This window comes from Anastrepha ludens, chromosome X (assembly GCF_028408465.1).
Source record: "Anastrepha ludens isolate Willacy chromosome X, idAnaLude1.1, whole genome shotgun sequence".
Classification (NCBI taxonomy): domain Eukaryota; kingdom Metazoa; phylum Arthropoda; class Insecta; order Diptera; family Tephritidae; genus Anastrepha; species Anastrepha ludens.
Genome location: NC_071503.1, coordinates 5,843,810 through 5,915,898, shown reverse-complemented (window position 1 = coordinate 5,915,898; position 72,089 = coordinate 5,843,810). Strand labels below are relative to the sequence as shown.

Genomic DNA, 72,089 nt, shown 5'->3' with positions numbered 1-72,089 from the left:
CTCTTAAATATAGGCGGAACGGAAGTAAATTTCCAATCGTCAACAAAGATACCGGAGGATATCGATTTATTAAATATAATTGTAACAGGCTCAGCGAGACACAAGCAGTTTTTCAGCAAAATGCCCGAAAGGCCATCCGCATCAGTTTTCGTTGTAGACTTAAGCTTCATAATACCCTTGACGACATCAGTAACAGATAGGCACAAAGTCCCAAAATTGAGAGGTGAAAAACTGTTAGAGGGCAAACTAGAATCGAAGTCTAAGTCGGGTTCAAAGTTAGAGCAAAAAAAGTCGGCAAATAAATTGGCAGATTCTATGGCAGAATTTGCATATTTACCATTATAAAAAACATTGTTTGGCACCGTTGAGCAAGACTTTTTTGACTTTTTTTGCATAGCAATCCCTCATGCCAAACTCTGTCAAAGGCTTGGGATATATCGATAAATACCAATACTCTCCTAGGCTACACAACTTTCCCCACGAATTACGTTTTACTTTTTTGAGAGCACTTTAGTAGATTCTGAGACTATCTTTATGACGTTCCCAATCGTCTACCAGACTAGTGGCTTTAGCCAAGATAAACAATCTGTTACGGTATTTCCTAAGCGTTTTTAATTCTTACCAAGATAGTTTTGTTTCGCTCTGTTCTTGATTGAGGGACAGGAGTCTTGTTATAGGTACTGGTGTACTACTTGATTGAGACTGGTGCTTGTATCTACACTTTGCAACTGATTTCATTAAGGTAGTTCTTTACAAGACGCGATATTTCTTAGAAATATCGGAACTGTCAGGGAATCTCTATGGTTAAATTTTTCAGATTGACTTCAGTGTAGCTACAATTTCCTACCCCTACAGCCTTTTGCAGTGGCTCCAAGCATTCGGTACGAATTCTAACCATCACATGTCTAAAAACGCCACCTGGTTTCTCTCGGTTTGTAGATCTTAAACATCCGTAAGATGGATGCTTCGTGGACCGACTTGGTAGGAGCGCGTGCACGAGCTCTTAGCTGAGACGGGATGTTTTCAAATTCTACAGCCTCTAGTTTTGCGCCAGGATAAACCTCACCAACCTTTTGTATAGCAACCTTCTATAGTTTGGCGGATTGTTTGTCGTCAGAAGTGACTAATTTAACGCAGCTTTGATACCAGCCCACGCCGCGACAGGACGGAGAAAGGCCAGGATGCTCCTCCAGAACGCTGAAAAAGGCGTTGGCCAAAGTAATCTCAATCCATCTCCACTGATCTTTAGGAACACTGCAGTCCTTATTCGCTCTATCCACGACAGTTAACACCTTGCCACCTCGTCTAACCAAAGAGCTTTATGATAGCCCTGAAACCTGCTTAGCAGCCATATGCCTTTTAGCCGCATGCCGCAATATGGTAATTGTTCAAACGCCAAATTATTAATTATTATTAATCTTTAAGAGAGAAGATATTTCCTTATCTGTCTGAATTTGTCTTTATTAATGGCTCAGAATTATGATTCCAGTTGAACTGCTCTAAATATGGGTTTTTTGTGACATTTGCCACCAATATTGGTGTTCTCTTGTTTTTGTTGGTTACTTGTTCCCGTATAAAGCTATATAAAGGGCCGGATACAGTACTTTTTGATGGTATTTCTGCATTTTTGTTATTTGCTGGCTTCAAAAAAGCAGATATTAACATTTCGGATTCCAATTCCTTCGATGCATGTCTAGCATTTTCTTTTCTTCTAAAGCGCCCGCCGTAGCCGAATGGGTTGGTGTGTGAGTATTATTCGGAATTCAGAGAACGTATGTTCGAGTCTCCGGGAACACTAAAATCAGGAAAAAGTTTTTTCTAATATTGATCGTCCCTCGGCAGGCAATGGCAAACCTCCGAGCGTATTTCTGCCATGAATAAGCTCCTCATAAAACATATTTGCAGAGTCGGCTTAAAATTGTAGGTTCCTCCATTTGTGAAACAACATCAAGACGCACACTAAAAATAGGAGGAGGAGCCCGCCCAAGCCAGCGCTATATATATATAAGTTAACGCCTCCTATACCACACACCACTAACCCAGTATGTAAACAATTAACCATAGATTAATAGCGCAAGCCACTTCCCATGTCATTGACACTTTGCTAATGGAGGAAGTGGACATCACATATCACGTATTGCCCGCTTTCAATAGAATTAAGACATACGTAGAATTAACCTAAGATTTAAGCTTCACTTATGAATGTAGTTGTAAGCAGATTCTGTATAAATATTGAAATTAATAAAGTTTGTTTTTAGTTTTTATCCGTTGTGCATTGCGCGACAAGCATCACAATGAAGACTCACATTTTTTAAAAAGCTTTTGCTATTGAAGCAAAAGTTAATTGGCGATCCTGCCCGGAGCTGTTGTAGTTCTGGTGGACCAAATAAATTAAAGTTGTGTACTATAATAGCCTATAAAAAGGCAGTGCATAATTTAAATAAATAAGTACCCCTAAACCGGAAAGGGAGAAAAAATTTAATAAACAAATCATTACAGCAATTTACAGCTGCAAAAATTATTTTTTATTGTGCCAAAGGAAGTGCAATGAAAAGATTGTGTAAAGACTAAAAAAGGAGAAAACCAAAAAGTATCCTAGTCTAAAAAAATAATAAAACAAGAAGGAAGAGATTGTGTAAAGACTAAAAAAGGAGAAAACCAAAAAGTATTCTAGTTTTAAAAAAATAATAAGAATAAAATATCGAGCAATTCTTCAAAATATAATATCAAACAATTCTACAAGGAAAAAAGGCAAATGAGGAAAAACTCACTCAATTGAGGGAAAATCAAATAGAATCCATCTGTATGCAAACATTTTAGCAAGCAAACGGCATCACCAAGTTTGACCTGAAAGGATCTTCCAATAATGAGTAAGAAATTAAATAATTTTTAAGAATTAAAAGTTGTAAAGTATTAATTAATTGAGAATAAGTATAGCATATGGGCAATAGACCTAGTAGCTTAGGTTACGAGAGATTACACTATTGTGAAAAGTGTAAGGAAAACCACAAAAATTGTGTAAAAAATAAAGAAGTGATTAAAAATTTTTCAAATTTTATCAAAAATAAAGCTGGAAGAGTTGAGAAGTAGATTTGCAGATATGTCTATAGTGAATAATAATAACAGCACGTCCAATATGGATGTTGTGTCGCGACTTATAGCTGCTAGCACCGCCTCGCTGCGTAGCGAGGTAGAACAAGTTAGACGTCAGTTGCAGGCTTTAAGTAATTCCGATAATGTTGCTGAATATGCAACAGAATCAATAGATCCAACGAGCAATTGTGAGGAAAGTTTAGATGTCATAAAATCTCTTCCTGAATTTCGAGGAAAAATCAACAATTATGTTAGCTGGCGCGAGGCTGCTAACAATTCAATGTCAATGTATACTAGGGGAAGCAAAAAATATTTTGCTGCCTTGACTATCTTGCGTAACAAAATTACGCAGGTCCCTAACGATATTTTAACGAACCACGGTACGGTTCTTAATTTCGATGCAATTCTGAGTAGGCTAGATTTTGCCTTCGCTGATAAGAGGCCGTGTCACATAATAGAACAGGAAATGAGTGTGCTTAGGCAAGGACCTGGTACCCTAATAGAGTTCTACAACGAGGTCAATAAAAAACTGACGTTATTAATTACTAAAACGATAATGACGCACGGAACGAATTCCGCAATTACAAAGGAGCTTAATACCAAAAACAGGGAAACAGCTCTTCGAACTTTCATTACAGGTCTTAACCTTCACGTTGGCACCACGTGACTTACCAAATGCTCTTGCCAAGCCGCAGGAGCTTGATGCCAATCAAATGCGAGCACAGTTCGCATTGCATTTTTCAAGGAGTAAAAATAATAGTAATAATAATAATACAATAAACAGAAACGCTGCTCAGGGCGTTCGTAGGGGTGCGAATTTTCAGAACAATTTAAGGTATCCACCAAGGAATACCCAAGCAAATGAGGTTAAACAAAATCGTCCAGAGCCAATGGACGTTGATCCATCATTACAGATCACAAATAGGCCTAAACCGGTACAAACGTACCAGCAACAGGTGAGAGGCAATAGAAATAATTGGCAGACCAATTATAATTATCAGGCAAATGCTGTGCCAAAGAGGTCGAATGATAGTGCGCAAATAAGTACGCAACCTCAACAGAAGGTGAAAAAAATTAATAACATGGGAGAAAACCATTTTTTAGAGTAAGGTCTGATTTGCCCTACATTGTCAAGATGGATAGGAAGACGGGGCAAATCTTCAAAATCTTAGTTGATACGGGAGCAACAAGCTCATATATACGGGCCGGGCTCTATGTAAATAAAAATGTTTTAGAAATTAATAAGAGGGTAAGAACCATTCATGGTTCGACCATCATAAACTTTTTCCATAATATCAATTTATTTGATGTTCAGGAGCGATTTTACGAGATTGAAAATTTGGAAAGTGATCTCTTAATTGGAATAAATTTCTTGAGTAAAATCGAGGCCAAGATTGATATTCCAAATCGGGTGTTGATCTATGGTAATAACAAAACAGAAAAAATTGATTTTCTTGATGATTTTGATATACCAAACCCCTCGGGACAAGAAGGTCCTGAAACGTCTGTCGAAGATGTTATCAATAAACCAAAAGGGAAAAATAATGAAAGAAATACCAAAAACGGTGTGAAGAAAATTAATCAGAAACCAGTAGGGGAAAAAGGTCAGAAGGGGCCTGCCAAAACTTATACTAGAAACAAAAAAAATAATAAAAATTTGCAAAAAAATATTTCGGAAAACCTAACTCCTAAAACGTTAGCTGAGGTAATATAGATACCGCGAAAATAAAAAAATTGAAAAATCAAGATAAGAATGAAGATTCCCAAATTGGAAATTCATTGAATAATTTAAGGTCGGAGTCCTCAAAGATATCCTTTGAAGTAGATAGGAAAGGGGAGTCGATCGAAGGTTTGCAAAATAAGGTGATTGAGGAAATTTCAATAACACATAGTGATGTTAATTTAGATTTACCTTTTCGTACCGACGTAAAGGTGGAAATACGAACTTTTGAAGAAAGGCCAATTTGGTCAAAACAATACCCTTACCCAATATCAGTGAATGATTTTGTTAATAATGAGGTTCAAAGCCTGTTGCAAAAGGATATAATTAGGGAAAGTAAAAGTCCATACAATTCTCCAGTATGGGTGGTTCCAAAGAAAGGAGTAAATGATGACGGAAGTCCTAAATTGAGATTGGTCATCGATTTCAAAAAAATTAATGAAAAAACCACATCTGATAGGTACCCAATGCCTAATCCGGAGGTTATAGTTTCGAATTTGGGAAAGTCTAATTATTTTTCTACAATAGATTTGGAGTCTGGGTTTTACCAGATATTAATGAAAGAAGGTGATATAGAGAAAACAGCATTTTCGGTAAATAACGGGAAGTCCGAATTCCTACGAATGCCGTTCGGATTGAAAAATGCACCAAGTATTTTTCAACGAGCTATGGATAATGTATTAAGAGAATATATTGGAAAGTTTTGTCACGTTTATGTCGACGATGTTATAATTTTTTCAAAAAATTTGGAAGACCATAAAAAACATTTGAGTTTGGTAATTAATATATTAAGGGAGGCAAATATGAAAATATCCTCTGAAAAATCTAAGTTTTACAAAAGAGAGGTGGAATTTTTGGGATATATAGTGGCAAAGAATATAATCAAAACGGACCCAAGAAAGGTTGAAGCCATACAAAATTATCCTATACCAAAGACATTGCGTCAATTGCGGGGATTTTTGGGGCTGACAGGCTATTATAGAAAATTTATACGCAATTACGCGGTTGTGGCAAAGCCATTAACTAAGCATTTGCAGGGGGAAAACGGAAAAATTTCCCAGTATTTGTCATTGAATTGACACAACCTGATTATAAAAAAAAATTTGTTTTAACAACCGATGCATCAAATGTAGCTTTGGGTGCAGTATTGTCACAAGAGGGGAAACCTATTGTCTTTATATCAAAAACATTAAATTCTACGGAGCTTAATTATGCTACAAATGAGAAAGAGAGTTCGCAATAGTCTAGGCTTTGAAAGCATTGCGCAATTACCTTTACGGTGTTAGTAATCTGGAAATACACACTGATCATCAACCTTTGTCATTTGCGATTACGGAAAGAAATCCAAATATTAAGATTAAGAGATGGAGATCATTTATTGAAGAATTTTCTCCAAAAATTATTTACAAACCAGGTGCAACCAATGTCGTTGCTGATGCATTGTCGAGACAAATGCTTAATAATTTGACGAATTCCGAAGAACATAGTGAATCCGGTGATTCGTTAGCGGACACACAACATTCTGCTGAAAGCAGTAATGAATATCAGATTCATGAAACAAAAAAGCCATTAAATCATTTTAAGCAACACATTTTGATAGATAACGGGGCGAAAATAACCGTGTTAGAGACAATTTCTTATTTTAATAATAAACGATTTTTGATCGAATACGACATACCGGAAAATATTGTTGGAGTTTTAAAGGAATATATTAACCCAAAGTTGGTTACGGGAATATATTGCACACCTGAGGGGCTTAACGAAATAAAGAACGTATTGAGGGAGGCATTTCCAACTGTACAATTTTTTCATACGAAATTGTTCCCAAACGATATTACTAATAGAGAGGATCAGGGAGCGATTATTGAGCAAACTCACAATGGGGCACATAGAAATTATAGGGAAAATTTGGCCCAAATTAGGCAACAATATTATTGGCCCTTGATGATAAAACAGTTCAAGCAATATGTAAAAAATTGTAACATATTTAATTGTAAATATTTAATTGTAAAATATATTGGGGATAAGCTTAATTTGGAGGAAAAAATTTTGGAACTTCTGCAAACATTTCCAGATGTTAAAAGTATGGTTATGGATAATGAACCAGGTTTAGGTACGATACAATTCAGGTCTTTAATGGAAAGACTCAACATACAAATCTATTATTGCACATCACGTCATAGTACGAGTAATGGTCAAATAGAAAGGGTTCATTCCACACTTATAGAAATATCTCGATGTTTAAAAGAGGAACACAGTTTAGTTAGCGATTTCGAATCGATTATGAGGGCGGTGCAGCAGTATAATAAAACTATACATTCAGTAACAGGTAAACAACCTTGTAATATTTTGTTTAATAAAGAGAAGCATGAGAATATAAGGAATATATTAAGAAATAATCAGGAAAAAATGTTAGAATACCACAGCAAGAAAAGGCTTCAAAAAAATTACCATAGGGGTGAAATTATATATGAAAAAGTATATGGGGAACGAAATAAATTAAAACCCAAATATAAAAAGCAAGTAGTAGTAGAAGATTTAGGAAATAAAGTTAAAATACAAAACAGAAACAGAATAGTTCATTAGGAAAAATGGGGAAATTAGTGCCACTTATATTGATATTTTCATATAAATATCAATATTATTACAACAGATATAATTGATTACACAAGAGAAAATTATATACTTGTAGAAGAAGAAGATGCAGGAATTTTTGAATATTATGGATCATTATACCATTTAACAAATTTATCATTATTTGAAAATGTTGTAAACTTGTATTTGAATGAAGAAATAATATTAATTGATAATTCAAGTATGGATTATGAAATACGAATGATAGAAACATTACTAGGACAATTGAAGGTTGATAACAAAAGATCGAAAAGAGGTATTAATGAATTAGGTATTGTTTGGAAATGGATTTCGGGTACGCCTGACCATGATGATTTTATGAAAATAACGAATAAAGTAAATGATCTAATAGAAAATGATAATAAGCAGTTTACAACAAATTCACAAATATTCAAAACAATCACAGAATTAACGCAAATCCTTAAGCAATTACAGGGCAGTTCTAATGAAAAAACTGTTTTAAGGCAAAGAAATAAATTAATAATTACAGAGCTTGAAAATATAGTGGAAACAATTACCTTGTCAAAAGTAGGAATATTAAATCCTTTAATTTTAGATATGTCAGAAATAAAAGAAATAATAAGCAATGAGCAAGTAAATGTAACAATATCAGATCCTATAGATGTTTCGGAATTTAAAATTGTACAAAAAAGTAATTGAATAGTTGTTTACATTAAGTATCCAAAAGTAAAAAATGTTTGTAAATTGTATAAAGCAATAGCTGTAGCGCAAAATGATGGAAAATTGTTGATTGAAAATGAAATAATAAAATGTGGAGGTAAATTTTATTCAGTCAAATTTTGTAAAAAGGAATTAAATAATGCTTTTTGTATGATAAAAGGAAATAACACATGTTTGTGCAATATGTTAAATAATAAACATGCCAACTGCACAAAAATAAATGAAGCAAACGAATCAATAAATATTGTGAAAGATGGTGCTATAATAGCATCAGGAAAGCATAAAATTAATAATCACACTATAGAAGGAGTTTATTTGATAACTTTTCAAGATAATGTTATAATTGACAATAGAAAATATGAAAATCCTACAGGAGAAATTTTAAGACATTTAAGGGAAGGAAAATTAAAATCTTTTTTTGTAAATAAATACATTGAAACAAAAAATATTGATTTAAAACTAAACAATGTAAATATACTCACACCATTAAAGCAAGAAATAAAACGAAATCCTGTTTGGTGGACATTTACCACTTTAATTATAATAATATTATCTGCACATGTTGTCTTTAAATTTATCATATACATTAATCTGAAAATTAAATTAAAAAATGCAAAAGAAAAAGAAGAATTATTATTGCAATTATCAAACAGAATTAATCACTTAACAGCTTTATATTCGAAGACGGGACGCTTCGATTTAAAAGAGGGGGAGTTAACGCCTCCTATACCACACACCACTAACCCAGTATGTAAACAATTAACCATAGATTAATAGCGCAATCCACTTCCCATGTCATTGACACTTTGCTAATGGAGGAAGTGGACATCACATATCACGTATTGCCCGCTTTCAATAGAATTAAGACATACGTAGAATTAACCTAAGATTTAAGCTTCACTTATGAATGTAGTTGTAAGCAGATTCTGTATAAATATTGAAATTAATAAAGTTTGTTTTTAGTTTTTATCCGTTGTGCATTGCGCGACAAGCATCACAATGAAGACTCACATTTTTTAAAAAGCTTTTGCTATTGAAGCAAAAGTTAATTTATACGCGTAGCGTGGGCTCAATAGTGCGTATATTCGCGGCAGATCTTTTATATTAAATTATCTGCATAAATTATTTATCCTTCATTTATATTGATTTTCTTAGAAAGCTGTTGAAGCTGTAAATTGTATTATAACAAGGATGACAAACTTATAAGGTTTGGCTTAACTATGGTGAAAAAGAAAATTGCGATGGAAACTTCGGGTGCCACGGGAGAAATGGCAATGGGAAATGAAATGAAAGTGAAATGTGTAAAAAGTGGTTAGTTCAATACAAACTCACGTCAAAACAAACGTGGTGAATAAATTGCAAAAATTGTGTGTTTTAAATTGAATTTAGATATAATATTTGCAATAAAACAGCAATATACTCACCTTCAGGAATATTGGATATACCGTGAGAGTTATACGTAAGAGCTATACTTACTGTCACAAGTCGCTTAAGAATGTGCCTCTTGGTGCGTGTACCTACTGCCTCTTATTCTTTCATCAATATTGCCTGAACCAACTGATGACGCAGAGTGACTGCTGAAGCGAGCGGACGTGTCGAGCGTATACTTTGCGAGTTCCTTTTTGTGCTTTGTTTCTTTGTGAATGTACACTGTGTGTACAAATAGCATTGTTGATGTAATTCCAGTGTGCTCTCCTGTTTTTTTTTATCCGAAGGGGTAATCTTTCATAGATACCGTCAGCATAGACGGCATGCATCTGATCGCTGAGGGGGCACCTCATTCGGGACCACTCACAGTCAATACTACTATTAAACTGGACTTGCGAAACAGTACACCTGCTTACTAAGCCCTAACTCGGACCTCTATAGCTTTAGTTTGCCCTGCGGTACCGCCGTTTAAGCATTGCATCTTTCTATTTGGTTCTTTCACGGTCTACCCTTCATTAATGGCTTGCCTTCTTTGTTTACTGCGTTCCCATTCATTTTTCCGCAGTTCCTGTAGCGCCTTTGCGGACCATTCTCTCATCTTGACCCACACCAATTTCGACCGCAGCATGTGATTTACAGTGTTGCCTGGGTTTATTCTTCAATAGAAATTCTTTCAGATGTATATCTCGGGCAGGAGAAGAAGGCATGTTCCGCGTTCTCATTACCGTTGCCGCAGAACGTCCTCGTGGTCGAGTCTTTGAAGATATTTTCTATGGCATCCATGTCCCGTTAAGAACTGTGCCAGGTAGTAATCTGTATCACCATGTCCTCTCTCCAGCCCTTATTCTGTATTTTCTGTACGGCCTATTTTCCATGCGAAAAGTCTACCTTAATGGCAAGGTGGTCACTGCCTGTGTTGAAATCACATACTTGCCATCTTGCTGATCGTACTAGAGCCCTGCTGGCGTAAGTGATGTCGATTTTTGATGCACGACCATTCACTTCGAAGGTGTTTTTCCCCCAGTGTTTAGCATAACCGCATCAAGCAGTGAGGATACCTTAATCAAGGCATCTCCCCTTTTATTGGTGTATCTGCTACCCCATTCCAAGGCCCTAGCATTGAAATCACCCTCAATCACGTTTGGTGTGGTACCAAGAGCGTTTTGCACAAGTACCTCCAGGTTTTCGAACTCTGCTTGCGTCAATTTCGGTGGCGCGTAGCAACTGTAGAAATAAATGCCACATATTTTTGCCCTGCTATTTCTTCCCCAGCCCCATATTGCAGCTTTACTTTTCTTGTCCGAGACCCACGTTCCAACGTTTAGGTTTATATGCTGGTCGCTGACTAGAACCACATCCACCTTATTTTCGTATACCCTTTGTTTTAGGAGCTCTTGTGCAGCCTCGCAATGGTTTAGATTGATTTGCTCAATCTTCATTTTTTCGTTTTAATATACGCCGCTAGATAAAGGGGAAACTTTTTGCTTCCAATCTGGGGGTGGATCCTCTTTTCCGTTTCTTTTACATGTTTCGCTTTCTCGCATAATTTCGCTTGGCGACTCTTCTCTCCACATTTGAGACAGTTCTGGCTTCTGTCGTCTTCGTTTGTACACGTCCTCGCTAGATATCCATACTTCAGGCATCTGCAGCATCTCCTCAAGTCAGGTTTTTCTCTTATTCGGCATACCACCCAGCCGATTTTGAGTTTTTGCTTATCAATCAGTCGCCTTGCGTCCAGTGCTGGTAGGTTTATCACCGCTGCTTGCGTGCCTGTATACGCCGCTCTAACGCTTTTTATTGCGCTTTCGCTTAATAGGTTAAGCTCGTTAACTTGCGTTCGTATTGCCTCCCCAATATCCTCTTTGGTTGTAATTTCATCTAAATCACGGATCTCCACCAACATTTCGTAGGTTAGGACCTTGATTTGCGCCTGCTCACTTAGCACCTTACCAATCGTCTTCTAGTATACTCCTGTATTGGCCATCTGCTCTTTTTTCAATTGAAGCGGGATTTCGCTTTTCGCCGTCTTTCTTATGCGTGACACTTGTTACCACTTTGTTCTCTTCCTCTTGAGTGGTTTTGCTTTTCTTGGGGTGGGGTTTTTCTGATCGGCTGTTTGTCGTTTCGTGGTCTTTTCGGCGTTCCTTCCGTCATTACGCTTCCAAGAACGTTTGCCTTGGCTTCTTTGATTTTCACTTCTTCCTGAGCTCTCGAGCGTAGTTTAGAGATTGTTTCGAGCAGTTCCCTTATGTTGTTGTTGATCGAGCGTTGCGGTAGACGCATTGCTTCTGTCAACTTCCCAATCGTCTCACCAAGAAGCGTTAAGGTGTCACTACCCGATTGTGCTGCTTTCTCATTGTTTTGTTGCAATGCAGGTGGCAACGATTTTGCTCTTTCAAGCCTTTCTACACTGAGCGTCTTTATAGGACTCCGTCTCAGCTTTGGAGCGCGCTTAAAAGGATCAGTCCCCGTGATTATATGGTATTTGGGGGTATTGTTCTCTTTAATTAGGTTCACTAGTAGATCACTCGATCCACGTGCACCTGGTGCCTTTTTGTTAGCCTCTTCCAGGCTTTCATTATTACTGCCCATAATGGCTCCATATATATTGCTGCTCTTGTTTACTGTTTTTCTTATTTTATTTTCCATACTTTGTTTTCTTTGCCAGCGCGTCGTGTGTAGGGGGGCAGGCCGAAATAAACAGAAACGGGCCTGTTCTTCGCTTTACCGGTCCCGGGAAACACGGACGGACCGAAGCTCACCCGGGGCAACGCATACTACTACCATTACACACTCCCTGTTTATGGCCCGAAGGGGCTGGCCATTGATACACCCCGCGGATAACACCTCGGCAGAGCAAGCTCACATCACTCTCCTCACTTCAACAACTGAGATGGTTCTTAAAGTGATGAGAGACTCCCAGTACGCCACGGCATATACCGGTCAATCAGAAGCCGAACCTAACATGCTGAACAGACGCTGACCAGGAAGCCGTCCATTGAGGAAACCGCCTCGCCTGGATTTTTGTTTTGCTCCCCATGGTCTTGTATGAAGAGGGAGACAACTATTTCTCAGAGGCATTGTCTTTGTGCCTCTGTCACCGGAAGCCTCATCGGATTTTGGCCGCATCCTTCGCTCCTAGCCGCTCATTGTCGGGGATTGCTTATTCATTAAAACTTATTTCGCAACTAACCCCTTCGGGCTATCTGCAACCTGCCCACCCCCACGGTAGCTTAGAGCCCAGCTTAGTCGTCCAACCCCGAGGAGCAAACACTTCCGAGCTTCCATGAATATCAGCCTGTGCGTGTTTGATTGGACACAAACAGACGATATAAGTTAGGAAAAGTAATAATTAGTTTGTTTCGGTGCATTCTCTATAATGTCACCACTTTGTTATATATGTACTTATGTGAAAGTGATATAGAATCAAAATGTGCCGGCATAACAAAAAAAGAAATTTCTGCACGAAAAAATAGCAAATGCTTAAAGTTATATTGTTCAATTTGTTTCAACGTAAAAAATGAAGGCACTCTAGAAAAATTAAAAGAAATTTTAGGTGTGTTGTATAAGCATTGAACAAAAATTGCGTTCATTGGAAAGTAAAATTGACACTAATTACATAGAAAACAACAAAGATGCCAAAAATAATGTCAAAATACCGTCATATTCCAGTGTCGTAAAGAATACATCTATTAAGCCAGCAATCGTTATCAAACCAAAAACAAAGGAAAAGAGTAATAAAACTATGGAAGCGATCGCACAAAAGATAAATAAAAATGATATTAATGTATGTGATACTCGTACGAGTAATTCCCGGAATGGAGGTAAAGTACTCTACTGTACCAATTCAACAGAAACAATGAAAGCCAAACAAATTTTTAATGAAAAAATGGGCTTTGAATATGATGTTATTTTACCAAAAATTAAATCCCCGCGGTTGAGAATTTGTAGCATTGACACAGAAATTTCTAATGAAACAATCATCGAAAAACTGAAGAGTAATAATGAACAAATTAAAAACTTTGATGTTCGTTTGATAACAGTCATTCCAAGGGAAAATCAATTGACAAAATGGAAAGATGCAGTCATTGAAGTTAATGGTGAAACATACAATAAATTAATGAAAATGGAATTACTTCATTTGCCTTGGAGACAATGTCGAATTCTAAAACATATTCATGTCAAATGCTGTGTTTTTTCATAAATCTACTGAATGTAAACAAGATCAAAAATGTAGTCGAAGTGCTGGAAATCATAAATACAGTACAATCGTGATAGTCCGACATTTCTTAATCCGACACGTTCGGTAATCCGACAACCTCATAACGTCTATGGATGCAATTGGCATTATTTTATTTTGATCAGTCGTAGCAGAGCAGCAGAGGGGGATTGTGTTTTGTTTCCCGGTCACAACGTATTTGTCATTAAATTTGAACGACCCAAGTTCTCTCGCGATTTCTGACGGTGTTGATGTGATTTTTTTGTCTTTTCGTGTCATTATTTTCTGATTTGGTTTTACTTAGTGATGGCATCGACGTCAAACAAACGTAAACATACGCTGAATGATAAATGGGTCATAATGCTTGGGATCAAGTATCAACTTCCAACATTGTTAAATCGTGGAAAAACGTTTGGCCAGACAATCCTTTATGAGAACAGTTACCAGATAATCAGGATGAAACTGACGAACAGTTTTTAGATTCTCTGTCTATGGTTTGTTCCTATCAAAATGTTAAGTTTAGTTCGAATGAGGGACTACCGCGTGAAGACTTAAAAAAATGGTTGTTAGAGGCAAATCTTAATGCCGATTTCACCGATGACGACATAATTGAAGAATTCACGGCAGCTCAAAACGACCCGGAAGATGCAGGCCGCTCAAATGACTAGGTTGAGGTGTCTTCGACGCAATTCACTGTCAGCAGTGACGAGGCCTCTCTGGCTGCTACGACACTGCTACGCTGGTCACAAGATCGTGGTGTTGATATGGAAACTGTACTCCAGCTTAAGAAGGTCCAAGAAAAAGTGATTGCCGACTCTTATAAAAGAAAAAAACAAAAAAGTATTCTCGATTACATATGTTAAGTAGATCATTTCGCTTTCGTAATTCATATTTTGTGTTTCAACGTATGCTGGTTTTTACTTATGTATTTACAATAATGTATATACTTACGTTTATGTTTTATATTAACTGCATATGTATTAAAAAACTAAAAATTTTGCGTATAATTATTTTCTTTAAGTTTAGCAGTTACGTTTTTGTTCCCCCACTAAAAGAGATATTAATAAAAAGATTATTTTTGCATTATGCATTTTGATCATAATTTTCGAATTAACATTGATTAAATGGAACCTTCGGTAGTCCGGAATATTTGATAATCCGACAACGAGTCGGCCCCGTATGTGTCGGACTATCACGATTGGACTGTATTCCGAATGTAAGAGTAAACCTCTTTGCTGTGCAACTGTAAACAGTCCAATGACAAATACAAAACAAACATTGAAACAACACATCATGCTTGGGATAAACTATGTCCAGTTTTTAACCGTCGATTAGAATCAGTTAAAAGGCAAATTGAATTCAGCGAGAGCACATAGCAACCAAAATCAACATTAAATGTCTTATGTACTAATATTTGTGGCCTAAGAAGTAATTTTACTGAATTAAAATATTTAGTGAGAAGAAAAAAACCCGATATTATCATTTTATCTAAATGAAACGCATATAGACTGTATAATAGTGATAGACTGTGATAATAGTGATTTAAAAATATGTGGTTATGACTGTATAAATTGCACTTCTTATTCTAAACATACTGGAGGTGTTGGTGTCGATATAGATAAAAAAATTAAATATTGTAATGTATTACTAATTAATCAACCAATTGCTTGGTATTTATCCTTCGAAATTTGTTTAAACAAAATACCAACTATACTGGCAGGTGTCTATTTATTATCAAAAAGTGAACACAAAAATCTAATTATGGAATCGTTTGAACAGTAGTTTAATCAAATGTCAACAAATAAAAATATTGTTATATGTGGTGATTTTAAAATAGACATTTTATCTACGACAACTTATGGTCACAAACTTAAAAATATATGTGATAACAATGGTTTAAAAATATTAAACAATATGCCAACAATAATAACTGCATATTCATCTACTCTAATGGACTTGTGTATATCAAATGTGAATAAGAATAACATTTCATGCAACGTTTCTATTGAAAATTACATTTCTGATCATGCGATACTGGATATTTTAATTCACGGCAAACATGAATATTTTCCAAATAAAATAAGACAATATAGAGTTTGGAAAAATTATAATCAATTTGAATTCTTGAAATACTTAGAAACCAGTCTAATCACTTGGAACGATATTGTATTTTTGGATTTAAATAGAAAAATGGAATGGCTTATTCAAAATATTAAAAATGTTACTGAAAAATTCAAAAAGCTCAAAACATTTAAAACGAAACAAGATTATTCGATTTAGAACTAGAAATGGTGAAAAAAGAAAAAAATCGCTTGTATAAAAATGCTCAATTCTCTTCAGATTACGACGAATCATCTATCAATTGGTACAATTTCCGGATATATAAAAATCATTATAAATCAACGATTCAATTGAAGAAATACGAATTTAATCAACGAAAACTCGATCGTGTAAAGGAAAGCAACAAAGCAACATGAAAGCTATTAAATGCAGTTTTAAATAAGGAAAATCAAGAAATCTCCAAAATAAAATACAACAATATTGACATTGAAGACGACCTAGAAAATGCAAATTTATTTAATGATTATTTCAAAAATAGCATCATCGAATTGCATGAAAGTATTCCAGTAATTTCATACATAATAAACATAGTTCATATTCAAAACATCAACTTGGAATTTAGAGCCGTTTCAATAGCTGAACTTAAAACATGTCTTAAAGAACTTAAAGACAACACAGATGAATTCTTCATAAAACCAAGTGTACTTTTAGATGCGGTATTTGTATTGGGCATTCAAATTGCCAATATAATATATCAATCGTTTGAAAATGGAATTTTTCCCGATGTTCTAAAAAAATCAACGATCATTCAAATTCAAAAGGTACAAAATTCCATCCTCATTAGTGATCATCGACCAAATAACACTCTTCCTTGTTGTGAACGACTCATTGAATTATTAGCCTACAATCAATTTTCAAAATATATCGATCAAAATCAATTTTTAAGTGAAAATCAATCGGGTTTTAGAGACGAACACTCATCTGAATCTGCCATTAATGAAGTGCTATATGAATGTAAAATGGCACAAAATGAATCAAAAATTGTTGTTACTGTTTTTATAGATTTTAAGAGAGTATTTGCAACTATAGATATACATACATATTTCAATAAGCAAATTGGAATTTTATGGAGTTAGAGGAAATTCACTAAATTGGTTTAAAGATTATCTTAGTAATCGTAAGCATTAATGAATCTATTTCAAATGAACAATTTAATAACGTAGGGGTACCTCAGGGCTCTATTCTTGGACCTCTGCTTTTTACGATTTGCCAAGTTGCTTAAAATATTGTCAAGCTAGATTATTTGCAGATGATACTCTAGTCTATATCATTGCCAATTCGACTGATAAAGCATCACAAAAATTAAATGAAAAATTAAATATACTTTATAATACATATATTATGTCAAAATAAACTTAAACTAAATGTAAACAGAACAAAGGTTATGACAATATCAAACAAAAACATTAATAGAAATAATATAAATATTTTTATCGAATGATCTAGGCTTGATGTTGAATCAGAGATAGAATATCTACGTGTAATTATTGACGACTAAACTTTGATAAAAACACAAACCATATATGTAAGAAAGTTGGACATAAAGTTAATGTTTTAAATAGACTAAGAAATGAATTAAATACTAACCAAAAATTGTCACTTTATAAGTCAATAATTGAACCGCATTTATCATATTGTGCGTCAATTTTATTTATATCAAATTCAACAGATTTAAAAAGACTTCAAATTATTCAAAACAAATGCTTAAGACAAATATTAAGGGTTGATAATTGTACGGAAAGTCGAACAATGTTAAACGAATTAAAACTTGAGAGTGTTGTGCAATTAATTACTTTTAGAACATTAATATATAATATATATAATATATAAGATAATATATTCTCAAGCTCCTAAATATTTGACTGATAAAATTAAATATAAACATGAAAATAAAAATATGAGATTAAGAAATTCGAATGAAATATGTCTTTCTAAATCAAAAAAAACAATTTAGCCAAAATTCATTATTCTATAAAGGTGTTAACCCTCTAGTACATAACAGTGCCTTTAGGCAATGCTTGCTTTGCAACAGAATTTTGAATTATTATGTAACTTTTTTATTTTAAAAGTTAAACGGGCATATTTTATACAATTTTATGACTCTTTTTTGATATGCAAAGTTTTTACTTCACTTGCCATTATATAATGAATGGCAGTTGTCCGCGAGAAACTGAGTATTGAGCATGCATAAAATAGTTGTGTGAAAAGTGTAAACTTTTAAGTATTTGTTCGCTGGTAATTTATATAAAGAAAGTGATAAAAAAATTCAGGTAAGTTATTTCATGTATTTTCAATGATATTCAGTTGTCAGAAGTGTTAGCTTTATGTATACTTCATTAGGGTGACTTTTCAAAGTTTCAATGCCTTAAGGCACCAGCATGCAGTTACCATGTGAATACTCTTTTGTAACGAACTTCTCTCTTTTGAAAATTTTAAAGTTAAAATGAATGGTTGGAAAGAAAAAATGCAAAACAAGGTTTCAAGTTTGACTGAAAAAGAAATTGAGGAGTTTCTGAACACTATTGATGTTATAGATGAAGAAGGCAGTGAGGATGTGGTCTCAACGGATGATGAAGATATAGATGACGGTATCAACTTGGTTGACAAATTCAGTTTTGGCTGTGGCGAACTGGGCTGTGGCGAAGTGTATCAGATCTAAATTTAACTTTGGTTACGCCTACAGCTTCCGTAGCCAGGGAAGAATCAAGTGTAAATTTACATGGTGACAGTACACCACCAGCTCCTCCAAAAAGGCCTAAGACGTGCGAAGGGGTCAGTAGTTATATATTCAGGAGATTTGATGGAAATGTTGTCCAGATGCGACAGAAGGATGAGGAAGCAAAATAGTGTGGAAGAAAAGCATGAAAGTTCATGAAGATCAAATCAAATTCCAATGCCCGGATATATCTGGTTTCGTACAATTAACTACTCCATATAAGTGTTTTTGCTACTTTGCTGATGAACATTTTTTTTCTACTATTGTAAATGAAACGAACTTATAAGCGAGGCAGAAACAGATAGATACATCTTTTGTATGTACGGCTAATGATATTCGGCGCTATATTGGAATACTTATTTTTATGTCAGTTCATAAATATCCAAGTGTTCGGTCATATTGGGGCCGATATGGTTTTGAGGCTATTCGTACAACAATGCCTGTAAAGCGTTTCGAGGAGATAATAGATTCATAAAGATAATCATGAGATAAACAAACTCAAGCAAAGTGGAAAGTTTTGTTGTCGGTAAAAAAAAGGTTATATGCCAATATCAGATGTACGTTTTGATAACGTTGGTCACTGGTGTCAATTTCGAGATCGGTCTGCAAAATTGCATTGTAAAAATAAACCTTGTAATTCGCAGACGCAATCTTATTGTGAAAAATGCGATATTCCATTATGTAATTCATCCACAAAGAACTGTTTCAAAGAATTTCATACCAAGAAATAACTAATTCAAATACAAGTAATATACATACATAAGTACGTCAAACCAATCATATATAATTATATTTCTAATGTACATCTTAATGCAGGCAAAGATACAAACGAATAAAATTATTAAAAAAATTAATAAAAAAAATATAACTGATCGATCAAAAACGAAAATATGTGTATTTATTTTGATACGGTACAATGATACCTTAACTGCATGGCAGTGCCTTTTGGCAAAAATTTCTTTTCCTAATTTTTGGCAAAACTGTAGGTAAAATATCAAAAGCGATGTCGGATTCGTATTCTCTGACGCTGAATTAAGCGAAGAAAATTTTTAAATTAAAAGTTAAAAAAGTATGCACTAGAGGGTTAAGTTATTTAATTCACTACCACAAAATATTAAAAATCAAGACAAAATTCAAAAATTATGTACATAATTATATCCTAGAAAACATTTAATGCTATATGGACATTTCTAAATAAATTTGTTAACTGTTATTGTATTATACCTTACCCATTGGTCTCTGGATATGACCCAACCATGTAGTATTGCAAGAACATGTTCAAGGAATTTTAGATAAACGGCGTGGAATTCAATAACAGCACTACATGATAGGAGGTCAAAGTAAGGAAAAAAAGTCCAATGTTGACGATTTCTATCTTAATGCAAACGCACTTTTATCCCCTGATGCTTGCTGGGGCTTACACATTGCAACTTAAGACAGGCTACCTTCGAAGTTGTCGACTGTTTTTCGAGGGATTTTATTGCCGCCGTGCTATCATTGAAAATGTAGATACGATCTTCAAGTATCGCATCACACTGTACCAGTGTTACGGTTGTTATTATTGCCATAAGTTCAGCCTGAAAGACACTATAGTAATCGGGGATCTGAAAGCTGAAGGAGATCCACAGATGCTCAAGATGTACACCTCCACCCACCCTGAGAGCTTTGAGCCATCTGTGTACATATGGATGGGCTCGCTTTTTATTACATCGTCCCGTCCCCACTCTTGCCTTGAGGGTAGGAGAGTCGTAAACGTTGTAACGGCAAGCGTAGGCGAGAGTGCATAGTCCACATGAGTGGGAAGCCCCGAAATGCCAGCAGGGATTTTACCGTGAGCCTGAGTTTGACCGCTACTTTATGTGTTCAACCGTATTGCCGCAAAGCGTGCATATATCTTGCCTGCAGATCTACCGAAAGAATGTTTAATATTATATCTCATATAATGCTTTCGATTGTGGTTACGCTTGAGAATTGACCTAACTGCAGTTGTGTAGAGCAAATGTATTATTTTTCAGACTCAAACTTCCTTTTTTTTTAATTGTGTTTTAAGCTGGCTCTCAGCGTAAAGCCGAATCTAATATCACCATTACTAAGATAAAGTACACTTTTAAATAAGTATGCTGTAACTGACCTAGAGTTGGCTATGACTATGCTCCCATTTATAAGTTACTTTCTTTTGCATTCCGCCTAATGCTAGTGTTGTTAAGTGCAGAAAAGTGTAAGTTTATAAGTAAGTGTAAGTTTATAAGTATAATTGGCGCGTACACCCTTTTGGGTTGTTTGGTCGAGCTCCTCCTCCAATTTGTGGTGTGCGTCTTGATGTTGTTCCACAAATGATTTAGTAAGAAAGCACGGTGAGGTTAACTATGATATTACCTCACACAGTTTTTGTCCGGACATGGGTCCTTTCGCAAGTACTTGTGGCGAATGGGAAAAGTGACCCTACCAAACTGCATATATGGAGATACTGAGAATGATGATGCGGAGCACAGCTTCTTTAAATGCCAGAGGTGGAACATAGAGAGAACAGCTCTGCAACGAGCTATTGGTGTTTTTACACCTGAAGAAGTGATCGAGAAAATGATGATAAGCGAAGAAAACTGGGAATCCGTCGCAAATTTAGTGGAGGAAACTTATGTTGAAGAGCATTGAGGTTAGGTTTCTCAAAACACGCGACCCTGGACGCAGGGTGAGTAAGTAAGTGTCCTTCTTAGGACGCGGTCTTGGCCCTCTACCTCGAAGCAATGCGGAAGCAGTCCCGGGGTGGAGGGAAAAATCCAAGAGAAGAGGAAGGATATTTTTAGTGGAATCACCACACACGTAGTAGCGACGGTTACTATATGGTGCGAAAGCATTTAAAAAAAAAAACTATCAGTAAATATAACAAAGTTTCCTTGCTCTTTGGGGGCAAATAATACTGCTTCGAGCAAAGCAGTTGATTCGGCCGTAAAAACTGAACAATAGTTAGGCAGAGCTCCGACGGTGATAGTTGGACCGGTATCTTTCGTTATAGCAAAGGATGTGGTGTCATCGTGTTTGGAACCGTCAGTAAAAATAAATTCGATTCGATGGTAAACCATCCCCAACAAGAACGGCTTTAATAGGCGAGGTGGAAAATGCACGAATGGTTCTCCTGGTGGCAGTGTGATATGGTGATTGTAGAAGTTTCAGATGAGCTTTTGCGCAATGTCCGTAAATGGCCAGTCCAAATTAAATTTTTGCTAATATTAAGGCTTTGGTTACATTTATGAGAGTATTTGTATGAACTAATATAAGAACAGTATTGTCTAAAAGTAAGTTTTTTATCGAGAATTACTCCTGGACCTTTTAAAGTATCAGTTTGTGGGATGATGGTATTTGAACAGGAGAGGATTGGGGATGTGCATTTGTGTTTTCGGCAAATGTGGAACGAACAACATTTGCTAGCCGACAGTTTAGCTCCTGATGAAATTTACCAATTATATAAATATTTTAAAATACTTGAATAAGTATTTTTCACTTGGGCAAGGTCTTTTATTTTAGTAAATATTAGCACATCATCAGCATAGACAACATGATTAATGTGGGGATAGGCTAATATGATAGAACTTTTTCATGAAGACTATCGTAAACAAAGTGACTGAAAGTGGAGACCCTTGTGGGATACCATTGACAAGAGGCAATATATCGGAATGGTAGTCCTAACATAAAATTTAGGATTAGACAGAAATAACTTAATGAGATTAAACAGCTTTTCCCCGATTGTCCAAGACTTCAGTTCAGTAAGAATAACATGGCTGCCTATTCTCTCGTACGCCGTCTCAAAGTCTAAGCTTAGGAATGAAACGTGATTTCTTGTTGCAAGAGCGGAAGAAACAAAGAGTTCAAATAATCCTTAATCCTTTTTGAAAAGCGAACTGATGGGAGTTCGTTGAATGGTTTTTTTTCAGCGAACCACATAAGTCTGAAATGTTATTTGTATTAAGGGTATTAAAAATTGGATGGAAATTTAAGTTCTGAGAGTCGTGAGACCAGCTTACAGCAAACGCTGTAGCTATGCTCAGAGGTTCGAATACCGAGCCCTCAGATGTTTGTATGAAGGAGATATTTTTGCGTTGAAAGAGAACATTATTGTCTTTGGTGGTATTTAGTTACAATTTTACTAATACATAGTTTTCCATAATTTTATATTATTATATTTTATTTTATATTACTGTACGAGCAAGATCTGTGGGTGTTTTGCGCTTTAGTCTTCTTGGTTTAAGTTCCATTCCCGGTATCAGTCTCATCTCATGCTTTTTGTGCTCTAGTAGTCGCAAGATGTGCTTACTGCTGCCTCTTTTTACTGCTTCAGTGACAGTGTCTATGCCGAGGTCGCGGTGAATATCGTCATTTTTTATGTACCAATTTGCGTTTGTGATTGTCCTTAGCATCTTAGATTGACTTCTCTGAATGATTTGTAGGTTTGATTTACTGGCAGTCCCCTAAGTTTCTAGTCCGTAGGTCCATGTCGGTCTGATTATTGATTTGTATATCATTTGATTATTAAATAAGCTTAGGGTTGATTGCTTTCCTAGTAGCCAGTAGAGTTGTCGGAATTTGTTTTTCATCTCGTTTCTCTTGTTCAGTGTGTGTTTTTTCCATGTGAGTTTTGAGTCAATCGTTATGCCCAAGTATTTTGCACTTGAGTGTATTTTTATGTCTTCGCCGTTAATTTGGATTGGATATCTTGCAGATTGCCTCTTCGCGTATATTACATGTTGTGTTTTGTCTTTATTGACCTCAATGCCCCATTTTTCAAGCCATTGTGTTGTAGCTGATAGCGTATCTTGCAGTGTTTTTGTTGCTGCTTCTTCATTGTGGTTAGCTGACATTAAAACTGTGTCGTCTGCAAATGTAGCTATCATTGATCCTCGATTAGTTGGCGTTGGTATATCTGCTGTGTATACTAAGTATAGTATGGGGCCCAGTACGCTTCCTTGAGGTACTCCAGCAGACGCCGTCAAGATAACAGAGCACTCATCGTCATATTTTATGAAGAAGTGTCTATCAGTCATGTAGCTTTTAAGGATATTAAATATGTTAAGTGGTAAAATGGTTTTTAGCTTATATAGAAGTCCTTTGTGCCATACTCTGTCAAAAGCTTTCGCGATGTCCAAATACACGGCAATGCAACATTTCTGCTTATCGAAGTCGTCTGTAATTTTGTTTACTACTCTGTGAATCTGTTACACAGTTGAATGTTATTTTCGGAAACCGAACTGGTGTGAGGGGATAGCGTCTTTTTGTTTTAGAATCGGGTCAATTCTGTCAAGTAGTATTTTCCCAAACAATTTAGAGAGGATGGGCAGCAAGCTAATTGGTCTGTACGAACTAGCAACAGTGACGTTCTTGTTTGGCTTGGGGATCGCTATAACTTGTGCAACTTTCCATGCTTTTGGGAAGTATTGTAACTTAATTATTCCGTTGAAGAGGTCTCGTATTTATTTTATTATAGTATCGGGTAGTTCCTTTATTATTTTTCCATTTATTTGGTCATATCCCGATGTCTTTTTGTCTTTAAGTTTCTTTATATAATATTTGATTTCTTCTTTTGTCGTGTTTTGTATTGTGTGGTCTGCATTCTCAATTGTGTTCGGCAGCTCAATGTCTTTATTATGCATGCTATTTGTAAATAGTGTTTTAAAGTGGTCAGCTAATGTTCTAGCCTTTTCTTTGCTTGTTCTAGCCCATGTGTTGGAATTTGTTTTTATTGGAGGCTTATGTATGGTTGTTTTAGTGAGTTTTTTAGTTGCTTTCCATAGGGAATAGTTGGGAGCTGTAGTTGTTTCGAGGCTGCTAAGGTACTTCTTCAGTTGATTGTCATTATGTTCTTGGAGAACTTTTTTGAGTTCATTTGATGATTTGTTTAGTTTAGTTTTATCGGCTGGGTGTTTGGAGCGATGCCAGTCTTTCCTGAGTTTGCGTTTTTGTTTGATTTTGTCTAAAATAAAAGCAGGGATTTTCTTTGTTATTAAGGTGTCTAATATTGGTGTCGATTGTGTTACTGCTTTTATTATGTTATCGTTTAAGTATACAATTGCATTGTCCAGTTCGGAGGAGGATTTGAAAGAGACTCGAGTTTCCGTGTATTCTTTTATGACATCACGAAATATATTCCAGTTCGTCTTATGGTTATATAACGAGGTGATGGTTTTTCTAACAGGTCTATCCTGGGGCGTTATTATTAATGGTGAGTGGTCTGATGATAAGTCAAGGTATGATTTTATTGTAATGTTTTCATGAGTCAGGTTTTTCGTAATACAGAAGTCGATTAAGTCAGGAAGTTTTTTAGTGTCAGTTGGCCAATACGTCGGTTCTCCTGTGCTTAATATGCTGTTGTTATTTGCCTTAATGGCCTCATATAGGTGTCTTCCTTTCATGGTGGTTATCCTAGATGCCCATGTTACGTGCTTAGCATTGTAGTCTCCCCCTGCTAGGTATCGATTTCCAACTGATTTAAGATAATCAAGGTATTGGTGTTTTGTATTATTATACTTGGGTGGACAATAAACAACTGATATATTTATTGGGCCAGTCAAAGTGTTGATGCAGACTGTAGTCGCCTGTATATGTTCAGCTTTATAGCCATCCATTTCTACGCATTTTATTGCTCTTTTTTTATGATAGCTGTGCCTCCATGAGCTTTGTCGTCAGGGTGATTTGTATAATAAATATCGAAGTTTGGTATGTTTATATAGGTCTTCTCAGCGGCATGGGTTTCGGAAATGAGCATGATATCAATTGCATTGTCGGTTAAAAATATTTTCAATTCTAGTAAGTGGCGGTATAGTCCGTTAGCATTCCAGATAGCGATTATTAATTTATTGTTTATCAAGTTGAGTTACAAGCAAGGTTATGATATTCATCGTGTTGGTCATTTGAGTTGTTTCATCAATTGCTCATTGTTGTTGCATCGGGTAAGTGTTAGTTGTAGTAAGTAGGAGAATGCTGTTTATGGCTCGTTGATGAAGGCATATTTCTGGTAAGTGCTTCTGCGTACGATATTTCTGGGGTGATTTGTTTATTTGTGCCAGAGTTCTGATACTGATCTGTGGGTGGCGTTGGCGTTGCTGGTAGTTCTTTTTTACGGACGGAGGGGAATTTTTGTATTTGTAGGGCTTTGTAGACGGTTTGCGGTGTGATTTTCGCCGCATAGGGCACATTTAATTTCATTTTTGTTGGAGGAGTGATTTATTTTGCAGTTAAAAGTGTTATGTTTACCAGCACATTTTACACATACTGGATCTTTTGTGCAATAATTCTTCGTGTGGCCATATTTTTGGCAGTTTGTGCATTGGGGGATTGTCCGCTTTTGGTGAGGTGGCTCAAACGTGACTCTGCAGTGTAGAAGGGTTATTATTTTGTAGATTTCTTTGTTATTGTCTTGCTGTTTTAGTTCTATAGCGAAGAGTGGGAGAGGTTGTTTTGTGTTACTGCGTTGAATGTTGTGTATGTTTAGCACTTCGTGACCAAGTTCTGCTAGTTCCATTATGATTTCGTTTTTATCTGTTGCATGATGAACGTTGCGAAGTATTACTTTGAAGTCTCGTTGGTCTTTAGGTCTAAATGTGTAGAATTTGGTTTTTTATCTTTTAATAGTTTCAGAATGTTTGTGTAGTTAACACTTTCTTGTGGTTGGATTTTAACTTCATTTGTTGAGAGTGCTTTAAGTTCGTATTTTGTATCAGTTAGTGATTTAAGGGCTGTTGTTATTGCTTGTACATTTTCAACGTTTTGCACATAGAGGGGGGTGGTTTAAGTTTGCGTTGTTCTGTTTGTGGTTCTGTTTTCGGTTCTGTCCCACTGTCAGTATGTAGTTCATTCGCTTCAGCTTCTTGTGCTAGCAACTCAAAACGGTTGCTTGAATTAGGCTTATCCAGCCAGTACTCTTTGAGTGTCTTTTGTACAGTGTTTTGAGTTTTGTTTTTATGTTTTTTATTACTGTTCATCTGTTCGTTTGAGTTGTTTGAGGACTGTCCGTCACGGTGTCGTTTTAGGTTTTCCTGCTTATTTCCTTCTTTGGGGCTAATGGTGTTAATATTTTGTACTTGTGATGTTGTGGAAGTTTTTGAAGTTACTGCCGAGGAGCAAATCAGATGTGCCAGGGAGCTGCTGTGTTTGCTGTTGTTGTTGTGTTGGTTGTTGATGTCATTGTGAGAGGAAGAGTGGAGAGAGCGACCTGGTGGCTTGGTGTTGTTAACAAAGTGGAGGAGGATGTACCGGTTGATGTTTTTGATATGTGCGGGAGAATTGGAGTTGATGGTGTAGCGCACTGGGCACTCCAGGGAAGGGAGAGAGTATTGATATTGTTATCTCTATCAGGCGTGTTAAGGCAACTGTTACGCTTTTTTTTTTTTTTTTTTTGGTGTTTTAAGAAATGAATGTGTTTTAGGAAATGTCAGTTGGCAGCACTGAGTAAATTTAATTTATGCAGAGGCCCAAGCTTGCATATCTTCAGGCCGTGCTTATTGCAGCTGGCTGGGTTCGATTTTTGTTTTATTGTTTTGACGCCTTTGTTTGATGTTTTTGTTATTGTTTTATTTTTCACTTTGCTCAAGCTCTGAGCGCCAAATTTTTAATAAGGAAAGTTTACGTTTATTGTACACTATTTGTATGTTATTTTATACACCACCGATTAAGAGAATTTTCTTTAATCGGGTTTGCACACATTTATATTTTTTTGCCACTTTATACTCAGGTAATTTTTCACATAAAAAATTCACTGATGGATTCACTTTCGGTTGGGTTAAGGGTTGCCAACTCTCGTCTAAACAAAGAAAATGCTTTTCGTAAACTTTCCCATGCATAGTGTTTGCTTCTTCTAAGAATAGAAAGTTGATTAGTCCAGTAGGGAGGTTTGGTAGAAAACTTTCTGGTGCAACATTGTGGTATTCACAAATGAGCAGCTGTTCTGATAATTCGCTTGATTGTGGCTGCTTCAGCGTTAATATTGCTCAAGCGTGGAATCCAATTGCATAGTTCTAGTAAAACAGAAAAAAAAATTTTTCGATCGGCTTTATCTACAAGAAATTTTGATGAAGGTTTTACAAGGTAGGTGTTTATGTTGGAAAGGGAAGTAGCAATTGGAAAGTGGTTGCTGTAGTGTAACTCGTCTAGGGTAGAGCAGGAGATTTTTGGAGCAATGGAAACAGAGGAAATGGTTATGTCTGGGTTGGTAAAAGTTTTATGTGTTAAAAAATGAGTTGGGGAGCAATCGTTCAAAACAACAATGTTATTGGTTAGAATAACATCTTCTAGTTATTGAGTATCCATATTATTTATATCTCTGCTGGTAAAGTTTTGTTCAGGGGGAATGTAGCAAAATATAATAAGTATCTTAAATCCACTAACTACTTTGACGGCTAGAGCCTGAACATTTGAAATAACTGGTACAATTTTAAGTTTTAGGTGACTCTTTATTACATTATTGTTGTTTGTATGGCTTTACGGAGTGAGCATTTATTATCAATTTTGAAAACTATGACTTCCTTCATTTGCACAAATTTAAGGCCACCTCTACTAGGCGAAGGATGGGAGCCAGAACAGTTAATGCAGAAAGTGCGAGTACAATTAGATGGGGGATGAGGTGGAAGTGAACAAGTATCGCATAGAGGAGGCTTTCCGCAACGTTTGGTTGTACGGCCGAGAAGCTGGCAGCTTTTGTACCGCATAAATTTGGGGTAGTAGGGTCGTACTTTGATGGTGTACCAAGAAACCTCAATTTTTCCGGTTGGTAAAATCGATCGAAGGTAAGAAGTAGAACAATGCTAGCTACTTGCTTTCCATCTGCGTGCTTCATAATATTGTAAACTGATTTCACTCCTTGTTCTTTGAGGTTATCAACGATTTCTTCTTCGCTTACGTTATTAAGGCAGTCCTGTTGTTGTTGTTATTGAAGTGGTTGAGTATTTCCATTGAAATAATCCTAATTAGTGACCAACCGTTTTACTACCACCGTCCTCGTAAAGTGATGTTTTTTTTTTTGTTTTTTTGTTTTTTTTTTGTTTTTGTTTTTGTTGTTCTAAGTCAAATCTATTTAGTGAGGTCCATGTATAGCGAATTCTTTATCTCGACGTCTGAGATCTCATTAGTTTGCTGCAGGAAAGGCTTACCAAAGGAGCGGAGTCGTGCCTTGGGTAGCCCTGGACATTCACATAAGTAGAGGAAAAGATTTACCTTGGCTCCTTCCGCTTGACAGCTCCTGCATATTATAGGATTGAAGGGTAGTTTGAGTCTAGCTGCATGATCCCCTACTTCCCAATGGCCTGTAAGGGTTCCAGTGATGCGTGAGATGTTTGGCCGAGATCATCCTAACAGATCGTTCGTCCTTTGGATTTTGTATGACGGCCATGTGTTTTTTGTTGTCATACATGTAGTTAGTTGCTTTCATCTTCTTTCGGCTTAAGTATGATAGTGTCAAGCAATGGATGCTTTTATTGTGTTGAGTGGGGTGGAGACTGCCACCGCCTCTGATATTTCTAGTGTCGAAACCTTGCTTGCTAGCTCACCCGCTATCTCATTACCCCGTATGTTCCTGTGACCGGGAACCCATATCAGAGCGTTTTCAAGCCAATGACTAAGCATTTCCAGCTTCTCTCTACATTGTAAGACTAGTTTGAATGAAATGGAGTTGGAGTCCAAGGCCATTATAGCTGTTTGACTGTAAAGCCTTTCTTGAAGTCTAGGTCGGGGAATACGTAGTCTGATCTATTTTTCAACAGCGAGGGTCCCTGTAGGAGGATCTTACTGTGACCGTACCACCTTGTTGTCCAGCTTCCTATGTCTCTGAGACTTACCGCGCTGCAAGTAGCTCCTTTCATAATCTCACTGATTGTGGTCGGAAACAGTCCGCTAGCCCTTTAGTCCTGTCTGGCATCACGCAGGTGTGTATCTCGAGCTTGGCACCATATTAGTGCGGCATAAAATAAGATGGAGTCTATAACTATTCAGAGAAGCCTTGGACTGGCGCCTTGTGTTCCCATTAGATTCTTGTTACCGCATCGTTGCACGTGAGTTCCACATCAATACGCTCTCTCCCTGTTACAACAAGGGCAATGTCGTCTGCATATCACACTAGCGTTGCGCTTACAGGAAGGTGCAATCTTAGGATGCTCTCATAGATCGCGTTCCATAGCGTAGGACCAATGACAGAGCCTTGAGGTAGCCCGGTAGTCACTACGTACCTTTGAGGCCCATCGTCTGTGTCGTACTCTAGGCCCCTGCTGTCAAAATAAACCCTTCAACGACGAAAGAATTATAGACCAATTTGCCGAGTTGAAAGTGTCTTGATGTCTTAAGTTCTAACAGTCCAATAAGTCCCTCTTGGTTCTCTAATAGCCGCGTTGGCTGTGTTTATTACCAGCCGGATGGCGTCGACTGTGTACCTTCGCAGCCGTTCACAGATGACTCACTCGAGCACTTTCCCCACAGCATCCAACAGATATAATGATCTGTATGTATAATCTGGGGCTTATAGTGGGCTGTGATGCAAAATTACAGAACATTGAATGGGGAAGCAGCAAATGCAACCCCATAGGTCTCAAGCTACTGGATTTTATCCTGTCATCTGATTTGGTCATTTAAAACACTTGTAACAAACCAACTTTTGTGAACAAAAGTAGACATGAGGTCATTGATCTAACACTGAGTTGGAAATCAAATCAACCGATGACGAGTTTTGGAAGAGGACTCTCTCTCTGATCATCGTCTTATCGAATTCCGACTCGGAATTGATACAATATCAATACCTTCCGGTAGGAATCCTAACAGAGCGATTACCAAACCTGAAAAAACTCAAATCAACAGAAATATCTGAAGATGCTACTAAAAGATTCTTCTTCTTCTTCTTAATTGACGCTATAACCGCTTACGCGATTTTGGCCGAGTTTAACAAAGCGCGCCAGTCGTTTCTTTCTCGTGCTAACCGGCGCCAGTTGGACACACCAAGTGAAGCCAAGTCCTTCTCCACCTGATCTTTCCAACGCAGAGGAGGCCGCCCTCTTCCTTTGCTACCACCAGCTGGTACCGCATCGAATACTTTCAAAGCCGGAGCGTTTGTATCCATTCGGACGACATGACCCAGCCAACGTAGCCGCTGGATCTTTATTCGCTGCGCTATGTCTATGTCGTCGTAAAGCTCATACAGCTCATCGTTCCATCGTCTGCGATATTCGCTGTTGCCAACGTGCAAAGGTCCAAAAATCTTACGCAGAATCTTTCTCTCGAACACTCCAAGCGTCGCTTCATCGGATGTTGTCATCGTCCAAGCTCCTGCGCCATACGTTAGGACGAGCATGATGAGAGTCTTGTAGAGTGTTAGTTTTGTTCGTCGAGAGAGGACTTTACTGCTCAGTTGCCTACTTAGTCCAAAGTAGCACTTGTTGGCAAGAGAGATTCTACGTTGGATTTCAAGGCTGACATTGTTATCGGTGTTAATGCTGGTTCCTAAATAGACGAAGTCTTTTACAACCTCAAAATTATAACTGTCAACAGTGACGTGGGTGCCGATACGCGAGTGCGCCGACTGTTTGTTTGAAGACAGGAGGTACTTCGTTTTGTCCTCGTTCACCACCAGACCCATTCGCTTTGCCTCTTTGTCCAGTTTGGAGAAGGCAGAACTAACAGCGCGGTTGTTAAGGCCGATGATGTCAATATCATCGGCATACGCCAGCAATTGTACGCTCTTATAAAAAATTGTGCCTGAGCGATTAAGTTCTGCGGCTCGCACGATGCTCTCCAACATCAGGTTAAAGAAGTCACACGACAGGGAGTCACCCTGTCTGAAACCTCGTTTGGTATCAAACGGCTCGGAGAGGTCCTTTCCAATTCTGACGGCACTGTTGGTGTTGAGCAACGTCATCTTACATAGCGTATTAGTTTTGCGGGGATACCAAATTCAGACATCGCGGCATACAGGTAACTCCTTTCCGTACTGTCGAATGCAGCTTTGAAGTCGACGAAAAGATGGTGTGTGTCGATTCTCCTTTCATGGGTCTTTTCCAAGATTTGGCGTATTGAGAATATTTGGTCGATGGTAGACTTTCCAGGTCTGAAGCCACACTGATAAGGTCCAATCAGTTGGTTGACGGTGGGCTTCAGCCTTTCACACAATACGCTCGCTAGAACCTTATAGGCGATATTTAGAAGACTAATCCCGCGGTAATTGGCACAAATTGCAGGATAGCCCTTCTTATGGATTGGGCAGAGCACACTTAAATTCCAATCAGCAGGCATGCTTTCATCCGACCATATTTTGCATAGGAGCTGATGCATGCACCTTACCAGCTCCTCGCCGCCATGTTTGAATAGCTCAGCCGGCAGTCCGTCGGCGCCCGCAGCTTTGTTGTTCTTTAGCTGCGTTATCGGTATTCTCACCTCGTCATGATCGGGTAGCGGAACGACAATTCCGTCGTCAACGATTGGGGTATCGGGATCTTCACTTTCTCGGTGACATGCGCAGCTGTCACTGTTTAATAGGTTCGAGAAGTGTTCCCTCCATAATTTAAGATTGCTCTGAACGTCGGTCACCAGTTCGCCGTCTTTGTTCTTACAGGAAAACGCCCCGGTCTTAAAACCTTCTGTAAGCCGCCGAACTTTCTGGTAGAATTTTCGGGCGTTGTTCCTGTTGGCCAGCATCTCAAGCTCTTCGCACTCACGTATTTCGGCCTCTCGTTTCTTCTGTCGGATAATACGTCTCTCTTCCTTTTTCAGCTCTCTGTAGCGATCCCACATGGCTCGCGTTGCGCCCGATCGCAGCGTGGCTCTATAGGCGGCATCCTTTCTTTCTGCGGCAGCATGACATTCCTCGTCGTACCAATTGTTTTTTCGGGCTCGCCGGAATCCGATTTCTTCTTCGGCGGCGGTACGTAGAGAACGAGAAATGTTGCTCCATTGTTCGTGGATGCCGGTTTGTTGGGCAGTACTCTCTGAGAGCAGGAGTGAGAGTCGAGTGGCGAATCTTCTGGCTGTCTGTTGTGATTGCAGCTTTTCGAGGTCGAACATTCTTTGCGTAGGTAGATGCACGTTTTTTGCTGCACAGAGGCGCGTGCGCAGTTTGGCTGCAACAAGGTAGTGATCCGAGTCAATGTTGGGTCCTCGGATCGTACGTACATCTAATACACTAGAAGCGTGTCTTCCATCTATCACAACATGATCGATCTGGTTTCGCGTTTTTCGATCAGGGGACAGCCAGGTAGCTTGGTGTATCTTTTTATGCTGGAATCTGGTGCTGCAGACTACCATGTTTCGGGCCCCGGCGAAGTCGATCAGCCTCTGTCCGTTACCGGATGTTTCGTTGTGTAGGCTGAATTTTCCGACTGTGGGACCAAAAATTCCCTCCTTGCCCACCCTGGCGTTGAAGTCGCCAAGCACGATTTTTATGTCGTGGCGGGGGCAGCGCTCATAGAAACGTTCCAGGCGCTCATAGAAAGAATCTTTGGTCGCATCGTCCTTCTCTTCCGTCGGGGCGTGGGCGCAAATTAGCGGTATCTTTAAAAAACGGGCTTTGATGCGGATTGTTGCGAGACGCTCGTCCACCGGAGTGAACGACAGTACTTGGCGACGAAGTCTCTCTCCCACAACAAATCCGACACCGAATTTGCGCTCCTTTACATGGCAGCTGTAGTAGACGTCGCAAGGTCCTATGGTTTTCTTTCCTTGCCCCGTCCATCGCATCTCTTGGATGGCAGTGATGTCAGCCTTTACTCTCACGAGGACATCAACCAGCCGGGCAGAGGCACCCTCCCCATTAAGGGACCGGACATTCCAGGTGCATGCCCTCAAATCATAGTCCTTAGTTCGTTTGCAGGGGTCGTCATCAGTATAGGGAGGTCTCATCCGAGGCTTTTTTAAAGTTTTCATTGGGGGCGATTTTTAAGTGGTGGGTCCCAAACCCAACGCACAACCAGCTATCCTGGAATGTTTCGCCTTCTCACTTTAGCTCACTCCCGAACGGGTGTTCGAAAGCTACCCAGAGGATACGTGGGCTAATCCCGGCCGTTGTGAGCTGCTTGAACCATATGCAGAAGAATCGTCCTGGCCACTCCCAAGTGAATGGCGATCAGTAACTTTCCCCACTTGCGTGGACTTCTACACATGGAACCATCCTCCACTAAAAGATTAGAAGGTACTTTATTCAACTGCTTTGAGGAACTGTTGTGCCTGCTTAAGCAAGTAAACAGGGGTAAGCAGTTCCTTGGTGGAACCCTGAACCCTTGGTGTACGGTCCAGAAAACTTCTTAATAGAGCCTTGAACCAAACAGAAACCGGTCAGTAAGGCTGGATCGTAAGGCTGGACCGGTCAGTAAGGCCGCTGCTCGAACCAAAGATTATTTGAGAATCTCCAGATTTCAGTGAGGTCTCCGACAGATCAAGTTCTCCAATTCTGACCATTAACTGTAATCCAATGGATTCAGATCTGGACTTTCAGATGGCTAATCTTCTGCGGCTATGAGCCCAGGAATATTGTATTATATTATAATCACTTCTGGGTGGCTTTTGCCTTAAGGGCTGGAGCGGAATATGGCTGGAAGATCCAACGCTCTTCAATAAAGAGAGTACTGCTCAACTGCTTTCCCACGCCTTCTAAGACCTTCTCCTGGTACACCTTTGCCCCGGTCTTAAGCCCGTTTTCGCAGAAATGAAGAGATGTAACGCGTTACAAGACATTCCCCATCAAATCATTATGGAGGGTGTATCGTGGCCGCGCTGAAGTCTTGGAACAACACTTTTTGCGTCTTCAGAAGTTTTAGCATAAAAAACTTAAAAAAAAAACAGTCAACATTTTCTGATCTGTGAAAATAATATTTTCTTGGCCGTTGACCGCGTGCCAACGATGAAGCTGCTTACATCTTCGAGTCTAATTTTCAAGCGCGTTGTCCCAAGATGACCAGTTTAGCGACGGAAAGCTTTCATGTGAAGATCATCTCTAATTTGTCTTAACATTGATCTGGTCGATACATTCATTTCCCTGGACATCATTTTCTGCTTTCTAAGGGGATTTCTGCGGATTCTTTCTCGAACGGCTTTTATGGCTGCACTGGTTAGAACCACAAACAAACATTCTCGAAATATTAAGTTTTTCAGCAATTCGTAAATCTCACTTGCACTTTTACCACCCTTATATAGTGCAATCACTGCAATCCGATTGTCCTTAACAAGCGAAATTTGCCAAGAGACTGAGTAGACAATGCATACGAACAAAAGCAAAAATAACAGAACTTTTTTCTGCGATTTTACTCTCGCCGCATGCGTTGTAAAATTTGCCACAGAATTTATATCAAAACTAAGTAGACATTCAATTTGCTGGTAGTTCAGGCATCCTTACTGGGTCCACCGGCGCAGCGTTAAATCATAACGAAGTACAATATTGAGCATTTTAATAGAAGTTTAAAAGAAATCGCTTCTGAAACCAAGACTCGATGGGCGGTTAATAAATAGTTTCAGCACGCTGAAGCGATATGCTTGATCTGGCGATACCATGTCTCTTGATAGTTTCTAAAATTGCCTCAGGCTGTCACATATCCCCGATAAGGGGAGAAAACCCAATGTATTTTTATTACCAAGGCAGGGAATATTTCGCATGTCCTTTCAAAGGTGAGTTTGCAACAGAGCGATTACCAAACCTGAAAAAACTCAAATCAATAGAAATGATTGAAGATGCTACTGAGAAATTAAAAGGTACTTTAATCAATTGCTTTGAGGAACTGTTGTGCCCGCTCAGGCAAAGTAAACAGGGGAAAGCAGTTGCTTGGTTGAACCCTGAACTGTCGAAGCCTCGTGTACGGTCCAGAAAACTTCTTAATAAGGCCTTAAAGAACCAAACTGAAGAGGACTGGGCTAATCATCGACTTACACAGATAGAATGTAAGAAAAAAGTACGGAAAGCCAAACCTAATCCTATAGAAATTTCTGCAGTAGAAGAAATAAGGGAAACAGCGAGACTTTGTACGGTCCTTCAACTAGACCGCTCAGTAAGGCTGGATTCCATTCGAAAACCTGATGGTTCATACACCATTTCCAAATCGGAAACGTTTAATGCTCTACTCTAAACCCATTTTCCGGGTAGAAGAACTCTCTCTGAAGTAGAGAGAGGCATGAACAATAGCGGTAGCGACGGTGGAGCCTCTAGGTACAGCTGGTATATTGCTAGTCGGATAGTGACAAAAGAATCGATAAGCTTTTCCTTGTCTTCCTTTGAGAACTTTAAGTTCCCTGGACCTGACCGAATATATCCAGCAATGCTTAAAAAAGGAGGAGACAGGCTGATTGAGGCCATGAAAAGGATCTTCACAGCCTGTCTTGTACTTGTACTTGGTCATATACCCTCTCAGTGGCAACTCGTAAGAGTAGTATTTATTCAGGAACCAAGAAAAGACGACTATTCCCTAGCAAAAAGCTTTAGACCAATCAGTTTGACATCGTTCGTGTTGAAAAGTCCAGAACGAGTGGTGGAGAAACATATTCGAGTGCGGGTATTGCCGAGAAGTTCACTTAGTAGAAACCAACACGTTTACCAGAGTGGAAAATCATGTGAATCAGCCATACACGATCTTGTTAGCTAGATTGAAGCAGAGGTGGAAGCTGACGAGTACACAATGGGCATGTTCTGCTTTTGATAATGCCACTTACGACTCAATATGTTCTTCTGCCGATCGACATGTATTTAATCAAACTATTGTAAAGTGGATACATTCTATGCTCTCTGAGAGGCTGTTAACCGCTGGTGAGAACAGTGCTTGGTCGTAGACGCTCTACTAGCGGAGATGCAGGAAATCGGGTTTCATGTGGAATGATATGCGGACGATGTTTGCGCGCTAACATCTGATAAATCGCCAGGAAGGCTGTGCCCGAAGGTGCAGAGGATTCTGGACAAAATCGAACTGGTGCATGAGAATCCGTCAATCCGAACAAAACCACCACAGTCTTCTTCACTAGTCTTCTAACACTAAAAGGTGCGATACCTAGTCTTTCCGACGAAATTAAATATCTAGGAGTAATCTTGGATAAGAAGCTGACTTTGCAGACACAAGTTTCACTGAAGGTGAATCGCGCATTAAGGATTTTTCAGCAATGCCGTGGAGCCTTTGGTAAAACCTAGGGTCTGAAACCTGTTGTGGTCCTATTAATACACACAGGACTTATTAGACCAATCATCACTTACGCCTCTTTGGTCTGGTGGAGACGGAGCATGGTTAAGTCCACAATCCGGGAACTATACAGGCTGCAAAGAAGTGTATTTTTATGCATCACGGTTGCCAAGAGTACATCCTCCAGCGATGCTCTAAATGCTATGCTTTATTTGCTCCCCCTGGATCTTAAGATACAACAGGATGCAATAAAAGCAATGTGCAGACTACATAAATATGGATTCTGGCACGAAGACGGAACTTCGGGACACAGAGAAATCTTTAAGTCGCTATCTGAGCAGTATCTACTGTTCTTGTCACCTAAAGTCGACCTGATACCCATAGTTTCTTTTGGAAGAAAATTTCATGTCAAATTTCCCATGAGTGAGCAATGGAGCAATCCAGAATGCATTCATGGAGATTTGACGGATGTTTTCTTTACCGATTGGTCCAAGAATGAAATAGGGTCTGGAGCCGGATAGTACTTAGACGATAGTAAAAGGTATCACTAAGCTATGGGGCAAGTGTCAACTGTTTTCCAAGCGGAAATTTTTGCCATCCTAAAAGGAACAGAATCGATAATCGGGAGGAGGTGGAGCGGGAAACAGATTGGAGTTTTCAGTGACAGTCAGGCTGCACTGAAAGCCCCAGAGAATGCGAAGCAAACCTCAAAGATTGTTCAAGAATGTAAGAAGGATCTTAATTCTGTCGCAAGACAAAACAGGCTTGAACAATAATCGGAATTAGTTCAGGAAGGAATCATCAGGAAGTTCAGCAGGAATCATGAATTGGAACAGCGATTGTGCGTGCAATTTACATAAAGAGCGATGGTCCGATCTAGAACGGTGCAGAGCTGCAAGGGGTTTTGTGACAAGTCCGAATAGAAAACTGTCAAACTTTCTACTAAAATTTGGAAGAAAAGATGTTCGGTTGATGGTCGGTATTATTACAGGACACAACCCATGAGGTCAGAATATGACCACCATTGGAATCAGTGAGGACCCAGTGCGCTTGTCTTGCTTGGAGGAGGCGGATATCACTGAGCACTTTCTCTGTGAGTGCCCTGCCTTTGCTAGAGCACGGCTATGGATTTTGGGTTCTGATGTCGTGAGAATGAGTAATATTCGTTGTCTGAAACTGGAGGATATTTACAGGTTTACCAAAGAATCTGGGAAATTCTCAAAAGACTAACGACCTCTGTCTCTGTTTCTATTCTTTCCTATCTCTTTCTCCGATAATTTTCTCCTTTCCCCCTTGACTATATACCCTCTTTTCAGAGCTCTAATTACAATGGGCTTTTTAGCTTGAGTCTTTTAGGAGCCACCAAATCTCTTTGTGCTCCTTGGCTGGACCAATTCAAATTTAAAAATTTCATTTTCTGTATGCCGATGGACGTTTGGCAGCTTTCCAGGTTCAGGCAAAAGCACTAGTCGCTGTCGTTTCCATCCCGTGGGAAAAGTACCCGATCTAATGCATTCATTATAGAATTGCGAATGCGCTTGGACCGCTTCCTTAAATGCATTGTTGGCGACCCCGTCCGGTCCTGGGGCTTTCCCGACGCTAATTTTTGTTAGGAAGGCCAGCACTTTCTCAATTGGAACTGCGTTCTCCTCAGTCTCTTATGGCGTGGGATGAAGATCATGGTCTCCTACCTTAAATAGGCTCTTGGGAGGAAAGAGATGGGGATCACTTCCTGTAAAAGTAATGAACAGGTGGTTTTTAGGGCTTGCGAAGAAGCGGGATTCGCTAAGTTTTATGGAATGTCGCAGCGCCTTTCGGGCTTTCTTCAACAATTGCTGTTGGGCAGGATAGGAGGGACGATGATGTGTCCTTTGAGCTTTTCGACGAGTCTGGTTGCTATTTCGGCTGTCCACAAAAATGCTGGCTTGCGGTTTAACAAACCTTTTCATTTTGGCGTCGTTACATCGCAAGCTTTGGTTTGCTCGTCCCTCTGCTGTTTCTGCATCAAAGCTGGTTCTGAAGCTTCAGATATCCCGGAAGATTTCCGCCTCGAAAGCGCTTCTCTTCCATGAAATGTTTATGCCTTTTCTTGTTGGTGCGTTCCAACGAAGTGCGAGAAAGTCGAATATAATGCCATTGTGATCACTGTTAAAATACTTATCTGACAATTGCCATTGCACGCGGTTTACCGTGACCCTATCAGCGAAGGCGAGGTCTATAATAGATCTTCTTGTACCCGTGTCGAAAGAATAACACTCTGGCATATTTAGGACGATCAAGTTTACAATTCGTCCCCTGGGGTTGGTACGCTAGCTCCTCCACGTGGTTGACCCGGCATTGAAGTCGTCGGCTACTATAATGGGAGATTTATTTCGAAAGTCCCTAAGTTCTTCCAATGTCACTCTTGGCGGAGCATAGCAGCGTAATATAAAAAGGCCGTCGACTTTTTCCCACGTGCACTCGCTTTGTGGGACCTCTCGTTTGTATTGCAAGACCATTCTTATAGCTGAATCTTCTACCCTCCGGACCTTGAGTGCTCTCTAGAGCATCCAACAGCTCTTCTTTTCTGCCAATGTCCGTTACGAGATCTTTGCAGCGGATAGTAACCATGTGGGCTTTTACCACTACCGATGGGTGTTCTTTGAGTACGTCCTGGATTGCCACCTGCAGCGATCGGCTATCAGAGTTTTTTGCTCTGCTGAGCTTAAGCAAAAGCACGACCTTTAGCGTACATCTTAGTGTGTCGGCCTCTTCAATCAGCGACTTGGTCCTATCGTTGGCTTTGACCACCGTAATATGTCCTTTTCTCCCCACTAATCCGTTATTATTATGACGTTATTACTATCTCCGCACTATCGGACTTTTGTATTTTAGTGGCGTTTTAGTTATCCCGGCTTTTTTGGAGCTATTTTTCGTCTAATCTCCCCCGTCTTTCCTCCTTGTCTATCTGAAGCATGGTTTTGGTATGAAGTCGGTGTAATAACGTCCTTCTGCATGTTCTTCTCTGACAAACAGAACTTTTGAAGTTCATCGATTTCTTTCCCCAGAGACAGCAGTCGAACTGTCATCAATTGGGGTTGCTTGGCCACCATCTGTGATCGACTAGGGCTGTGATATGCCAGCGCGGTTGTAGATGCACCTTGCACCGCTTCTCGCGCGTCCAACTGTTCTACTGTTGTACTGCGCGGCGTTACATAGCATTATCCTGTGGTTGCAGCAGTTTTCAGGACCTTCGTGGTCATAGGGCGCACATCTTGGTTCTTATTAGGTGATCTCAGAGTTTTTGTATTTCTTCGAAATGGAGACGGTATCTTGGTGGCCTTGCAGTTATGCTCAGTTGTGCCTTAATAAAGTTATTTACCGATTTTTCTTCTAATTGTTGCGTGTTCATGTTGTTGGGTCCCCCCCTTGAAGATGCTATCTCAGTTCGTACGTACAGTTACTTCGGTGACCCCGTGGTTATCTTTAAAATGCAGGGAGGTCAACACGAGGGTGAGCATTACTAGGGAGCAAGCTTAACCTAACATGAACTGCCAACTCAATGGCGACGAACTGAGCGAACGTTCTTCAATGGCTGCCATGGTTTTATCGGGAAGGGGCGGCTATAGCAATATCTGAACCACAGTCTCTGTGGGGTATCAATCGACATACTAATGGGGTAGTTAATGCAGCTACAAGCTCTCATCACGGATTCCAAATGTTTCTCGAGACGTATTGACAGAATCTTACTGGACTCAGATTCCGGCACCCCATAGTGTATTATCAGGTCTTCAACTGCCCCTTTCGAGCATTTTAGTCCAGGATGGTTCAGCCGTTCCTAAACTGGAAAACAGACGCTGACCGAGAAGCTGCTCGACTCAAGACAGACGCCTTCGGATTCGTTGGCTTGCTTGGTGATACTATCAGCACCTCCAAGCAGGTGTTTTGCTTGTTTTGGTCCGCAAGAGATATTTATTTCCTACTTACCCTGTATATCTGCTAGGCATTCCCGATGCGCGACCTAGGGCGCAAGCAATGGGAGAAAATCAACTCCACATAGATAGTATAGAGGAGCGTTATATAAGTAGGATGTTTAATTTGAATTTTGAGCTTTGGTGTATTCAGGAAATTATAGTCGAATAAGATATACCCTATGATCGAAAAGTTACGGGAATGTTTAATTTAAACAAACCGCGAACGTGGGAACCGATCCATATTTGTTTCTAATGTTGGTAGGATTGTAAGACACGCATCTGTCACTTTTTAGCGCCATCGGATCGTTTGAGAGATGCTGTACGTCGCAAACAGCCGGAAATGTGGGCAAACAATTTTTGGATTTTGCATGATGATAACGCGTCATCGCACCGAGCCCAAATTGTGCTGGATTATTTTATCAAACACCAAGTAAATACTATCGTGCAAGCGCCGTGTTCACCTGATATGGCCCCATGCGACTTATTTTCGTTTCCCAAGTTGAAGTTACCACTTCGTGGAAGGAGATTTTAGTCGATAGAGGGCTCTGTTCTATTTTATTTAAACATTCCCGCTACTTTCGGATTATAGGGTATATTTATACATAGCAAGTGCGAAAGTAAATCATAAGGGTGTGATGATGAAATTTATTTGCCTTGATTAATTTTTTGTTGGAATAAAAATATCAAAATTAATCAACTTTTAGTAATATACGATGGAAGTTAAAAGTGGAGTGAATTACTACAAACTACAGCCACAAACGTAACCATAATAAGATCACTTGATTGAAAGAAACTGATGATAATTATTGCGGAAAAATAACACTTTCCGGCAATTTATTTGTCGAGAGGCTCCAGCGTAGGTTTTGCGTATAACTCTAATCCAAATCCAGCTCCGGCAGCTTAAGGAGTTGGGGCTGTGGACATAACCTCTCAACGAGATACGTCATTCACAATAAAAAAAATTAATAAAGAATCATCAGCAATTAAGCAGCCTGGAAGTGTGCAACGAACACCGCCACTAAGTACTAATAGCAGAGAAGTCAGCCGGCGGCCCAAAAGAATGCAAGTAGAAATCTATTCGGATGTAGAAAAGAGTTAATGAGGCTTGTGAAATCTTTCCTGGAGAATAATTTAGAAAATTTAGCCACGAAAAACTATCCTTAATAGGTAGGTAGGTGAAATGGTTCAAGTGTCAGTCTGGTACTCCTCAAGTAGCATTGAAGCGCCGGTTTGATATTATTATGAGACCTCCAACAGGCAGATATCTACAGCCAGCCAGAGTTGTTGATATAATGGAGATGATTGATTGGACTTAGGTTGGCGCACTGCCACAGGGTGTCGAAGAAAGGAGCGCTCAGTGACCTTAATCGTCTAGCTGCCAAGCCCGCACATATACAGAGAAAGTGCTCACCAGTCTCCTTCTCTGAAAGGTCCCCACAGCTGCTGCAATGGGTTTTAAATGGTAACATCCAGTGACCGGATCGAAATGGAGCTCCATCTTTTCTGCGCTTTCCTGAAAAATAATTTGTGCAGTTCTCCTTTAACAACTGTCAGGGAGATGTCGATGACCAGGTAGGAGGTCTCTGCGGCCAATTCAGTCCCCTTCCTGGCAAGTTCATCAGCAATTTAATTCCCCTCTATGTTCCTATGTCCTGGAACCCAGATTCCAGAAATTTTACCTGCACTCCCAAGTGATTTGATCTCCTCCTTACAGTAGTTTACTAATTTCGTTCTGCACCAAGGCGTCATCGGAGGCTTGATCGCGGCTTGACTATCGGAGAAAATGTTAATATTTCCTTCGCTCCCGCGTTCCCTAAGCATTTTGCATGCCTGCAGGATCGCAAAGACTTCTGCTTGAAAAACACTAGCATTATTCGGCAGTTTAAAGGAAGGAGATAGATAAATTGAACTAGATTTAAAGAAAATACCTTCTCCGACTCTCGATTCCATCTTGGAACCGTCAGTGAAGACAGAAGTGCAAGCTTCGGTGCAGATTTTCCCCTCGATCCAATCGTGCCTATTTGGAAAGATTGTCCTAGCACGACCCTCAAACTCTAGTTTGCGGACAGAGAGATCAGCTCGAAGTTCGGAGAAATACGTTGTTTACCGCCCGAAAATGCTACCATGTGCTTTGAAATATTATCTCCAGAGGCCAACCTCCGCTGACCTGAGTGCATTTTGAGTTGCGATGGAAATAATGTAAAAGTCGATGGGAAGTAAATGCAAACTACATTCAGTTCAGCACTGGGGCAAGTTTTACATGCTCCGGTGATACCAATGCATGCAGTCCTTTGCATCCTCCCCAGTTTAGAAATATTATAGCCCTTCCGAAGAGCTTCCCATCAAACTAGGTATCCATACGTTAAAATTGGCAAACCCACTGCGTCGTACATCCACAGCACAATCTGTGGATTGAGTCCCCATTTAGTACCGAACATTGATTTGGTGGAGTAGAAGGCTATACTGGCCTTCTTTAGCCGATTTTCAATGTGTAGTTTCCAATGGAGTTTGGAGTCAAGTATCACATCAAGATACCTAACTCCCGATGAGAGCGGGATAACGTGGTTATTTAATTTGGCAAGTCGGAAGGGTGGAGGCTTATATTTACTGGTAAATAGCACCAGCTCCGTTTCGTCAGAGTTGACTCGGAAGCCACAAGTGGTATTCCAGCGACTGAGTATAACCTTTCCAAAATCTCAGCCACGACCGAGGGAAACGGTCCCGATATCATTAGGACCAAGTCATCGGCATATGCTACTACTCCGTCGCCCTTGTTCCAAATAAGGAGACTACGTCTAATAATGAAATAATGAAATCAAAAAGAGGCTCACCTCGATCATTTACCTCGCTGCTTCCCAAATGGTGTGTCTTGCATTGGCGTAGCAGCGATGAAGGTGAGTCCACTAAACGCCCCACTTCCTCAGGAGGTGCTGCATTTTCGTGGGCCATGTATGCAGAAACCAAATTGTAGCAGCGGGCACTAGATGCTTCTACACGGACTACTGTCACGTCTAGTAAGCTGAAATAAGAAATCAGGAAAGCATTAATAGTATTCCTAACGAGAGTACAAGCTCTAGGCTTAGCTACCGACAGGACATAAAATAGATCATAGTGTCTGCTCTGGAGGCCCATGATCTTAGACTGCCGAACCCAGGGTTCTTGCATCAGGCAGATATCTATGTCGTCCATCTTGAGGATGACCGGCCGATTTGTTACTTCTCCTATTCCGTCCACTTCGCCATCCAGAGCACCAGAGGCGGGGAAGATCGTAAGTTTGGGCGTCCTGAGGTCAAAACGTAGGTTGTGCTTCTTTTCCTCGAGTACCTTCAGGGTTTCTTCAGAAATTAGCAGCAGTGCAGTGGAGCTGTTTTTCTGAGGTTCTTCCAAGTTTGAAATTTAAACTGATAGCAAAGTCAAATAACGGTGAAAATGAATACTTATTTACTGAAGTATCTGATGGCATGAATCAAATTTTAATTGCATGTGTTTACAATCCTAACAAAAGTATTGCTCTTGATAAACTATTTGTAGACCTGTCTGAATCTGTCTTAAATTACGAACGTATCCTGTTGTGTGGCGATTTTAATGTTAACCTTTTAAAAAATGAGCCTAGTAGTAGTAAACTATTCGACCAGTTGGCAACAGCTGGACTTTGTGTTGTTAACGGAATTACACCAACGAGATATTCAAATAACTCACAACCTAGTCTTCTTGATTATTTTATAACATGTGACTTGTCACATATTCTTAAATTCGACCAAGTTGACTTTATCTCTGACCATAACTTAATATTTTGTACTTTAGATGTTGTGATGAATCGTCCAAATTTAGGTGCCACCTACGAGTATCGTGATTTTAAATCGTTGAATGTTAATTCCCTGTATTCAGACATGGGTTCTATAAATTGGAATGAATGTAGGTTTCTTAGTGCTGTTGATAATAAACTTGACTTCCTCAACCGTAACCTATCCTCGATATTTAACATGCATGTTCCGCTTCGTTCTGTAAATGTTTTAAATAGTTCATGTCCTTGGTACAACTCGAAAGTTCGAGCTGCCATTAGAAAGCGCAACAAGTGTTATGCTAAGTGGAGAAAAAACTTCTTCTTGGCGCCGGTACAAGGTAATCCGAAATGAAACCACTGCAATAATACGACAAGCGAAACGTTGGTACAGTTACTCAAAACTTGATCCGTCACTTCCTACAAGAGAACTGTGGCGCAACCTAAAAAAATTTAAAGTTCATGGCAAGGAAAGTTCCGAATGTGAGATTGACCTTGATGAACTTAATGACTACATTATTAGTGTTGGTAAGAAAACAAATTGTGCTCCTATTTTAAAAGAGTCCTCACCCTGTGCTACTCTAAAAGAACAGTTTCAATTTTTGACAGTTAGTGAGGTAGATGTCCTGAAAGCTTTATCCAAAATAAAGTCTAAAGCTATAGGCGATGATGGTATCTCGCTAAAATTCGTCCGTATAGTCATACAATATATAATAGGACCCCTTACCCATATAATAAACCATTGCTTGACTAGTTTATGTTTCCCAGCTATTTATGCTGGCGACTATAGACCTATCAGCATACTGCCCGCATTTTCCAAAGTTTGCGAAAACTTGATGGCTACGCAAATTTCATCATTTGTACAGAACAATCGTCTACTCTCTCCACTACAATCTGGCTTCAAACAAAGTCACAGTTGCTCGACTGCAATGGTTAAAATATTGGACGACATTAGAATTAGTTTTGACAACGGAGACTTGACTCTACTTTGTTTACTTGACTTTTCTAAAGCATTTGACTCAGTGAATCACAAGCTGAATTTGAAGCTTAAACACTATTTCGGCTTCAAAGACAGTGCGGTGAAGCTCATGGCCAGCTACCTTAGTGACAGAACGCAGAAGGTCAAGACCAGTAAATTAACATCTCAGTCTAGATACGTACAAACTGGTGTTCCGCAAGGGTCTATCCTTGGTCCACTTTTATTCAGTCTTTTTGTCAATGATGTTTTTACCGTTTATCAGTACGTGAATGTCCATGCGTATGCTGATGATATACAATTGTACTTGTCCAGTCGTATTGGTCTCGTTGAAGATTTATGTTTCAAAATAAACAGTGATTTGTCTGCTATTTCTGTATGAGCTAATGAAAGCTCTTTATGTCTGAACGCGTCAAAGTCATATGTCTTACCTATATGTAATAGTGTCGTGCATGTTGACAATATCCCTAAATTGTGGATAGGTACAAATTCCCTTACCTTTATGGATAAGGTAAAAAATTTGGGGTTTATTCTTAACACAAAACTTACCTGTGCTGACCATATAAATAGGGTTGTGAGGAATATTTACGCTACATTGCGAAAACTGAGAGTCTCTGCAACATTCACGCCAGAGAAAACGAGGCGCAAATTAGTTCTCCAGCTAATTATGCCTCTCATTACCTACTCTGAGGTGGTATTCAGCAAACTCGACTCCACATCTTGCCATAAACTTAATGTGGCATTTAATAACGCCACGCGGTATGTATATGGGATTGGCAGATATGACCATATCTCTGCCTTCAGATCAAGGTTACTAGGCTGTTGCCTTAATAGTTATTTATCTGCTAGGAATTGCATATTTTTGTGCAAACTTATATTATTCAGGTCTCCTCCCTATCTGACAGAGAAGTTGATACCAGTAAGGTCTCGCAGACACAACAAATTCATTGTTCCAAAATTTAATTACCTACCATCATCTAGATTATTTTTCATTTACGCTGTTAAAATGTGGAACTCATTACCCGATACTGTGAAGGCTGGACTTAACAGATTTAACAATAGGGCACAAGTCTATAATTTTTTTAAAAGTGTTTGATTGCATTAAAGTAGCGCATTAAATTTCGCTTTACATTCTCTAATTACTCGTACTACTTTTGTTTTTGTTTTTTCTTTTCTAAATCCTTCTTTTCTTTTCCTGCTGCTTCTTTTCTTCTTATTATTATAGTTAAGTTAAATATATTGGATTGATTTGTAAATGAACTGGTGTAAAATTTAGATTAAGAAACTTGTATGTTAAAAACAGTCCAGTTTTTTATAATATTGTTGAAGTACTATTAAAAGACCTTAGTCTTACTATGTACTATTTATATAAACAAATAAATATGAAATATGATCATAGACCAGTTGTCCATAGGAACCATAGAGTTTTCAAGCTTGAGGCCGTTGAGGATTTTCGGACCCTCCAGAGGTCGCCGGAGAAGAGGATTGCTTTTGTTGAGTTATTGGCTGTAGACGCCTGGGTTTCAACAGTGGAGTGCTATGGTGAGCTCTCGACGTGCTGGGTCCGACCACTGTGTCCTGGCTAGAAGCCAGCAGCTCGTTCCCGAGAGTGTGCCGACCTTGCCTGTGCATAGAAGGGGACCGTTAATGACGGGTTATTTAGGCAGTATCAGTCATGCAGCTCTCGGCACGGGTACCTCAACATTTTAGCTTAAAGTCGTGGCAAGGTTATACCGCCTTGACTCGGTCGACAGAGCCTTGTTTTTGTTGGGCTCTTTTAATATATAGGATCTTCAAATATTGATAACCTAACTGAAAAATTAAAGGTTTTAACTGATGAAAAAAAAGCGTTGGTTTCTGAAGACAACTTGCTGGAAGCAAAAATTGAAAGCGAGAGGCCAGAAATAAAATGATTCATTGGTGACAGCAATGGAAAGAACCTCGTATTCAAAGCAATGGAAAAACAAATGTTCCCTGAAAAAGCTGTAAAAAAGCCCTGCGAAGAAACACTGGGCGTAGAATCAAATATAATTCGAGCCGTTAACATTGACGCAACGTGTAAAATCCAAGTGTTGGGGAATAGGATGAAAATAGAAAATAAATGGTTTATATGAGATAAAAAAATTATTGATGAGCGGTGAAGATAAGACAACAAAAGTATAAAATGATATCTACGGTAATAAATTTGATGATACAAATCTTAATTTCAATAGTATTGAAAATGAAAGAACATAAAGTAAAAAACTAATAGATTTTAAAACAAAGCATTAAATAATTATAATTAAAATTTGATTATAATCAAACGAGATTTACTTGTGAAAACAGTAATAAATGTAAAGGCATAATTAATGAAAAAAAGAAGTGAAGAGCTTAAGACTGATTTAATATACTGTCGTATAACGCACATAACGTATATTGTTTGGAAAACAAACCATTGCAACGTGAATTTTTTCAATATGTCAAGTGTTTTGATATATTCATATAACTTGAAACAAACATAAGTGCAGATAAAAAGTATAGAAATATTTTGGGAGCTTTGTAACATTTTGGAAGCCTTCAAATTGAATTAACATTTTTGGAAGAGGTATAGGAGATGTTGTATGCGGTATTAAAACAAACTTAAAAACGCTTAACTATCAGTAGATTTTTTAAAACCCTGAATGGTGTAGACGTATTAATAGTTAAAAGCCAAGTTGAACAATTGACACTGATTCTTAAAAATATAAAACAAGCTGAATGGCGCAAAGAAATAAATAAAATTACAAGACTTTTCATAGAAGATAATATTATTAATCCCATTCTAATTGGTGATATGATTGGACAAATCGGGGAGCATCAATAACTTCTCCAAGACTTGGTAGTGGGCAGCACCTGATTCAAAATAAGAAATTCAAAGGATAAGATAGAGAATGGGAGAGGTAAGATTCAGCTTGCTTTTTATAATGATATTGTAATTAATTGTTTTAAATGGTAAAACTAAAGGGGATTCCAGTCAAGTAGGAATGTCGGTAATAGATTGAAATTTGAAATGTGAATTGGTCGAGTCAAGGAGCACAAAGAGATTTGGTGGCTCCTAAAACACTCAGGCTAAAAAGTCCTTTGTATTTAGAGCTCTGAAAAGAGGGTAGATAATCAAGGAGGAAAGGAGAAAAGTATCAGAGAAAGAGGTTAGAAAGAATAAAGACAGAGACAGAGGTAATTAGTCGTATAAGAATTTTCCTGATTCTTTGGCAAATCTGTAAATATTTTCCAGTTTTAGAGATCTCACGACATCGGAACCCAAAATTCGGAGCCTTGCTTTAGCAAAAGCAGGACACTCACAGAGAAAATGCTCACGGAGCAGCTACTTTGGACCAAAGCAACGTTTATCGGTGGTTAAAATTTTCTCAGAAGGCCGAGAAGATGTGAACGACGAAAAGCGTGCCGGACGCCCGCGCACTTCAACAACAGTCGAAAAAAACGATGATGAAGTGAAGAAAATGGTTTTGGTCAATCGTCGAATCACCATTAGAGAAGTTGCTGAAGATCTAGACATATCGATTGGCTCGTGCCATTCGATTTTTTTCAATGATTTGAGCATGAGAAGGGTCGCCGCAAAATTCGTAGCAAAACTGCTCAATTTCGACGAAAAGCAGCATCGCACGAATATTGCTAATCAGATGATAGACTCTGTGTGCGACGACCTAAATTTGATCCAGAGGGTCATAACTGCTGACGAATCGTGGATTTATGGTTATAACGAGGAAACCAAAGCTCGATCATCTCAATGGAAGCTGCCGCACGAACCAAGACCGAAAAAAGCCAAGTTCGGTCGAATGTAAAAGTTTTGTTTACCGTTTTCTTCGATTGCTGGTTCGTTGTGCATCATGAGTTCTTGCTGCAGGTGTAGTATGATTATAAGTCGGATATGCCTTAACATTAATATTCATAAACATTTTGTTTTGGTTTTTAATTTATTGTCCACTTATGCATTCACTTTGCTGTGCCGTTTAAATAGTATCATATTTCTTAAAAGGTTCATTACACTTGAAACAAAATGCAAACATAGCTAACGTAATTCTCTTATGTGCGGCGCGTGAATGCTAGAATCATATTACATAAGTAAACACCGAAAAATTGTTATTGGCTTGCATTGACAAAAATTCCTATAAAAACGCTTGTACGTAGTATGTAAGACACAAGAAAGAAAACAATCGTTTTACAAGCTGGATGCCCGGCTTGAAACGATAAATAAATAAATATATTAAAAACAAATAACGAATACTTTCTTTACATGGCGATCCTGCCAGCTTGAGCATTGATTTTGCTAAGCTGTTAAAATGCAAGTTTCTTGCACAACCAAAGTGCAAAATGTTGCATGAGTGCTTACCATATCTGCACCAAAATTGCAATATATTTGCAAGTGCCCTAAAAAGCACCAAAAATTCACAAAAATATTAAGTCCTGACGTGATCAGCCAAAACGATCCGTCAGCTGCGGAAGGAAGAACCTGGTTAAGCCAATACAACCAAAAAATAAATATAGATGAACAACCCAGCTCAAGGGCCGCAACCAATCTCCTTGGAGGAATACAGGAGACGGAACGGCCTTAACAAAAAACCAAAAGAAGTTTCCATCCCAAAGGTGAGCAAACCAAAAAGAAGAGGAGGCTACACCACCAGAATAAAGAGGGAAATAAGCATACTTATCAGGGAGGTAAACCAGCAACCACCACCATCCTGAGAAAAAGCTAGCGCAATCTGGGAGCGCGTAACCCGACTAGAATTCCTGCTCCAGCAGAGAAAACAAATGAAGTAAATATATATCTTTTAAATAAAACACTGTGCATGATTGAAAGCAGACAGTTAGAGTCTGTAAGCGTTAACCGCTCGAGACAAAAATAATTTTCCAACAAAATTTTTTTTTTCCCCTATTAATATGGAAACAATTGAAAAAAATATATATATATAGATTATTTCTTTACATGGCTAAGTTGAACAACTTTGGTTTCTGTTGATTATATGTTTGCCTTATAAAAATTTAGAGATGAAACTGTAAATGAATATATTAAGCAAAATTTATTCGGAAAGTCATTTTAAATTATGAAAATGTTTGAATTTGATATAATATGTTAAATATAATGTGTTTACTTAATGAATGAATTAACTTAAAAAAAAAATACATATAAATATAAATCCAATGTAAAAAACAAAATATATATCCTTACATTATAAATTATTACATTGCATAAATTATTTGATTTACGGTATAAGGTCCCCAATAGATAGTCTTTCAGAAATGGGAAAAACCTTATCAAAAGTTGATAAACCCAATGCCAATGTAGTAAACGAAGTAGTCGTTAATACTGGCTTAAATTTAATAGAAATTTGTTTAATTATAATCACAATCATAACCTTATTGATATTAGCATTAAAATTATATGCTATGCATAATAAAAAACTAAAGAAAAAGTATATGAGTAGATCTAATGAGTTAGACAAAATATGAACAAATGGTCCGAAATTCATAAAACTTTAACGATAGAAAAGGGAAATTTCAAAAAATCGTTTAAATGTATTAATAAAAATATACAAATAAAACAGGAAACAGTTAAAAAACATTTAGAAAATTTAGTGTTAGCATTAGAATCAATTAGAAATTTAACTTATATAAATTTCGAGCGACTTACAAAGGATCATCAAAAAGAAGCTCTTGACATATTTTGGCAACTACGAGATCAATTAGTAAAAGGATTAGCCAAATACAACATTCAACAGGAAGTATCTCATTCGATTAATGAGAAATTTTCAATAAATATTATTGAAAACCCACCAGCTAATCTATTAACAAAGCTTGAAGCAGTTCCCTCAGAAACAGATTGTCCAATTACTAATTCAGAAATAGAGTCAGAAGAAGAAGGCGAAATGACACAAACAGTTGTGGAGTTTCTCAGCACGGCTGCAAAGCTAGTGACTGAATTCGATGGTAAACCAGAAAATCTACGGTCATTCTTAGATTCCTTAGAATTAGTTGAAGTGATCAAGGGTGAGCACGAAACTGTTGCTGTTTCACTCATAAAAACAAAATTAAAAGGGAATGCCAGAAATCTCATAGACACAGAAACAACAATCTCTGAAATAATCACAAAACTTAACAGGTCAGTTAAAGGAGAATCGGTAGAAGTATTAGCTGCAAAAATAATGAGTATCAGACAGAACAACAAACCAGCTAATAGTTATTGTAATGAGATAGAAGCTCTTACAAAAAACTTAGAAAATGCCTATATCACAGATGGGTTGCGGCAGAACTCGCAAGTAAATACTCGACACAAACTGCAGTAAAAGCATTGACCAAAAACTGCAGCATTGAAAAAGTCAAATTAATAATGGAAGCTGGCCATTTTACAAATATGAACGATGCGATAAGCAAATCCATTGGTAGCTGTACTGAAGCTACAGGACAACAAAACACAATACTACATTTTGGTCAACGACCATTCAATGGACGATTTGCAAGAAATGGAAGGTTTCAAAGAAGAAACAACTTCCCTAGAAATCAAAATCGTTCAAATTTTGATAATTTAGGAAATAATAATCAAAATAGAAATCGTTACCGACAAGGCAGACCAAATTTCAACCGGAACATGACACACAATGTACGAGTTGCCCAATCGGACGAAAACAACTCGGAAAACTAATCTACTCCTCTAAGATACATACGCTTAACCTTAACTTTAGCATTTTTGTACAACTTAAAATAGCAGATTTAAATACAAACATTACACTACTTGTAGATACTGGCGCAGATATATCCCTCTTAAAATTCAATAAATCCACTTTTCAAAAAATAAACACAAAACACATTACAGCATTAAGCGGTATAGGGCAAGACAAAATCAGTTCTATTGGTACAATATTTTTTGATTTAAAATTTACGAAATTTTTAATTCCACATAAATTTCACGTTATCCCAGATAACTTTCCAATACCATGTGATGGTATAATAGGCATGGATTTCATGAAAAAATTCAATTGTGTATTAGACTTTACTCAAAATTACGATGCTCTAATTCTGAGACCAAACAATTTAACACAAATTATAGAAATACCAATAACAACAACATGTAACGACGAAATAATCATTCCCGCAAGGTCAGAAGTTATACGAAAAATAAACTTACCTAATCCTTGGATGAAGCACTGATTCCAAATCAAGAACCACACCCTGGAATATTTATAGCCAATACCTTGGTAAAACCTGACAACGCCTATATCCGCATTTTAAATACAAATTATAATACAGTATCTTTAAAGCAAAGCAACATTTTAACTGAAAATGTTTCTGATTACGACATAATAAACAATGACACAGGAAATGCACAAAGAAAAACGGATATTCTCAACAAATTGAGAAAAAAATTTCCTAAAACATATGAAAAACAATTGACATATTTGGGTTAGAAACAGAAACAATAACAACAAATAATTTTTATAAGCAAAAGTTAATGGTTAAAGACAAACAGCCGGTATACATAAAGAACTACCGTATACCCCACACACATAAGGATGAAATTGAGAGACAAGTAAACAAACTTATAGAAGACAAAATAGTCGAACCATCATTTTCAGAATACAATAGTCCAATACTATTGGTACCAAAAAGTCTCTACCGAACTCAGTTGAAAAAAGATGGAGATTACAGACAAATCAACAAAAAATTAATTGCAGATAAATTCCCGTTACCGAGAATAGATGACATTTTAGACCAACTCGGAAGGGCAAAGTATTTTTCATGTCTCGATCTAATGACTGGATTTCATCAAATAGAACTTGATAAAAATTCAAGAAACTTCACATCTTTTTCAACCAACAACGGTTCATACAGATTTACTAGACTACCATATGGCTTAAAGGTAGCACCTAATTCATTCCAAAGAATGATGACAATTGCTTTCAGTGGTTTAAAACCAGAGCAAGCTTTCTTATATATGGATGACTTAGTAGTCCTTGGTTGCTCTGAAAAACATATGCTTTCAAACTTGAAAAATGTTTTCGATTTATGTAGAACACATAATCTAAAATTACACCCTGAAAAATGTTCATTTTTTATGCATGAAATAACCTACCTCGGGCATAAATGTACAAACAAGGGGATACTTCCAGACGGCAATAAGTACTCGGTAATAAAAAATTATCCTACACCCACAGACGGAGATAGTGCAAAAAGGTTCGTCGCCTTTTGCAACTACTACCGCAGGTTTATTAAAAACTTCGCTGAATATTCAAGACACCTAACAAGGTTATCAAAAAAGGGACTTGCTTTCGAATGGACAAAAGAATGCAATGATGCATTTGTGTACCTCAAAAGAGCATTAATGAGTCCTACATTGTTAAAATATCCCGACTTTAAGAAACCATTTTGCTTAACAACAGACGCAAGCAAATACGCGTGTGGTGCAGTACTTACTCAGGAATATGAAGGAAAACATTTACCAGTAGCATATGCCTCCAAAAGTTTCACAAAAGGAGAAAGCAACAAGTCGACAATTAAACAAGAGTTAGCTGCCATACACTGGGCAATAACCCATTTCAGACCTTATATCTATGGTACAAAGTTTTTAGTTAGAACCGATCACAGACCCCTGTCTTACCTGTTCTCAATGAAGAATCCAAGTTCAAAACTAACACGAATGAGACTTGATTTAGAAGAGTATGATTTCGTAGTAGAATATCTTAGAGGAAAAGATAATCACGTCGCGGACGCTTTGTCTCGCATTACAATCAATGACTTAAAAGAAATAAATGAAAAGAATCAAAATTTATACAAAATAGTGACTAGATCAATGTCGAAAAATGACAGCAGTCCAACTACACAGCAGCACATTAAAACATATGATAAGCCCAAAATATATGTCCCAATTAATAACACTGACGTCAGGAAATACAATAAATTAAAGATTACACCCACGCGATGTTACGTCAAACAAGGAAAATCTATAATGGCATATATAAAAATTGATGACTTATTTGTTAATGGGAAAATTGACTTAGGACAATTCTTCTCTAGGCTCGACGAAGTGGCCGACAAACATGGCATTAATAATTTACAAGTGGCACCTAGCGAGAAAATTTTCGAATTTGTCTCGATTAATGATTTTAAAAATAAGGGCAATATGATATTAAATAAAGTAAAAGTAGCGCTACTGAATGAGGTGACCCACATTAATGATGCTAAAACTGTAACGGACATTCTAAAAAGATACCACGATGGCCCTATAAAAGGCGGTCATTGCGGAATTTTCAGAACACTTATGAAAATTAAAAGACATTACTTCTGGAATAAAATGTCAAAAGATGTTGCTAAGTACGTAAAAACTTGGGAAAAATGCCAAAAAACCAAAATAACAAAGCATTTAAAAAGCCCCATGACTATAACACCAACACCTACAGGTACATTTGATACAGTTATTGTAGACACAATAGGCCCACTACCTACAACAATTAATGGCAATACTTATGCAGTCACAATAATATGCGACATGACAAAATATTTAGTCACGATACCAATCCAAGACAAAAACGCCAAGACAGTGGCGAAAGCAATATTTGAAAAGTTTATTCTTACCTACGGTCCAATGAAGACGTTCATTTCGGACATGGGTACAGAATACAAAAATTCAATTCATGTGAATTGCTAAAAATAGAGAAAATTAATTCAACTGCTTACCACCACCAAACACTAGGAGTAATAGAAAGATCACATAAAACTTTCAATCAATACGTAAGATCTTACATATCGATTGACAAAAACGACTGGGATGAGTGGCTACAATACTTCACATACTGTTTTAACACCACTCCTTCTACAGTACATGACTATTGTCCGTATGAATTAGTTTTTGGGAAAACACCAAACATGTTTCAGCAGTTCAAAAATGTAGACCAAATTACTCCATTATATAACATAGATAACTACGCTAGAGAAGTAAGATTTAGGCTACAAGTAGCACATAAAAGAACTCGCAATATGATAGACATAGCTAAAATTAAGCAAAAAACATTTTATGATAAAAATAGTTTAGATCACAATTTTAGCATAGGCAATTTAGTTTTACTTAGGAATGAAGTGGCCCATAAACTGGAACCCCAATATTGTGGGCCTTATACCATTAAAGCAATAGATAATAAAAATAATGTTACTATAGTCGATAAGTTATCTTTAAAAGAACAAATAGTTCACAAAAACAGGCTTAAGATTTATCAACAATAAGTAGTTTTAAAGACGCGTCTAAACTTAGAAAATTAATACAATATATACATATATATAAAATGAAGATTACTTTCATGTACATATTTTATTTTAACAATTCAATGTAAAAGAATGTTCATACAAAAAAAGTTGTATGAGCATTCTTCCGAAGAAGGGAGGTGTAGTATGATTATAAGTCGGATATGCCTTAACATTAATATTCATAAACATTTTGTTTTGGTTTTTAATTTATTGTCCACTTATGCATTCACTTTGCTGTGCCGTTTAAATAGTATCATATTTCTTAAAAGGTTCATTACACTTGAAACTAAATGCAAACATAGCTAACGTAATTCTCTTATGTGCGGCGCGTGAATGCTAGAATCATATTACATAAGTAAACACCGAAAAATTGTTATTGGCTTGCATTGACAAAAATTCCTATAAAAACGCTTGTACGTAGTATGTAAGACACAAGAAAGAAAACAATCGTTTTACAAGCTGGATGCCCGGCTTGAAACGATAAATAAATAAATATATTAAAAACAAATAACGAATACTTTCTTTACACAGGGTTAAACGGTCAATAAGGAATATTATCTGCTAGTTATGCGCAATTTGCGCAAAGCAATCCGCCAGAAACGCCCAGATTTGTGGAAGAACAAAAATTGGCTCTTGCATCACGATAATGCCCCTGCTCACACATCGGTGCTTGGTAATCTGATCATACTGGTGCTAAAACCACGTAACTCATTGACAACTTCGCTGAGAGCAAAGTAACGGTACCACGATAGGCGCCATCTCATTATTCTTTCCATCATGGGCCACATTACAACCAGAGAACGTTAATGTATAGAGAGTCTCAAAGAAGGGAATGCATGAATTTTACCACAGACATATTTTTCACCAAAAGTTAACAGAAATATACTCAACTTTCGTTTGTATGAAGGAAGAAATAATGTTAACGCTGTAGGCTAGCTACAGGCACTTTATCATAGAAAACAAATATGTTAAGTTCCATAGGGCTTAGAAACAGCAAATTATCAAAAATATATACATACATATATTATGTCTGTCTAAGGCATCTCTGTTAAAACTTTGTTGAACTCCCTTATTTCAACCAAATCAAATCCTTCAAAGAGAATTGATTGATTACCAGGCACACAGAAAGATGGCAAATGCAAATTTAAATTTGTGAATTTATATAAATATGCGCATATATATATGCTGTGTGTATGTATGTGCCCTTTCCACAGCAAAAAATATTACGATAAAACTCCTCAAGAAATCCAGCGCCCATTCATAGGCACTGTAAGAAATATTCCAGTATTGACTATTTTGATTTGATATGTTCAATCTTAGATGTCAATTTTTGCCATCGTTGAGAAAAGTGGCATTCGTTTTATGAATGAAAGTACTTTGCACTTAGAACTATGAGCTCGAATTTATCAATGAATTTTTTGATGATGAGTTTTTCTTGTACTGTACAATAGTTGAAAGTGTTCAGCGCCGCCGCAACTAATTTACATTGTTCAGCGCCATGGCAACGAAAACGATGGCCGCTACGGCGGCGCCTATTAATGCATTTTGTTCTTGTAGTCGCTAGGCATAGAATTTTAGCTTTGGACGACATACGCATTTACAAGAATAAAGTGAGTGGTTGTATGCGTATGAATATGTGTATATTAATAAGTATTGTTTTGCTGGAAGTTCAAAATACAAATATGTATGTACATACGTACATACGCTAGGACACCCACGCATATACAAATATGTACATGCATATGCAAAAGAGAATTGTTTTAGTATTTGTTAGGCAGGAATTCGATCATTCGGATATTTACTCCCTAATATTTGCATTTAATATATGTAATAAAGCGATGCTCGTGAGGTATGTAGGTCATGGTTTTTTCTCCGGGATGACGCCCGTGAAGAGGAAACTCTCATGAGTACTGCTAAGCCGGCATAGCACTATGCACGACTTGTAGGCTCACAGCTACGTATTAGACACCTCTCCACTATCTACCACTCTCTCCGTGGAACTGTCCCAGAAGGAATTACCTCACGAGGCTGGATAGCTCATAGCCTGCTAGTTATTTCGTCTACGAACCTATGAGCGTCTTAGATCATTGTGGATATATTTTGCATACGCTCACATTCGCTTCCAGTTATCGCTCGATTTTAGCATAAAATCTATAATATTTTAATGTACCACAAGTTTCGGGAGCATAGCGTGGGCATTGAAACAATACGTGATCAGCGCCTTCTTCCCTATCCGTGCAGATTGGGCAGTTTGGGGAACTGTCATGGCCGAATCTATGGAGGTATTTTCGAAACACTCCATCCCCTGAAAGAAATTGTGTTAGGTGGAAGTTTGTTTCCCCATGGTTCCTTTCTAACCACGTCGTAAGAATAGGGACTAGCCCATGCGTCCATCTACCTTTCGGTGATCTGTTCCACCGGTCTTGCCAGTGGGCGATCGAACGACGCCGTTCTTCTTCTGCAATAATTTTACGACTTACTCTACCGTCGCGTTCAGATAGCCTTATATACAGTCTCTGCATTTCTTTCGCCAAAATGTGTATGGGGACTAGCCCTGCTATAACTAAGGAAGCATAGTCCTAAATTGTACGGAAGCTGCAAATAGTTCGCAAAGCGCTTAGCCGATAGACAGCTGACAGTTTTTTGTGAAGCTGTTTAAGTTCAGTGCATCAGCCTAGATCGGTGCGGCATACAAACGAACCGAGCTAACTTCCCTGCTATATAGCATTCTTTTGCTGGGGCTAGGTCCGCCATTGTTTGATATGATTCACGAGAGGCCAGACTTCACACTCGATGCCTTCTTCACAGCGTATTCTAGGTGCGTTTTAAAGTTTCAACGGCTGTCACTCATCACTCCTAGGTCCGTATTTTATAGCGGGTTTTGAACCAATGGTTACTGACCCTACATTTACATTTACATCTATAACGGGTGATTTTTTAGCTATTATCTTTTTAAACAGTTGGTTTAAACAGCTGACGCACGTTTCGTGTTTTGTTTCACTGTCAAACATCTTCAGTTTGGTCTATAATTTACCATGAATCGTTTTACAAACGACCAACGCTTGCAAATCATTGAATTTTATTTTAAAAATGCGTGTTCTGTTAAGAAAGTTTAACGCGCGCTTCTTCCATTTTATGATCAGTTTAATCGATCCACTGAAGCGGCTATTCGAGCTATTATGACTAAATTTAGAACCAAATTTACATTATTGCACAACAAACCACCAACACGCTTACGTAGAGTGCAAACTGAAGAAAATAGCGGTGCTGTATCGGCCAGTGGTAATGATGACCATCAATTATTGATTCGTCGCCGTTCGCAGTAATTGGGTCTTTGTTACTCAACAACGTGGAACATTTTGCGAAAGGATTTAGGTGTGAAGCCTTTCAAAATACAGCTGGTGCAAGAATTGAAGCCGAACGACCTACCGCAACGCAGAATTTTTGGTGAATGAGCTCTTGGAAAGTTGGCCGAAGATCCACTTTTTTATCGAAAAATTGTGTTCAGCGACGAAGCTCATTTTTGGATCAATGGGAACGTAAATAAGCAGAATTGTCGATTTTGGAGTGAAGATCAACCAGAAAAATTGCAAGAGCTACCAATGTATCCAGAAAAGGTCACAGTTTGGTGCAGTTTATGGGTTGGAGGTATCATTGGACCGTACTTCTTCAAAAATGCTGCGAATCGTAACGTAACTGTGAATGGTGAGCGCTACCGTGAAATGATATCCAACTTTTTTTTGCCCAAAATTCAAGAGCTTGACTTGCATGACATTGTTAACAAAATAATTGCGATTATGATTATTGTGTTAATGCTAATAATAAATAAATTTGATTATACATTTTGTTTGATAACTTGGTCGATTGATTCTGCATGTTTTACTTGCTCTATATACAATGATTCCAATTTTAAGTTATCTATTGTTTCATTCCTTGTTCCTTTTATTTTTGCTAAGGAACTTGGTAAAATAAATTTGTCAAAAATTTTAATTTTTGTATTAAAAAATGTTCTCTTAAGTGCCTGGATTTCACAATTTTCAAATTCGATCATAAAATTTCCTTTTGGCCTTATTTCCATTTTATTACAATTATGTGTTATCTTTGAATCGAAGTTTTTAAAAGTAAGTATTCCAGGGATAATTTCTTTTATTTTAGTTTCTTTGCAGTCTTGCATATCGCAGTATGCTTCTTCAAAATTGATAATATTTAATAAACATTTATCTGTTAATTTTCCTAGGTTTCTTTTTAGATTTCCTTTAACATAAGTATCAAAAGTATTATTATTAGAATCCATAAGTACTTCATATATGCTTAATTTAATAGATTTATTATCAATATTAGGCATTGGTTCAAATACAGTTTTTGACAGGGTTTTTTCTGAATATTGCGGTATTTGGAGAATTAAAATAATGTCATTGTCCTGTAATGCGACGGCTACTTTAATGTTAGTGTAACTGTCGAAGTCGTGTATTAGATCAAGTTCTGTTTTAGTAAGAATGTCAGAAGGGATTATTCCTAATTTACAAGAGAATATTATTTGTCTAATGTCGTCAATGTGCTCACGTAAAAGAGATATGCTATTATTTATTTGATAGAAAAAAAATGTGACTTCATCTTTTATTGTTGCTATCTTGTTTTGTAAGAAGTTCTTGAATTTATTCACGTAATTTTCTATCTGAGTTTGTTTCTGATTTATATGGTTAGTGATGTTCTGTATTTGAGAAGAAATTAAATTATTAATGCTTGTGAAGTTTGTCAACGTTTTCGTTAAAGTCTCTTCGTTCTCGTATAAAGTGTTCAATGAACTCATAATTTCTAATTTTGGATTTTAAATTTGGGATTTTAACTCCTCGAATACTGCCTGAATACCTCTATGATTTTTATCTAAATGCTCCTTTTCTATAAGAGCGGTCAGTTTATTTTCGTCCTCTATGTCTTCAAGTAACTTTGTGCATCTTATTATTTTATATTTGTTATTATTCGAAAAAAGTTCCTCGTACGTATTTTTAATTACATCAAAAAGATCATCATCTATGAGGATTGCGTTTAGTTTATTTGGATTGAAATGGTTTTTAAATAGCGATATTGAAGTCTCTCTATCGAGTTCTTTAACTCCTATGATTTTTCTATTATTATTAAATACTTTCTCGTTTTTATCCTAGCCGAACCCGAGTAGATTTTCTTTATAATGATTTGGTTTTTGAAAACATTAATAGGGTTAGAAGTTTCCTTAGGTTAGGTTAGGTTAGCCTGGTTGGCAATAAGCCACGCAAAGACCTTTTGGTCGCTAGCGTTACCAGATGGAGACCGACCTCTATGAATACCTGAAGTAAACCTCATGTAGGATGTCAGCGCTTTTGGCGAATCTAAGTAGGGCTGGGAGCTCCGCTTTTGAGACGTCTTCCAGACCCTCAAACAGTGGGGCTCCAGGCATCTTAGTCGCGTTTTTAATTATGCCGGACAAACGCACAGAAGGTGTTCTAAAGTCTCCTCAACATCCTCTCTGCATTTTCTGCATTTGTCCGTGTTAGCAATCCCTATCTTGTACGCATATGCAGCCAATAGATTGTGGCCTGTTAGCATACCTATGATAGTTCTGCATTCCTTTCGCGAGAGCGTAAGTACGAATGGAGTCAGTTTTTTGTCGTTAGTTCTACACATGACTTTTGCTGTTTTGCATGTGGTCAGGTTAGTCCACCTAGCTTCCACTTGCCTTTTCATGTGGTCGTCCATTTCGTTGTATATTGTGTTTAGCGGTTTTGGTATGTCGTTCTCTTGTTCAAATGGTAGTCTCACAGCACTTTTTGCTATCTCATCTACTATTTCATTCCCCATAATGGCTTTGTGACCAGGTACCCAGTAGATATGCAGCCTATTGTTTCCGGCTAGCCTTTCTATGGCCTCCCTGCTCCGTCGAACATTTTTGGACTTAATACAATATGAGCTTATTGCTCTTATTGCTGCCTGACTATCCACGTATATATTAATTGCTGAGTTCTTTCTTGTTCTAGTGTAGGCTAGCTCCACGGCCTTCCCCACAGCAAAAACTTCCGCCTGGAAAATACTGCTGTGGTCTGGCAGCTTGATAGGCTGCCTTATTCCTAGTTTTGAGCAGTAAATACCCGTTCCCACTCCGTCTGGAGTTTTCGAGCCGTCTGTATAGATGTGAAAAGTTCTATGGCCAGGCTTCATGCCTTTGTGCCATCCATCCTCTTCCATTGTAGTGCGAAACCTTCTCTCCCAATTAAAGTACGGAGTCATGTAGTCCATGCCACCTGAGCTCCACTTTCCTATTGAGCTGTGACCGAAGGTTCTGCAGGTGAATACCCCCGCAGCCCTTAGCCTACTCGTGGATTTCGCTGGCAGGTTTTCCGCCATGAGGTCAATAGGTGGCATGCTGAGTATCATTTCCAGCGCCGCCGTTGGAGTGGTCTTCATCGCTCCTGTTATGCACAGAGCAGCGAGTCGTTGAATCCTTTCCAGTGGCATTAAGTATGTAAGTTTTCTTGTCGCAGTCCACCATACTAAGGTTCCATACAGCAATATCGGTCTGACTACTGTTGTGTAGCACCAATGCATTACTGGCCTTTTTCACCCTCTCCTCAACGTTGTGCTTCCACAGCAATTTGCTGTCCAGTATTACTCCGAGGTACCTCGCATAATCTTTGAGAAGTAGTTCGTTGTTGCCTAGCTTCGGGAGGTTCCACGCCGGAACTTTGTACTTCCTGGTAAAAAGTACCATGCCCGTTTTTCCCTAGCCTTGCGCGAGATGCCCATTGGTGTATCGTTTTGAGAGTGTTGTTCATCACATTACTGATGGTGTCCAGGTACTTTCTCGTAGCTACTATAGCTATGTCATCGGCATATGCCACTAGTTTTGGTGCCCCTCCGTCCAGTTTCTTCAGAATTTCATTTGCTATAAGTAACCATAAAAGCGGTGATAGTACCCCACCTTGCGGAGTACCTCTGCATGCATATTTGGTGACGCTCGCATCGTTCCACTCCGCTCTTATCTTTCTGCTAGCTAATAGCTGCCTTATCCATAGATAAACCGCGGGTTGCACATTTAGTGACTCTATGCTATTTAAAATAGCATCTTTTGTCACGTTGTTAAAGGTCCCTGATATACAGTCGAACTTTCATATAGTGAATTCGCACGGGACCTGAAAATCACTTCACTATATAGAAACTTCATTATAAAGAAACATTGATTTTTTATGTAATTTTATTTAAAATAATCAGTGAGTTTGGTTTGAATTACAGTCTTCCATTTTTCAATTTCAATAAAAGCTTCCAAATCATGTAGAGAGTTGAAAACATTAATCGGCACGTCACTCCTCATTTCCCCAAAGGTTCTAATTACGCTAATGGATGAAGCAGCTTGTATCAACGTAGGTAATGCCTCCTCAGTTTCTGCCAATTCTTCAACGGTCAAATCGTGTTCATCGTTATCTGAAATAATATTTACATATTAAATTTTTGTTTGACTATAAAAAGATAAATGCTTACCAGGTTCAGCTGGAACTCCGCGACTTTCAAAAATGCTGTTGAGAATATCTTCTTCGGATGGGTTGTCCCAAGTCTGCACACCATTATCAACATTTACGTAGACATCAAACGATGCTTCGATATTTGCTACTTTTTTAAATGCTACTGGTTTAACATAGACATTCCATACATTGCTAAGATTTCGAACTGCTTGCAGCAAGTCTATGGCCACAACAGAATTTCCCTCATCCACTTGAGTCAATATTCGTTAAAATTCGTTTTCTGTAATGTTGTTTCATGTTGTAGATAATGCCTTGGTCCATTGGTTGCAGTAACGAAGTCATGTTGGAAGGAAAATAAGCGAGATGAATGTTTCTCAACTTGTCTCTTACATCTTTAGGGTGGGCAGTGCAGTTATCAACAAAAAACAACACCTTTCTGTTTTGATCACAAAATTTTTTGTCGAGTTTTACAATCCATTTCGTAAAAATCTCACTGGTCATCCATGCTTTTTTGTTAAAATCATAATCGACACCTAAAGATTTTATTCCCTTGAAGCACCTCGGATTTTTGGCCTTTCCGATTACCAGCAATTTTAGCTTTTCTGATCCAGTCATATTGCTTCCCACCAGGACAGTTATTCTCTCCTTGCTTTGCTTCCCACCAAAGCATTTTTCATTTTTGAATGCCAGTGTTTTAGTTGGCAAGCATTTGAAAAACAAAGCAGTCTCGTCGGCAATAAAATGTCGTTAATGTTGTAATTTTCAATTAATTTCGGTAAGACGTTCGTTACCCATTCATCACGGTTTTCTATGTTGGCGTCAGCACTTTCCCCACATAATGTCTTTTGAATAACGCCATGCCGACTTTTGAACTTGTCTAACCAACCTGTACTTGCCTCAATTTCGTGGTGTCCTAGTGCTTCCGCAAAATCTTTGGCCTTTTGCTTCAATAATGGTCCAGATAAAGGGAGATTCTTACCACGTGCAACGAGTAACCATTTCAGCATTGCTTCGTCAATATCCTCAAAATGACAAGGTCGAAGTCTTTTGCGTTTGGTATTTACTGCCAAATCCTCCGCATTTTTTAAAATCACTTCCTTATTTTTTAACCCTAGAACGTCATCCTTATTTATTGTACACTAACGTCATCCTTCGTCATTTTGACTACGATGTATTTTAAAAAGCTGTAAAAAAAGTTGTCAACAAAAATAGGTATCAAAATTGATTTGTTATTTTTATTTAGATACTTTAAAATTAATATTTAACGAAACTCATAAAATTTTATTATTTTTTTGTCGTAAAATTAACATTGAATAGCCTTCTTTCAATTGGCATGGTTTTTTAAACAACTTATTATATAACATTTCAAATAAAAAATAAATCACATTTTTATCCATTAAGTCTTATAGTTTCTTATAAATAATACATTAAACTAAAAAAGGAACATTAGTTTTAAGATAAATTATTTCATATAAAGCATGAGTCACAAACTTCTATTTTGTGCTCGCCGCACAGAATTTTCTTGCACTTTGCACAAACGACGTTTGTCATTCTTCGTTTAGCAGAAGGACAAACTGCGCATATTTTTCTTTTTCCAGTTGAACTTTTTGGTATTTTGTTTTCAGATTCTGTAGATTTATTTATTTGAAGCTGATTCTCGATATCATTTCTCATAGTGGATGTTATTGTTGGCATAACAAGCCTGTCCTTTAGTTGCTCTTTTATGAGTTCCGCAAAAAGTTTTTTCATAAAATTAACGCGATTTAGTGGCTTTTGACCACCTTGAAACACATTATGGGTATAAATTATATATGAATTAATGAAAGCTATGTTTAAAATTCCGAAAAATTGACATAATGGCCATCTGTTAGTTTTTCTTGAACAGCTCATAACACTGCACATCTGATCGAATGTATCAACTCCTCCTTTGGTACTATTATAAAACTCCACCATGTTGGGTTTATTTGTATTGGAATTGATAGTGCCCTGTTCGTTACATGAGGATAAAAGATAAACCATTTTGTTTGGCTTCGGCTTCTACGATAACAATGTTAAGTTGCTGTCGTAGCAAAACATGGCCGAACCGCACTTACGACCCTTTTTTTCTTTTAGCTGAACTGGAATTTCTCTTTTATTTGACCGAAGAGTGCCGACAATTGTCAAATTGTATGGGCTCTGCCCTAATGATTTTGCCAGAGGTATTGAAGTGAACCAGTTGTCCATTGTAATATTTCGGTTTGAGCCATGTACAGTTTTCGTAAGCTCTTTCACATAGAACTCTCCAAGAGGCATTGTAGTATTGTTCGAATTTTTGCCCAAATATGGAATTGCGTCCACCATATACTTGGTTCCACTATCACATAACATCACATATACATCTTGAAACTGCACTTGCCTCGGAAAGCCAAAAGCTGTTCGTCCACTGTAAGGTATGGACCAGGACTGTAATTTTCCCTGCATTTTTTTACAAACATTTCCCATATTTTTCTGATGGGTGCGAATTTATCACCCACTAATTGCAGGCGCAGAGATTTATCGTCGAACCGCAGGCAGGACATAAGAAATTGAAATCTGGCTTTGGTAAGAACGCTTGCGTAGATGGATCCAGAATAACACCTGTCAAATAATTCCTCCACAGATAAATGCTGATCTTTTTTAACAGCGGTCAACACCAATATACCCATAACTGCATATATTTCATTTGCATTTGTGTTACGTCGTTGTGTCTGATCCGTATTTGCTAGTAAGATTGATTGGCGTTGATTTATTTCAACATTTGTCCACTTTACAACTTCGTCGACGATATCTCCTGTTATGAACAGTTTGAAACAGTCGAACGGATCAATTATGTTTTTACACTGACGGGTAGGCCCTCGACTTTTATGTACGATATTTAGCCCATAATGATGCGTTGTACCTTTAACTGATGACCATTTATGACCATTTTTCCCTCGAAGTATAGTTTTCTCACATGTAATAACGTTATCTTCATCCTCATCAGTTGCTTCATCTGATGAGCTGGTGTTTGCAACGAAATCCTCTTCCTCAACTTCTGTGTCACAACCTATTTCACTGCTTTCGCTTTCAAATTCATCGTTGCTATCACAACAAGAGAGAAATTTCTCAATTTGTTTATCTGTTAGTGATTGTTGATTAGCCATTTTAGAGTTACGATAAAATTATTCGTACTAAAAAAGTACCCCGTCAAAACTGGAAGTTACACAAACGTCATCTTTCGTCATTTTGACTACGGCAAAAAATTATAAGCGAAAAAAAAAATACTTACAATGTGCGTTGTTTGCTGTACGTCTTCGTCCACCAACAGCTTCTAACCAACTAACGCTATCAGAAAAATCAGACCAAAACAATCTAAAAAAACCGGTTTTAATTTTAAAATAAAATCGCGCGTAGTCATTTTGACGAAGGATGACGGAGCAGGGTTAAAATATTTGATAAAGTGCTGGGAAGAACTCCGAATTCATTGGCAATATCTTTTTTTTTTTCTTTCCTTCATTAACTTTGTTAATCATTAATAACTTTTTTTCAAGCGAAATGCTGCTTCGATGCGTCATTTTAACTTCAGTCACTGATTAAAACTGTAATAGCTCAGCTCTTTCTGTTTTAATTTTGGGATTCCCCTCATTACAGTTTATCCACATCTAACTGTAATTTTTTGCAACAGAAAACTTTTGAAAAAATTCACTATATGGAGACAAAAACTTAGGACGCTTGAATTTTCAGCTGTAAAATTTGTTCATTATATAGAAAACTTCACTATATAGAAATTCATTATAAGGAGACAAAAATACACCGAAAGTAGAACGAAAAAGCAGTGGCTTCGAAACCAGTTCATTATAAGGAGAGCTTCATTATATGGAAGTTCACTGTAGAGAAGTTCGACTGTATCTAGAAATACTCCTAGAGCATACTCCTTATATTCTAACGCCTTTAGAAGTTTCCTTAAGTGTTGTTGAATTTGATTCCAAAACGTTTACACTAATGGATGTGGGTTCAATTCTCGAAAGTGGGCTGCGTTGCTGTTTTTCGTACCTTTTTTGTACTTAATTTCGTAGTCATATTCGGAGAGTTTGAGTCTCCATCTTACAAGCTTTGAATTAGGTTCTTTAATAGAAAAAAGCCAGGTTAATGGCTTATGGTCAGTTTCTATAATGAACTTGCGCCCGAAAATGTATGACCTCTTTTTCAATAGTACTGTAGTTGCACTCGTGCTCGTTTAATGTACGGCTTGCAAAACAGATTGGATGATTTTCCTATGATAAAACGGAGCCTAAGGCGAAATTACTCGCATCCGTTGTGACCATTAATATTTTGGAAAAATCTGGGTATGTTAAGATTGGTTCATTTATTAACAAAGTTTTAAGGGTATTAAAGCTTTCCTGATATTCTGGGTCGGATAATTTTATTTTAGCGTCCTTCTTTAAATATTTTGCCATCGGTTTTGCAATCATTGAATAATCTCTGATGAATTTTCTATAATACCCGGTAAGTCCGAGGAATTGCTTAGTTTGTTTTGGTGTCTTTGGAATGGGAAAGTTTTTTACGCACTCTATTTTTCTTGGGTTTGGTTTTATTCCATCTTGGGTTACGATATGTCCTAAAAATTCAGTTTCCTTTTTTAGGAATTCAGATTTGTCTAATTGAACTTTCAAATTAGCTTCTTTTAGTTTCTTAAAAATCAAATTAATTGAATTTAAACGCTCTTGCAAAGATGTAGAGAATATAATAATGTCGTCTAAATAGACTAGACATATCTTATTAATATATTCGCTTAAAACTGTATTCATTAGTCTTTGGAATGTCGTTGGGGCTGTCTTCAGTCCAAACGGCATTTTCAAAAACTCATAGTGACCGTCTTCTACGCTAAAAGCGGTCTTATGGATGTCTTCCTCTGCGATCTCTATTTGGTGAAATCCCTTGGCTAAATCGAGGGTGGAAAAGTATTGGCACCTACTAAGTTTATCCAATATCTCGTCTATATTTGGTATTGGATATTTGTCATCTACCGTTAACTCATTTAGTTTCCGGTAGTCAATGACAAGTCTCCATTTGGTTTTGTTGCTGGCATCGGCCTTCTTAGGAACGATCCAAACTGGTGCAGAGTAGGGTGAATTGCTAGGTCTTATTATTTTGTCTTTAAATGTTTGTTGGATTTGTGTTTTTACCTCTTCTTTATGTATATATGGATAGCGGTAAGATTTACTGAATATTGGTACATTATTAACCCGAGTGGAGTAGCCTGATCTCTCATCGGGCGCGTCCCAGGTGGTGGATAGGGAAGCCCTGGCATCACAAGAGTGGCCTTCCCTGATGGGGTAGGTTCAACACTCGTGTGATGACTCAAAGTAGGCATAGAATCAGGGTGCCATCCGCGAACCAAACTGGCTAGGGAGGAGTCCCGAAAAAAACCAAAAGGTAATGGAAAACAATGGTTTTATTACTCCAGGTGGAATCCACACAAGTGGCAATCCACCCGCTTCGGCGGCAGGGGCATGGATTCTGGAGGCCCCAACCATTACCCAAGTCTCTCAGCTCTACGAGCGAGAGCGCATCCTGGAGGAGACGGGGGTTGTTATCGCAATCTCCTCCCCTTCAGAGTCTGAGAAACGTTTCCCTGCTTCGGGAGGCCCGAGTTGTGAGGTCTCTTCGGTGGTTGCACGACCTCCCAAAGAAGCAGGGAAATCGAAGAGCGTGGCAAGGAGGAAGAGAAGAAAGCGGCGGGCAAGGCTCATGAGGGAGAAATCCTCATGTGGCTCTGCCGGCCCTTCTGCGTCTGTGTCTTCCAAAAGACCTCGGTCAGCGGAAGTGACACCCACGGAAGCTACCGAATCCTCGGTGGGCACAGGCACTCCCAAGTTGTCTCGTTCTCGAGGTAAGCGGAGAAAGACGGTGGCTGAAAGCAGCACACCTCCCTGCCCTGCGGTTGCCGCCAATGGCCGAGCCACGACCCCCCAAGGTACGAGCGCGGTCTTGGCGCCAGGCAATGTGGCGGGAAAAGGTTCTGCTGAGCCACGTCCCTATCGGCGCCTCGACAAAATGTCCAGCACAGTTGTCTGCCTGCTAGTCTAAGAGCTGGCTACATGAAAGTGCCCGCATCAGGTACATGGCTAATTTATATTGAAAATAATAGTATTAGTGTAGACGAATATAAAAATGAATGTCTGCCATTGTAAAACTGGGTGGCAAAGGGGGGATACGCAGTGAAAGGGGTGAATTTTGGGTGGAAAAAAATTCATAAGGTACAGGGATTCTATGTACGGGAAAAGTTTGGTTATATATTTGAGAAAGTGTAAAAAAATTGGCAGACATTTTGCGAGGGCTAACTCGCCGGCAGACTGCGCTGAAGATTGCAAAAATTATTGTAATTTAAAAAAAATCATAAGGTACATGAATTCCAATTATTGTATTTTAAAGTTTAAACATTCCAAAAGCCATTTACAAAATGGCAGACAAAAAAGTGAGGGCTAAGGCAGCGGCAGACGACGTTAAAAAGTGCGCTACACATCAACATTTTTAGTCACATTCTTGATATTTAAGTGCAGAAGAATTATTATCGATATTTATGGAGTGTTTCGAGTGTAAAGTGTCTTGAAAAAGGCAAATCGATGATGGTGCCTCTTAGTGTTGTTGACTTATTAACGTCTGATGCACAATCGAAATTGAAGATATCTTTCATGAATTTGATAAATGTTTCGTCATTTTTCACGTTTGTCTAAATGTAACTTGACCTATTCCATTGCAATTCCATTTACCTCCTCCTCTATATCCATACAAAATATCTATCAAACAAATAAAATTTAAATTTTGTTTTGAAAATTGCAACCCTTACATCAGTATTTTCTTATGACGTTGTCACGTTAAACTATCTTCAGTAAACCGACTTTACAGACAACCTCTTTTTTAAAGACGACCAGCGGAACGGGCGGGTTTTCGCTAGTATTTCAATATGTTTGAGTTTGTTTGCATCATGGCTATGAGTGGGAAGAAGTGCGTTTTTAACTGTAGCATGATCAGTGAAAAAATTATAATTTTCGAAGAAGACAAATTAAAAAAGTGCCAACATATTTCTAAAGTTCGTATCGCTTTTGATTTGAAATACAGTGATATTGTGTTACCAGAAATAGTGGACGGTGTCAGTGGTTATCATCGACTTTGCTATAAAGCATTTACATCCATCCAAAATAAATATTTGGATAAATATAACGATAAGCTTGTAATATTCATAGTCATACCAAAGCTAGTCAACTTATTTTTTGTTTTCAATCAAGGAAATTATTCTCGATGGCTACTAAAATATCATGATAATTTGTTAAGAGTGCAAATAACACATCCAGGCCTCGAGGAAGATTTTAAAAATGGATTTTTTGGTGTGAAGAGGACAGAAAAGCCATTTTCACGAATGCCTGTTGATTTGACGTTAGAGCAAACGGTTAATGCTACTGCTTCAAGACGATTAACAGGTATAACGCACTTTACAAACTCTATCTCAGCGCGGCAAAGATGGGCTAAAAGCCATGGCATCCGATCAACTATTGTATCACATACATTTGATGTAACAGGCTTAAAAAGAAGTCAAGATATCACCGGAGACTTAGAAAAACACCAAATTAAAAAAGATACTACTCAGTTGCAGAATTTTATAACTATATTAAAACAAAATATGAATCCTTTCAACACCGAAGATACTCAGAGCAGTGAAGACACTCAGAGCAGCGAAGATACTCGGAGCAATGAATTGTTTAACCTTCATCTCACCCTTGTGTGGAAAACCACACAAAATGAATCTTTTTTATACATTTTAAAAAATTTTTTTGAGCGATGTTCATGAAATTTCTTGACATTTCCTGCCGCATAAATTTAGCACAAAAAACGCATTTATTGATTAAAAAATATTTTTTGATAAATAGATATTTAAAAAGTGACATTGCTTACCCTGGTGTGTGGTTTTCCACACATATGTTATTTCTACGTAGTTTGCACTAGGAACAGCATTTTTTGTCGCAAAACGTCCGTGTCTTTTGATTTTCTGAGAAACTATGTACGTATTATAAAATAAAAACATGTTGTTGCACGTCTACACACTGATAAGCGTGCATGTCTGTATTTAAACGGCCGCACCGCAGCTGCGGCAGCACTGCTGTTGTGCCTCGCCGATTCAAAAAATTTACACGACGATCGACAGCGAATGCTTGTTGAAACTATGACTCATTGCTTCAAAGAAATGAAGAAGCAAGTCAGTGTGCTGTTTGCTTTGGGTGCGAGAGGTTCATGTAATTGTACTCGTTCTTAAAGATAGAATTTCGTTTGACATTTATAAAGTAATTTATTTGTCGTTTATTAGGACAACATGGCTAGACCGAAATATCTTACTAACGAAGAGCTTGAAGCTATTTTAAATGTTTCGGATGTTGAAGATTTTACTGATAGTGATGAAAATTAATCGCCAGAAGAAAATGATGAATCAGAATTAAGTGAAGCTGATTCTGAATTTAATGCAATGGAACAAATTGAAGATGTCGATGCAATAGGAGTCTCATCTGAAGAGAGAACGGTGGATCCATTATTTGTCTCAAAAGACGGTATAGTATGGAATCCCCAACCAGTTCACGATCGTGCTGGAAGATTACGGAATGAAAATGTCATCAATCTGCGTCCAGGCACAACAAGATATGCAAGAGCACGTATCGATGACATCAAAGATGCTTTTATGTTGTTTTTCCCACCGACAATTGAGAATATTGTTCTAAAGTGGTCAAACGCATATGCAAAGGAGCAATATGACGACAACTATATCGAAATCAACTCAAACTTGTTACATGCATATATCGGTGTACTCATTTTGGCTGGAGTTTACAGGTATGTCGTTTTTTATATGCCTATGTT

At 38.0% G+C, this 72,089-nt stretch overlaps 2 protein-coding genes across 2 annotated transcripts in view; one reads left to right on the top strand and one right to left on the bottom strand.

The window, feature by feature from the left end:
* Positions 1 to 26,342: 26,342 nt before the first annotated feature.
* Positions 26,343 to 43,782, bottom strand: LOC128869700 (GATA zinc finger domain-containing protein 14-like). Its single transcript, XM_054112307.1, has 3 exons — positions 43,760 to 43,782; positions 43,504 to 43,691; positions 26,343 to 26,905 (listed from the first exon to the last, which is right to left on the bottom strand). Exons 1-3 carry the CDS (start codon positions 43,780 to 43,782, stop codon positions 26,343 to 26,345), a joined length of 774 nt encoding a protein of 257 aa, XP_053968282.1.
* A 27,921-nt stretch (positions 43,783 to 71,703) lies between these two features.
* The window catches only part of LOC128869699 (piggyBac transposable element-derived protein 4-like), a 948-nt gene continuing 562 nt past the window's right edge, over positions 71,704 to 72,089 (top strand). Inside the window, exon 1 of the mRNA XM_054112306.1 lies at positions 71,704 to 72,062. Coding sequence (XP_053968281.1) covers positions 71,704 to 72,062 — 359 coding nt within the window. The remainder of the gene's footprint in view (positions 72,063 to 72,089) is intronic.

Bases quoted from the DNA above. Each gene is read 5' to 3' on its own strand.
- LOC128869700 (XM_054112307.1), bottom strand. From the start codon at position 43,782: ATGATCTATTTTATGTCCTGTCG. The intron at 43,692-43,759 runs GTAGCTAAGCCT...TTCTTATTTCAG, and splicing joins ATCTATTTTATGTCCTGTCG to CTTACTAGACGTGACAGTAG. The intron at 26,906-43,503 runs GTGAGCCTCTTT...TGGAGTGCCCAG, and splicing joins CAGCGAGGTAAATGATCGAG to TGCGCTACACCATCAACTCC.